Below are 72,089 nucleotides of genomic sequence, written 5' to 3' on the forward strand. Positions count from 1 at the left end.
TGAAGGAAAGGACCATTCCCAGCACTGTCCCACGGCCCAGGGGAACGATGGCAGTGGTGGGGCAGAGGCGGAAACCAGAGGAGTGGGATGGGTGTGACATGGCCACCTGTGCTTGCACAAGTTGGGCAGAAGGTGCATTTTTTTTTTTTCTCCTCTGGAAGGTCTGCCCATGGGGACCAAAAGGGGTGGATGAAAAGGCTGGATCACGTGCAGTTGGTGAAAAAAATTAATTTTGCCACCTGTGAGTGTCCTGACGCACATCAGAGCCCATGTCGGGGCTGCCCTGCTGAGGCACGCCGCAGCTTTAACCTCAAGGAACGGACTAAACTCTGGGCAGCACCTGGAGCTGCTTAATACCCTTAAGTTACAGGAGATCCTCCCAGGGACCAGGTACGGCACCACGCGGCAGCCACAGCGTGGCAGCGGCAGGATGAGGGGTTACTGGTAGCTGCCTGAAGAACAGCCCCGGAGCTGCCCACCACGGCGCGGGGTCCCCACGCCCCAGCAGGACCTGCCTGGCATCCCTTGCAGATTGCTCATGGCTCTTTCTCCTGGCCACCTGCAAAGCCATGGGCGGGTAGGATCACAGAATGGCTTGGGTTGGAAGGGACCTTTGAAGGTCAGCTAGTCCAGCCCTCAAGATTAAGGGAAACAGGGGGCACGTCAACAGGCGTAGCCGGGACTTCCAGCAACGGAACCAGAGAGATTTCTGGCCCCCGGTGAGGAAGTGCCTCTGCCACGGCTCTTCACCCAGGGGAGCGTGCAGGGCGGACACGAGGGAGCTGAGATCCTTCAGCTGTCTGTGCTGAATATCTTGAGGGTATTGGCGTTTCACGTCAGCTGCATTCACCAGGGTTAATTAAAGCCTATATTTTATAGATTGCCCTTGGCCATAAACTGAAAAGCTGCCTCAATTGGGAATCAATAGAGTAATCTTTAAGCTCATTTATTTTATTAGATATAGAGTCCTAATTTGAAGCAATTGAGGAGCCATAATTAATGGTGCCAGAGAGGTCCCGAGATGTATGTTTAGAGCTTCCCGAGGAGAGTGCTTTGCCCATAGGCGCAGCGTGCTGGAAGTGCCCGGCGTGCCGGAGTGCAGCAGCGGGGCCGGGGGATGCTCCGGCGGGTGAACCCCGGGCAGCGCTCCGGTGCCGCAGAAATCCAACAGCAATTCAATACCCAGCGCGCTGCGCTGCTCCCTCGCCCAAAAATTGAAGGTCAGGCCGCAAACAGCAGCGTTGCCACCGTGGGGCACGGCACAAAAGCCAGATCCTGGGTGGCCCACACCAAATGGAGCGCCCCCGAGGAGTATTTATTATTTAAGCACCTTTCTGAGCAGTGTCATCAGCAGCCTGTAACTAGTCCTGACCACAGGCCCTGGGGTGTTGAGGGCCGGAATGATTCCTGTGATCCAATAAGCAGAATAACGAACAAAAGACCGACCTGTTCATGAGTAGCTCACACAAGGCACTTGGCCAAAGATGCAAAAATAAATATTTAAGTACTTAGAAGGCTAATAAGCTGCTTGTGGGATTTTTAAAAGCACCTAATGCCTACCTCTTGAGTCCCTACATTTTAGAAACAATTATTTTCATTTTTCTATGCTGTTTTCTCTACCTTTTTCCTGTAATTAATGATCAAAGTCTTTTTCTTTCTGGTATTTTTTCTCTTACGTGAGTCAAATAAGTTGCTTGATATAGTATCTTAGACTAGAAAACCAATAGTCAATACACTGTACCACACCTTTTTTGTTTTTTTCTTCTTTAGTGCCCACCTGTCTTGTTTGGGACTGGGTCCAAAATCCCAGTGTGCTGCAGCTGATCACTCCCAAAATATTGCAAGCCTTTTAACTGAACAGGGTTAGGACTCTGGGATGGGCTCAGGGAACCTATCCTTGCAAACAGCAACTAGCCTTCCCAAGTTGAGCCCGAGATGAATGGTGCTGAAAACACCTTTCTGCTGGCAAACCTGGGCCCCGCAGGCTTTCCTGACACCAGCTAACAGCAGATCCACTTTCCTCGGTATCCTCATATAGACAAACCTCGCAGGTGGAGGACCAACTTTACTTTTGGGTTGTTTTTTTTTTGCAATGCTAGTGACTATAAAAACTCAAGTGGATCTTTTAGACATGTATTACACTAGAGCCATTGAGCCAGACAACTGCAATTGATTTTTCATTTCTTTTTCATCTACCTGAGCCATCGTGTTTAACTTCTCTTCTTCAACAACTCAGTTCTCTCTGCAGTCAGCTCATCACCTCCCATTAAAGCCAATTCCAGCATCTCTAGCTTCGCAGAAGAGTGAGCCCCAAATATTCTTCCAAATCCTTTCTGGGCTTGACAGATATCCTTCAGCAAATTTGTCCTCTCTCCTTCATATAAACATCAGTTCCCTCCTGATCCTTTGCAAGGATGAAAGTTCATACATTTCCCTTTACCACAAGCTCTGTTGCCTCTGGAGTTAAGGGGATGACAGGTTCTTCTCCACTAAACCCATTTCTTTTGCTTCACACCCACTCACACAAGCCAGTCACTTTGAGGTATGTTTCCCAGCCTTCCGATGAGAACTTGGTTGTCTGCCATGCCCCTTATCATGAAAAGCCCAAACATCTTCCCCTGCTTTGTTGTTTTTCACTTTTCCAGTACCAAGGTTTGCAACAAGCCCTCTCCCCATGAACTCTTGTCACAAGGAGGAGTCTTCTGTACTCCCCTTGCCACCCCCAGCGTGCTTTCTGCAGGGTCTCATGCTCCCCCTGCCATCACCATGCCCAGAATATCTCATGTTGGCTCACCATAAAGAGTTCAGCTCACTCTACTACAGGAAGGCAGAGCAATGAATGATAATTGTATTAGGTATGGGTAATGAATTGCATTTCTGCAAAGAGAAAAATAAGAGCCGCTTAATAAAGAGAGTAACTTTTAATAGGCAGTTAATTTTTTTTTTTCTTGACACACCATGGTAGTTTCTGAACAAATTTTGCACAAACATATTTCACAATCTTTCTCTGCTTTTTTCTACTGTCCTTTCAATATGATGCAACATGCTACAAAATAATTTTTTTTAACCAACATGAAAATGCACAATGATTGCTTTTTTCATAGGAAACTTCAGCTGTCAGGAATCTGAATAGTTGCAGATGCCAACTAGCGTATTTTAGATGGCCTGACCTTTCCAAAGTAGGCATCCAAGACTCGTCTGCTCCTGAGCAACCCAAGTGATCGAGGAATACCTGAATGAACCACACAAGTTCGGTGCTAGCATGGAGGACACTTGTTGGTTCCCCATCTTTTATAGAGCTTCATCAAAAGTTTCTCTTGGTGCTGCTAAGACAGAGGATTATTAGACCCATCAAAAAGTGGAAACAAGAGCAACGGTCAAGCCCAGGGAAATGAATGCTTTTCAGCTTCATGTATAAACGTGAACTAACAAATCTGCTCAATCTCTTACCATACTGCAAGGTAAGTTTTATTATTTCAGAGAGGGAAATTGGAGAGAGAAGTTCCTCAAAAGCATTGTATCAATAGCTATCAACACTTAGATCATCGTCCTGGCTCCTGGTCCTGCACTTACACCACCAGTTGTCTTCTTTCCATTCACCAATAAAACCATGGAGGTTCTTGGCACGCTACCAGAGTCAGTGGATTGAGTCTGAGCAGATGCTCACAGTAATATAATTTTCAAACATTTATAGTTCTAGAAAAGTAGGATACATGCAGGTAGAAGCACTACTTGATATTTTTGAATTGCCAGCTCTGTACAAATTAAGAGAGTCTGTAATTAGCACTTGAAACACTCTTTAAACTTCCAGAGTTATTCAATAACCCACAGGAATCCCATGCATCACTCAGAACAGAGGGAAGAAGGTTCATCTGTAAAACTGCTTATCTTGCTGATCCCTACCGTGCACCCCAGGCTATATAGGAGACATATTTATAGCACACGTAATGCAATTAGCCAAGGAACAGGTGAAAATAAACCATGCTGCCTGCTACATTACAAGGGTCATAGTCAGTAATTTACAGAACTTCAAAGAGCCTCAGTGCAAGGTATATTCCCCCCTTCACAGAAAAAAAGCACACACTTCAGCATTTCACCCAGGCATCCCATCCTGTAAACATTTATGACAAGCAAAGTGTGTGCTATAGTGAGGAGTCTCATGGAAATCACTGAATTAATTTTCATAGTGGCAATTTGCCCAGTACTGTTTCAAGGGTCAGGCCCTGTTTGTATTTTGCTACATACCATTAAAAGAACCCTATTTACCATAAGTTCAACAAAGTATGCCGACATATTCCTTCCCAAATGTGCAGAAAACGCTTTTAGTAACTACTATGCAAACTTCACCTGATTTTTACATTCTCTTCAAGCTTCTTCAAAGTTTTCCTGCTTTTACTATATGTGAAAATAATAAATACATATGATATACCAGTTATTAAGCCATCAAAAAATTATGTGTCATTCCAGAAGGGACAGGAGACACTTGAGATTTAGAAGTCAAGAGCTGGTCATTAACGCAAGTGTCCTGCCTGGTAAAAAGCTTCAGCTGTTCCACATTTCCTGTAGAACTGCAACTTTGGTGAGATGTTCCTGCATATTGTGATAAAGCAGGCTGCTTTGCATCTGAAACGACAAAAGTGTCTCAAGATTATTATTCCAGGTAAGGTTGTTCAGGAACAGAAGAGTAAGCTGAAATGGACAACAGAGTAAATCCACACGGGACAGACAACGAGTAAATCCATTGTCCAGGACATTGTCCTGAATTTGCACAAACAGAACCACCTCTGGGTTTTCAGTAATGTAAGCAAAATTGCATTCTGCTGCTCTAATTCAAGGGACAAAGAAGGTTACTTTGTCCTTACTGTTGGCATCAGGAAAGCTCAGTTTGTACATCCTGGGGGAAATGAGAATGGGCCAAAACCATCAAAGATGTTTTGCAAAAGGGTCTCTCTGCATTTCTGGTCAACCAGATCTCTCTCAGTGGAGCACAATGGGACCCGTTCTAGAGGGGCTTTATTCTACAATGATGGTGGAAGGCTGGGCTTCGTCTGGGCCCAACATAGCTGCCTCTGTCCTGTCCATCCCACATATGCTGTGACACCTAGCTCCACAGGCCATCCTTCTCCTCTACCTCCCTGCACTACCCTGGTCACACAGGTCCCTTCCCACAGCCTGCCCCTCTCCCACAACCGCTTCCTTCTCCCACCCTCAGCAAAGGACCCCATTTCCCCACAGCCAAGAGAAGCAACTCCATGGGAAGTGGAGACTGACGGTGCCCGAGAAAGCTTCATACGAGAAGGAAAATGCAGTGCCCACATGACAAACAGTGGGTTTCAGAGGTGCTCTGATAGTCTCTGCCCTTGTGCGCATAAAAATACTGTCCAACACCTGCCAGTTTTGCATGTTAGCCACTAAGGATTTCAAGCCGTAATAAACCACCTCAGTGAAAGTTCTAGCTTTTGCACAATATGGAACGGATGCAGATTTTTCATGAAACCAAAGGAGCTGAACACTTCTGGGTAACAAGTTCCTTTTTTCATAGGTAACTGCCTTTAAAAACGTCTTCTCACACAAACAAAAAGAAAATTCACCTAGGGAATTATAACCAGGAAATGCCGAACAGTGAAAGCCAAATGCTTTGCCTATAAAGGCATACCTCTGTGAGGTAGCGGCTTCTTCAGTCCCTCCGTTTTCCTGGGACTCTGTTCATGATGGTATGCTCAGGCTGAGCTTTGTTTAAGCCATTGCCCCTTGAGGCCGCCACCAACTTAAGTCATTGCTCCTTTTGTTTAGTTACCAAGGCACAATACTGAGACTAACAAGTATTATGGAGACTAACAAGCACTAATATTACAGGACGTAAGACGAAAGTAATAAACTTACACATTTATTGCTGAGGTGTGAAGAGTTGCCGAGTTTTATTCTTCCCCTGAGATGAGTGCTCTCCTAAGAAACAGAAAATACGTTTGCATCAGTTAAACATGCAAAGACAAAAAGACAAATGAGCCTAGCGGGAACACATCACTGACCACCGTACGAACCAGCCAGTCTCCTTGGTAGGCTTACTTAACCAGCAAAAACTGTCCACACAATACATCTTTACTACCTTCTCTGTGTTTTATAGCTTATTTCCCCTATGATTTGTTCTCAAATAGTGGGTTACTACCATAAAGTATTTCCAAGGTAGTTCTCAAGGGGTTAGAAAAGGCCTAAGACTTTAATTAATTTTTAAGTATGATTAGAACATTAAATTACAAAAAGAAAAAGATATAACTATAAAATTAATTTTTGCCAATATCGCTGACAGCAGCTTAATTCCCCCAAAGCAGGAAAATGAACATTTAACAACTTCAGTCAGAGATTACAGACAGTTCTCACTCCTCCTTCCCTGGAGAAGTGGGGCTGCTGCCAGCAATTATAGGCAGACAAATAAGCCTCCAGATGAGCATGTGTTTACAATTGTCCTATTTCCAAACGCGTGTCCCAGAAACAGCAGTGGGATTTCTTTAGGTCAGAAATTCATATATGGAGATGAACAGGGAATGGCATCCCCACACTGGACAGAGCCCCATGGAAAGAGGCATGAGGGTGGGAAAACCCAAATGCCTCCAGGAAACTGCCTTCTGCCTCTCTGCTCACCTGCGGGAGACAATTTAATGCCTGACGCATACACGAGAAGCAAGAAAGAGATGTACTACATTCTAGTGAAAGTGAATATGTATTAAAAAGCTTGCATATGATCTATAGCCTGGGGCTGAAAATGGTAATACAAATTAGGATTATAACAAATTCACTGATTTGGCATTTAAATAATTAGCAGTCAAATTAAATAGTTGCACTCCTGAAGAAAATAGAAAAGACTCATCAATGGTTTCCAGACAGCTTTTCTCGGCAGCAAAAGGCGCGCTCTAATTTTAAGGGCAGCCTTTCAGAGATGAGTAGAAAACTTGTTATCTAATGGGGTTCAGTGAGAAACACTGAAAATTATTCAAGAATAATGTGCTGGAATCATGTTCGCTTCTCAAGTGTTCAATTTTGGATAAAATTATTTTAAAAACATTATAAAGCGTTGCTAAGTTAGAGCTTCAGAAGTTCTGGTGATGTTAAATTTCAGGTAAAAAGGCCTTCAGCAACTACTTCAATAATTCATAATATAATTTTTTAGAGAAAAGGAAAGCACAAGTTTCTGGTAGAAAAAAGGAAACATTTCAACCGGATTTATACATTTTTGGTCAGTTGAAAGTTTTTGTTAGATAAAAATCTTATTTTGAAAAGCTGAAATAAAATGAACCAGTTCATATATTGTATAGTTTTGTACTAACAAAGGAACGACATTTTCAAGAACTCTCATTTCCTTTTAATTTATTTTTATTTATTTCTTCCTTCTGCATGTTTTTACCTTCCTTGTTCAATACAGAAGATTTAATAGGGCATAAAAGGGAGAAATTGGCAAGATTATTTAAAAAAGAAGGTGTAGGAGAAATTAATTGAGAAATATATTACCAGGGAGAAGATAATATTCAATAGTTGTATTAAATATCAATACCTTGTTGTTAATTCCACTCTCAGCTGGTTGCTCTGCCTATGCTAGAAATTAGGCAGACTTACATGGAAGACTGATGCTTTGCACCACAGGAAAATAACATGTCTAAGGAGAGGCTCCAGATTTCCTGGTGCTATACACACAATCCCTGGAAATAGTGAACTGCCACAAACTGCCACTGGGGTCAATGTCCCCCTGGAAATACCAGTGATTGTCCAATGAGGGTTCAATGCAGGTAGGGATGCCCTGGGTTGTTTTGCCACTGTGTTCCCACAGGGGCAGGAGCCTGCAAGAATTCTGAAACAATACCAAGTTATTGCTACTCCATGGTTGCAAATGTGTCTGCAGATATTTGCATTACAGGGTCTATAACTGTTAGTGCCAACTAACAATTCAGTGATGAAGAGAGAACAAGAATATACTGAAGAAGAAATGGTCACCCAGATGCTGTTTGTTCAAGAGTAACGAGAGTAAAACGTGGTTTTAGATACAGGGCTGCAGTTCACCTGAAGACTACACAGAGAGGTGTCTAAACCAATTTTGGAGTCTAATGGCTCAGCAGTTTGATGTTGTGCTAAATATCCAGCTGCAACACAAAGAGCAAGTTAGTTGCAAGTGGGAAGACATTTTTATTGATTTCAACACAGCCTTAACTGACAGAAATAAATTCCAAGACTGCAAAAAACCAAACTTGCTCCCAAACCATCGCCCACCAAAAACAATGGATCAGACCTTGCTTCCCATAAGGGAAATGAAAAACAAATACTTGTGTTTAGTATTTTGTTAGAACAGATGATATTTTAATCAACTGAAGAAATTATTTCACACCAAACTGTTTGGCCAATGGAGCAAATACACAGAGCAGTAGCGGTGCTCAACCAGTCTAAATAGGTTACCTGCATGCTTTGAAGGCAAAATTGCTGGAGAAGAACATCAGTGAAAAACTGGCTTTTGTTAATTCTGGATTATGCATTTAGGGGAGGCTGACACACTTAACATCTACTGTTGCATGCTATGAGATGGAAGGTTTCAAGAGGGACTTGAACCATCAGCTTCTCACAATATAGTTACACAGCACCTTGCATAAAGGTATCAGTTGATCCAATTGTATAGGTACTATGGCAATAATTGTCTGATAATGAATTAAATATGCACTGCACATTTGTCTACTTTGATAAGTAAATGAGTGAACTGCAAAAAGTGGGAGATGAAGGGAAGTGGAATAAAATATTTGGTGCAGTTAAAAAAGTGCTGCTAACTGCGCAGCTGCAAGTGCGACGTGACCCCCTTTACCTGCGGTCCTGCCTTGTGACACCTCTCCCGATGGAGGAAGAGCTGTGGGCTCATATAGATTGGCAGAGGGCAGTAAGAAGCCAACCTCATATATATCACGCACTTCTACAAAAACTGAAAGAAATGATGCACAGTTTGAGAAAGAGGCCTTAGGCAGAATATTTGGAAAATGAAATCAGATTCATACCGACATGGCAGTTTTAGCTGACAAGCAAATCCTTCCATTAAACCTTTTATTCTCCCTCTCATCCTCCACTGTTGCACCTGTTTAGTGATTTTTGTCTGAAATTGGATTGTAAACACAAAGACATAGGCACCATGAAGTCTCTAAACATTACTGTCATATAATACAGACAGATCTGTAGTTAACTGCCTAACTTATTGCTGCAGGAGGCTGTGGATGCCACAGGGGAGAAGACAAATTAATGGAAGTAAAAGCCACTGAGAGGTATGAAGCACCAAAGACACAACCTCTCATTCAGGACATCTCCAAGCCACAGACTGCTGGAAAGCTATAGCAGAGGCTGCAGCACCATACTCCTTCCCTATTTGTTGTCCTTCCCTTCACATCTCACGCTAGCCACCGTCAGTGACAGGATCTGGGGCTACATAGGTCCAGGATCTGAGGAGGTACAGCTGGCTCAGATCACAGCTTCTTCACCTCAATATCAAAAGAGAAGGTACTCTAGCAGCTACTGTAATACAGGACCAGTCTTTCATACACAGCCTCCCACGTGGCACCCCTCAAACACTTCTGCTGGAGCCCCAATTGCCAATTCACACCCCGTAAATTGGCAGTGTGGGCACTGGGCCTTGACCCAATACGCGCTGCACACATGCTTCTCTTAAACTCAGTCATGCTTAAAGAGGATGATGATAAGGAAGATGTAATAGAAAAAATTCTGTATTCATAACTCCTGATCCTTCAACATATTTGTTTTAAGTGCATGGGAAGTAGACTGAGTACACAGATACTGAGGATTCTGCAAAGTTAAATGTTTAACCAGGAAAGTAATAAGCACTCCAATGAAAACACAAGGTTTTCTTCCTAATTAAAATTTCACTTGTGCAGTGCTTGATTTGATTTTTTACTCTCAAATATACTCATTTCTGACTATTAATGTTGCATCCTGATGCCAGTATATGTGAATAAGTAATGGGCACATAATCAGCTGAAATTACAGATTGTATAAAATCAGTTTTGAAACTCTGAAACAAACATTTCTTTGTCTCACCTTTGTGGAAGGCTACTGTATTAATCTCACTGTAATTCCAACCCCCCCCCATTTGATTCAGAATCTGAATATATTATTCCTAATATACATACACTGCAGGACATGATGATATAAAAGACAGTTAACAGGTTTATATCCCTACAAGTACAGAAAGTCTTTGACCCGGGCAAAGCCCTCTTTGATGTTATTGGGAAAGCTGGAAGAAAAAGGATATAAAAAATAGTCTTTGACATAAAAAATTGGTTGTACTGCACCTCAGATTACACTGTCTGTAAGAAAAAAACCTGACTTGTACTGTTATTTCACTGTAATATCTGCTGCTGAGAAATTGCTCATAAGTGGCAATCTGGTTTGGAGGAAAAAATTAAAGTAAGTTTTTCATAAAATATGATTGCAGAAACCTATTTTTTATAAAAATATAAAACTACCTCTGGAGACACAGGAATCTAAATGTCTATCTTTACCATGCTGAACTAAAAGAAAGAGGGGTGCATTACAGATGCTGGAGAACAGCACTGAGCAGGACCCAGCGCCTGGATGCACTGGTGGGGTTTGGTGTGGGCCAGTGGGGCCAGCACCTGCGACGTGCTGCAGCGCTCACCTGCCACGCACTTCACCTGTGCTCCTCAGCACTGTCAGCAGGGTAGAGGGATCTGTACAATTCACCCTGGCAGAGAGAGCGCGTATGGAAATGTCCAGGTGAAGGACAGGAAGGCAATTGCTGCCGAAACGCCAGCAGAGGGTGGGAGTGGCTCCTCCAACAGAGGAACACCTCAGAAAACTGCAGGCTGGAAAGTCAGCAAACGCTCCACAGATGAAAACATCGCCTGACCCTCAGTGGTCTCTGATTGTAAGAGACTGCTTTAAAAATTCTTGCAAATATTCAGCTCACAAGTTGAGTTAGAAACATAGAAGGAAGCATACACTATTTAATGTTTTTGACCACAGTTTTGCCCAAAAGTCTCAGCTGGAAGTGTGTGCAGTCAGATCTTTGTGGTGTGAGTAATCACGAACAAAATCCACCATGAGTTGCAAAAAGCTGAGAAAGTTTATTCTTCAGTTTCTATGAAGAAAGAAAACACAACTTCAGGCCATTATACAATACAAGGTTACACAAAAAAAAAAAAAAAAAGAGTATCAGAAAATGAGAAAGAGAAGGAAAGGTAAGCAGGTACTTGGACTTGATCTCTCCCTTTGTTGTGAGGGGATCTTTTCCTATGAAGCAGTTTTTAGGTTTTCTACCTGCAGGGAAAATAATAAGGCACTGAAAGTACAGCTTATAATTTGAAAAAGAAATAATCAATATCATATCCTCACATTAGTAAGAACCCACAGCCTTACCGCTTCTAAGCGCACAGCATGCCAACAGAGTGCTCTCTGCTGACCTGCATTGCTTATTTCGCAAGTAAGAGGAGGAGGGAATGGAATTTTCAGTGAGAGAGTGCCTCATTTAGAGACCTGGCTTCTTCACCTGCTCCTGGAGGCATCCACCTGGATCCTAGGCAAAATGAGAGAGAGATGAAACTACCAATGCATGTTGAGAAACCCCATGGCCTGCTATGGAACCATCCCCCCTGGCAGGGCTAAGTTTCCCTGGGTTGGGCCCCTAATGAGGTAAAACCCAAAGATTTCTTACCTCCTTAAATGCCACGGTCCATGCTCAGATGTGGTCAGCATAACAGAAACCAAGGAGGAATAATCCTCTGCCCCAGCTCTGTATTTGTCCCATTCTACCACAGCCACATCTATGGTTTGATGAGTGAGGCAGAGCAATTAAATAGTCTCAGCATTTGGAGATTTGTCGAAAGCAGTGATGAAGATACTGTCATTCAACCACATCATTTCAGAAGACCACAGGATTTTCCAGGTCCAAACCGTAGCACCATGGTGGACTGTCTTGTCAGGTGCTGTACTTCATGTGTATTCCAATGACCGAGGCAAATTTTTGTGCTGAACAGGAACAAGGGTTTTTTGTTTGTTCTGTGATGATTTTGCTGCTCAGTGACCTCTAATGTCAAAGGTTAGGAATCCTCAAAGCCTTTACAGAGAAGGTTTTGGAAATTCAGAAAGTCCAGAGGAATGCTGCAGACATGAACTAGGGTTATCTCAAAAGTGGCTGAAGTTATGGGGTCCAATTAATCTATGCCATGAAATCCCACATATCTTCAAGATAGGTAGCTCATCTTGTGCAAGGGACACACCCAAGAAACGTTATGAAAATCTACAGGCAGGAGGTACATCCAGTGGAAGCAGCAGGTAACAACTCTAAGGTTATTATTACTGTTAATCAACAGCAGCTTTTGGAAGAGATGCGGAGCATATGGGGAATGCTGGTTGTTCTACATCCTTGGTTCGTACTATTTTGTACTGCACTGCCATCTGAGAGCACCTCTAGGTATTAACTGATCCCTTTCTCCAATGTGATTATAGTAGTTAAGGGTGTTTCACATGTGACAGGTCATGACTCTCCTCAAATATCCGTGTTTGCCTGGTGACATCTTCCCAGCTTTTTTTAGTAGCAACACTTGAATTTTTATTTGTGTCCACGGTGGCTGTCTTGGGAAACCCTAATGCAGACATGTACCATGGACCTTTCTCCTGCTACTTTCCATTCCAGGTGCCTCGCCAAAATCTGAGCCACATCCTTCCAGCAAATTCAATGCAGAACAGACAATACCCCTATAAGCTGAGTAAGTCATATCCTACCCTACCATCTCAAAAAAGCACACACTCGTTAGAAAACATGCCCTAATGAATCAGCTCATGCTTAGGTGCCAGGATTATACCTAACAACTCTGAAATATTATGTCACCTGCCACATTCCTATGAGACTTTATATTGAATATCGAACTGATGTGCTGCTGCTACTACAAAGGCCCTTCATATATTTTACCTGCTCTAGAATGAGTACTCCAGGTAAAGGCCATAAAGCAAAATTGTCACGCCATTACTCAGGTATTAATATTTCTATCACACATCATTCATCTGTATGGAGTAGCCTTACCCCAATTTCTACTCTTCAACCTTTCCTTTATGGAGAAATTTGCATCGATCAACGTTTTTCATGAGTCCTAAAAGGTGATCAATACCTTTGTTGGTTTTCAGTGAAATTGCAAGAACCCTCATAACAAAAGTTAGGTATGTTTTCAAGATAGGCAATACTTAATCATTAACATCATGGATGATGGTATTGATCTCTCAGTCATCAAGTAAAACCCTCCATCTTATATTCTCAGGAAATGTATCTACCACTGACAAGCCAAACATGCAGTTCTGTGGCTGTATTGAATCCAAAATGAGAAATATTTTTTGCAGGTAGAAGACCATTTATTATCCCTAGGAAGAGCCACCCTAAATTTTCCAGTACAGTCCTGTATTTGCACATTAGTGTAAAACTTTGAGACTATTCAGTATCGTCAGCATTTTTATCCAAGTTGAGTTTTTACATAAGAAGCATGTACAACCACTTATCTTGCATTAGGTGTTCCAGTTCACTGGCAAATGTGCATGAAAAAAATCACGGTGTTCAGTTTTGTCTGTTTTACTTTACATCAGTTCTCAACCAGTAGTGCCTTAGCATAGCCATAGCCATCAGCAACTCCATCTAAGAGTAGTTTTAAAAAATGAGAATATTAAAGCTCAGTTTTACCTAGTTCCATTAAAAAACATTACTTTAGTCCAGGCTTAATTGAACACTGTTCTTTTCCTGTATTCTTTCACATTAATTGTAGGTATTTGAAATAACATTCTTGATTAAATATAATTCAGCTATACTTATGAAAAAGGAGTCTTTATTTTTTCTTTTAATTTATAGTCAGAACCTAATTTTAGAAGTCCTAAAATAGGATCCTTCAGTAGTCAATGGACCTCCATAGGTCAGTTCATTCCAGTTCAAGATACACGTCCAAGACAGATGGGATGAATAGCTCTCTGGTCACATGTATCTCTTTCAATTGACTATGTGGAGCCAGCTTAGTTTTTAGATAGATAAAATAAGGCAAGATTAAACTCACCATAACATTTGATCAAGATACATCATGCACAACACCGACACAGTGTTTTTCTACGTTGCCTGCTAGAGCAGTTTGTAGCTTGTATTCTTATTTGATTTGTATATATGGTTTTTACACATTTTTGAAACAATTGCGCAATTTCAAAATCTTCTGTTTGGAATAATAAAAGCAAATTTTTTTTTAAATAAAACATAAAGTATATTTATAATTAAGCTTAAATTTAATACATGTCAAAGCAGACCTTTGTTGTATGTGTGCTTGACCTTAGGCAGCTGAGCAGCCTATTGATAGCGAGAGGATGATGTAGGTCTATTTTGTAGTTTTGTACAAAATCAGAGGAAGCTATAACACACACTTTCTAAACAGCTGGACAATGGATTCACCTTTTAATTGAGCTGGATTTTATGTGTCTAAAAAAGGTAAAATGTAAAGAAGTTTTACCCCGTGCAATTGGTTTTTGTAGTTGTAAGAAGGACCATGAGTTGGACATTTCTCAAGTTTCTACCTGTACTGTAAGAAACACTTGCCTTTATACCTGGCCTTTTAATGAAGCAAGTAAATCTTATTCAAATGGGCAGGCATCCTAACATATTTAAAAACACCTGTATGAGGTAAGTAAACCTGTATTTCTGTAAGTAAACAGTCTCCTCTTTCAAAATGCTTTTAATTTAAGAAGTGTCTCTAAAAATCTGGGGAAAAACCCCTGATTTGCATTTCTGTGAAAGCATGTTTAATTTTGAAACATCTAAAGATGTAAGAATTCAAGAGAAAATGGTAGCTAGTTTAAATATGAAATGTATTAATGAGAAGAGGGCAAGGATCTTGTCTTCTGAGTGGTTATGACTCATACCTTCCAATTATAGCATGCATACATCATACTTCAGTAAAAAAGAATATCAAGCATCCTCTGGATGGAAGAAATTCAGATACTTGGTGAACCAGTAGATGATTAACAGGCACCAGACCTCATCTTGTGAAAACAACAGCAAGCCTGAGTCTTTTATCATTTACCCTGCTGTAAAACACAAATAATTCTGATGCTGCCAATGAAGTTACTTTATCATTGAAACTGGTATGAGGGGATAATCAAATAAAAAAAGTCTATGAAGTCCAGTTTCTGACTTCATTCAGCTTAAAAAAAAAAAAAGTCTGTTTTTAACTGTAAACATACACACCACTCCATACCCCTTAAAATAAAGCTAAAAGTCCATTCCCAAAGACATATATTAAAAAATAAATAAATCCCAAATCACAAAGCTCTGAAGTGCAATCAAGTGCCAAAGTGTAGTTTGCATTTGCTCAGCAGCAGCGGGGCAGAATGATGCATCCTGCAATGGAGCATGTTTCTCCTCCCCCTCTAGCCTGCTCTGCCTGCGAGGCTGCAAGGACCCTCCAAGACTCCCGTTTGTTGCAAGGGCTACCAGAGATGCCCCGTGGGTCTTATGGAGTGCGCAAAAGCTACCTACACGGCTGAGGATGCAAACTGCAATGGGTGAAGGGGGTAAGTTTCACCATGAGTAGCTCTACCATGAGAGATTTGTTTGGTGGTTTGGTGTGTTTGGTTGTTCGGTTGGTTGGTTTTTTTGGAACAGCTGGGAATCAGATTAGTCACAATTTTGTTCTGCCTCAGTCTTATTTTGTGCTACTCTTTCTTGCAAAACCTATAACTGTGTCCATCTCAGCTTATATTGGTAAGATTTTGCTTTCTTTTGTGCATGTTATCTGTAACCTCTGTTCCTTTAGGTTTTATTACACACATATTTTGCAAGAAACTGGATCAGTGAAGCACAGGACAGAGGAATTTGCAACGAGAATAGGATGTTAAATGCAAAGGGTTGCTGGGTACAGGGCTGACTGAACACTGCCAACACCAACTCCAGCAGAGCCCTGTTTACATACAGCACTGACGCCCAAACCTTTTGGCCCCTGGGATATTACCAGTCCTCAAACTTCCTTGTGTAGCCAGATCAACTGATAATATAATGATCACGGTTACGCCTGAACATGCCTAGCTGTAGATCACTTACCATCAATGATGTTAAAAAATTATTTTCCCTGAAACAGTCATACTTTTCACTTCCAAATACCAATATCACACACAGTGCAGCTCCACTGCAGCTCTACAGGCTCCCAATGGGGGGATTAGCACTGTAGAGGAATTGCTTGCAGTGACTTGGACCCGATAGGAACTGGAGACGGTTTTACTATTGGAAATGACATTCCAAAACTGCTCCTTTCTGGGCTCAGAGAGACAGACACAGAGGAAACACTCACCAGTCTCAGGAGAAGTTGTCTTCACAGAAAGAAGTTTGACTCCTTCTTTATCTGATTGGGCCCTGTTGAAGTCAGAAAACAGTTAAGCACACAGTCAGCATGCAGCTCAGCATACATGTTGGTCAGCCAAGCAAAACTCTAAGATTATGATCTGGAGGAGGCATCGCCTATGCCAGTCTACACTGGCGGGCTTGAAATGGGCTTTGCATGGGATTTTGCATAAGTCTTAGTGCTGGAAAACACCATATACCAATATCTCTGAAAACAACTTTCTCTTAAAATATGTAATAAATCAAGTTACAAGACTCCAGGTTCAATCTAGTGCTCTACAGAAGTAGTACATCTGGGGGAAAAGAGGGAGTAATCTTTTTTCTCTGTCAATACAAGGCTTTTAGCTGCATTGAATTGCAAGAAGGACCACTTCAGATGTCCTGGGAGTTAGGGCTAGCAAGTAAATCAGCAGCCCAAATGCTGCTTTTGGTCATGCAAAACATAGAGGCTACAGCCAGACTCAACAGCATTTAATATATATCTTCTAATGGATCTTTCTCAGTTTCACTCTCCTGAAAGTCCTTATGCCAATACTGTTTTAACTGAGCCTCTGCAAATGGACTAGTGGAGAGAAGATGGGACAGAGGAAAATGAAATAGTTAGGGATGTGAGAAAAAGAAAGAGAAAAATAATCCAGAACAACAAAAAAAAAATTAAAAAGAGAGAAAACGTGAACAAAAGAAGGGGGATGGGAAAGGATGGGGGGAAAAAAACCAATCAGTGGGGGAAAAATTGAAGAAATGAGGAAAAAAGACTGGGACAACTGGCTCCGTGGCACAGCATAAGTTCTTTATCCCCTGCAAAACAGTTGAGAGCCATCACATTTCTACCCATGCTGGAACAGCTGCTTATCATGCATACAGGTGTACAATCACTGCAAGCGCATCACTTTCAACAGGATATTTCTCTTTGGGGTGGCAACCACTTATTATGTTTAAACAGAGCAAGATCAAAGAAAATCTCATGCAGAATCTGCTGCATTCACAAGTGCCCCACGATAGATCTCAAAGCAAGGAAAAGACAGAATTCAACCTACTGTTCAGTGCCGTTCTCTTGTCCCTCTGGAAGAAGGAACAAAGTTAATATCATTTGACTGCTGGAACTGAGATAAGTAAATATTTAGACATAGCTATTGCAGTTGCAAGCACAAGGCTTAGTTGTGATTTTACAGTACTGCATTAAGTACATTAACACAATCAACCAGCTTGAATGGTAACTGGTACTTTTCTAGTTTGTCTTTCCAAAAGATAACCATGTCACCTATGAAAGTGAACTGATATTTCTCAAATGGATACTTCTGGAAACTAGGGAGAATGCTATGCGACTTGCGCAAGAGCACAACAGAATCACATTTTTCACTGCAGCTCCCAAATCCCCAGGTAGCTGGCACAGAGGAGGTGAACGTGCAACGGTTCTAGAGTATGTAACAACTGCACTAAAAGATCCAGGGTGAGGGGAGTGAGGGAACAAGCTGCCAAGCTGTATGCTCTGGGGGGTTTAACCTGGCACGACATCTGAGAACAGAGTCTGTCATCCCTGCCAATGGGGAACAGGTTTCTCCCCAAAATTAATCACATACCAAATATATTTTATTCTTATGTGCAAGTGTTGGCAGATGGATGGGGCCGAGGGGTTACATCAGAGACACAGCCAATTCTAGCCCCATGGCACTGGGCACAGGGCACTCTGTCCATGGGGGAAGCACACTGGACAGACCTGAACAAATGCTGCAGGAAGCACCACAGATATCGATCTACTTTAGCTTCCAAGTGAATTTTTTAGTACTGTGCCTGCTGGCATTTGTGCATGGGGGAGGCTGGCTCACCTCATATCTTTACCTCTTGACTCCAAATATTGAGTAATTTCCTAAGCAAGGATCACACCTTCCTCTGTTTATCTGGGTCTGGTTTTCCGTGTCATTGGCTAAATTGGTTAAGACACACAGTTTGCCTTGGTCTACAGCTTCAACAGCCTGTTGTGATCCTATATTTTCAAGGCCTAGTGATTTCACAGTTGAAGCTCTGCATGCATCTCCTAATTCATGCCAGCTCACGGGGAGAGAAAAAACAGAGTCTGGAATCAGATCCGGGTTTTCACTTAATGGAGAACTACACTTGCCTGTGGCCCACTCAGAGAACTCTTTGAAATATTTGGCAAATGCAGTTATACCCCATTATCTCAATTATTTCATGGACAGCAGTGAAACAGATATTGGCTTTAGCTGATCTGTCAAAATGACTGTTTGTGAAAATACTATTTGCTCGGGGATTTTGTTCTGATGTACATTATACTGTAACTGGAAAATTTTACTTATCTATAATGTGCATGTGTATGTATCTATCTGGGTACTTCCTCAAAGAAAGCATTGATATTTCTTTGCCTTTGTTTAGAAAGAGATTAAAAAAATACAGTGATTTTATTAAACAATATCTCCAAACTTAGTTTTCACTGCATTTTTCTACCTGATTGACTGATTGTGTTAGCACAGCTGTTTGTTAGCTCTCTGTAGCTGCAAAAGAGTGAACAAAAAGCTTTACGGCATTATATGTTCTCAAAAAATCACAGACTTTTTTTGCTCCCTCTGTTCTTCCTAATGATTTTGAAAATGAAGTGTTACTTTCCTACTTTAGGCAGAATACTTTGAAATACAAGAAGCTTTCCTATCAGACTACTGCAACATCTATGGTTAAGGTAAAGAGACCTTGGATATCTTTTAATAATAGAAAGCACATTGATCTTTTCCCCCCCCCAGAGAAAGTAAACCAAATACCTGGAGTTTTCTTCTGGCACATTCTGTACAAAGCCACCAGTGAGAAGACAGAAAGGGTAATGACTATCAAGGTGATGACAATTGGCAAGATAACGCCTGCAAAAGAGGAAGAACATCATTTTACCTGCTGCCCCAGGCTTGCACTGCCTCTGTGTATAGGCACTTGCATGCACAAAAGCGAGAGGCACCTCCATCTCCACTTCACCAAACATTACTGCTTTCTCTGGAGCGGGGTAACCTGCTGCTCCTGTTATTCCTCCTGCACCCACCGAGCCTCAGGTTCAGCAGCCTTTGTGGAGAGAGTATTTAGGCACCTTCCTTCCCTCACCCTTAGTCCTTCCCTGGCACCTGCACTGCCCTGTGGGGCTGGTATCACCCATTTTTCTGTAGGGGGATGACGTTCTAGCACCTGCCCCACTGAGACCATCATAATCTTGATCAAAATACTCACAATTCACCCCCAGTGTTGACAGCCCCCAAAGGTTTTGCAAAACAGTTGTGTTTCAAGAGTAAATTTTTGATACATGCAATTTTTTCCCCCTCTTTTTTGAAAACAACTCATCTGAAATTCAGTAACTGAAGCAATTATTTCTCTTTTAACATTGTACACCCAGAAAGACACCAAGGAGTTACATAATTCAGTAACATTCCCCACAGCACTTACAACCAGGGATAGAAAATGCAAGATCTCCTTTTTAAATGAGGACATTTCTTTCCTTTTATTATTTCCCACCATCTGCCATTTCCTGACAGGTGTTTCCCAGCCAAGAAGCAAAAAGGAAAGAATTATGTAACGAAGAGAAGCTTTCCCGGGGAAATATATAAGCCCAGTTTCTCCCCATTTATCTTTTTTCTGGCAGTGATCAGCCACATTCAAATTTAGCAGGCGCTCTCTCGCCTGCTGGCCTAAGCCCTGTGTTGGGAGAGGCTGCGGCTGCGTTCCCACAGCCTTCCTCGGCATCAGCCATCATGCCCGTCTGATATTTAGAAATTGCCATTTTTGATGGCTTTTGATGCAATTAATATTTAACATTCATATAGATGTGTGTGTGCATCTATGGAACTAGAGGGAGAACCTGGAGACAAGTTTACAGTGGAAAAACATCAAACATATTTTACTAAGCTAGTACTTTGGGCAGTAAATAGCAGATCTGCAGCAACACTCTTGCCCTAGAGATGCATAATATTAAAATAAAAGATTAAGTAACATGCATCATGCAAATATGAAGTGGTCTAAGAGTTTGCAGAAGACTCCCTCCTAGTCCTTGTCTCCCATGACAATATGAACAATATATTCATATAATACATTCATAACAATGTATTAATATAATATCTACTCAACAGTATATGAACAACATTTCAATATGTTTTCTTGTGTCTTCTCCTACAGGGGATGACTCAGTTCACTTTTTTTTTTTTTCCAGTTTTATCACTTTGACTTCAGTCCTTGGCAATAATTGTGCTGCTCTCCAGTGAGAGTGGTGTCAACTTGTTAAGCTCTGTTTCTCTTTGAGAGGAGTTTTATAACAGGCAGTTAAACTGGGTTTGTAATAGGGTCTATGTCTGGTAAGGCTAGAAATAAAACTGCCAGTTTCATTTCTCTGCTTCTCCAATCACTCATCAAAAGCCAAACTGATCAACTGAAAACTCAAAAGCTGGACAATAAAGCAGGAACACTCACTGGAATAGTGGATAGTGCTCTCTGATGCATTCTTGTTTCCAGGACTGCTTCTAGGACCATCAGAAGCTAGATCTGCAAAGGAAATATTGCCTTTCAGGTTAACAGGTAATTGCCAGAATTCCCCAAATAACTCTCCCCTAAAAACTACCCTCCCAAAACCACTTGTGTGTCCCCAATTCTGGAACCGTTTGGTGCTCCACAGCTATAGTTCTTCTCGATACCTGGACAACTTGGCAAGAGGAAAAGCTTATCTAGTGTGGCCTAGAAGAAACATAGACTTTGCATGGGTGCAGTGCATAGAATCATCTGCTTTTCCACTTACAGGTGATGAGCTGCTAACTTTTCCACTTTTAGGAGGTTAAGGTACTGTTCAACATTAGAAGAGATCTCTTGACAAGCAAATAAAGAAGCAAGAGAGTGAAAATTAGACCTGCCTCTAGAAGAAGAAAGACCAAAACTTTTCACTGCTAATTAAAGAAAAAGTGCTAATAGCAGATGAAGAAATCTAAAGAGGTGCAATATTAGTAGCTAAAGATTTTCTTGAGAGTTGAGTTTTATAAAGGGATGTGCGTACTCTCTCTGCCACATTTGGGGACAGCAATAACTATTGGGAGCCTCTGGGTATTTTTTAGGGCAGGGTTTAAAGGAATGCACTTCTACCTTCAGGTGCTAATCTGAATTTGAGTCAGGTATCAACAAACCAAGATATTTATTACCTTGTTGCACACAGTCTGTGGAAGAACAATCACTGAACTTTGAGAGAGATAAAAGAAAAAGCAAACATCGGTGCTTCCCTAGTTACATTATACAGCACACAGGATTGTATTCTGTGTCGGACAGAGGCTTGGGTACATGTGTGCTTAGTGCCACTGAAGAAGCCAACTAGCTGGACAAATGGAGAGCTTGATGCCTAGCATCGAAGTTCTAATTCAAGGCCAAGCATTTCCATTGCTCACTTAAATACCAGAAATGGCTCTCAAAGGTGCCTGGGGAAGGTGGTCTGTTAAGCAGGGGGCCTAGTAGAGAGTATAGCTCTGTATATAAGTAGCGAGAACATGGCAGCAGCCACTGAGGCCCTGTTGCAGGCTCTGATCCATTGCTCAGGTACCCATTTATACCCCATGCACCTGTGGGGATGCACAGAAGAGTGCTCAACTTGACGGGTAGAAACCACAAAATTAGCTGGGTCATTAAAACCAATTTCCCAGGGCCATTTTGAGGGCTAGAATACAATTTTGTTCTGCTAAGTCTCCGTATGACAGGTCCATCTTTTTTTACAGATGGATTTATTACTTTTTTGTACAGGCAGCACATGTAATTCTAGTTTGCTGAATTAGAGTACAAACAAGGTTTATTTGTCCTAACCCTGTAGGGTTCCTTGTTGCATTGATTCTAAAAACTCCCACTCACTATTGATAAATGTTTTGGTGATTGGTTTTTCTCCACTAATCTCCTTTTGCCCATATTCCCTTTCTCACAACATACTGGTCTGTTCAGATATATAAGAGTACATTGTCTCCTGATGCAAGAGGAGTAAAGCAGAGAACAGCCAGGGGTCAGTTTCTCCACAGGTTTGCTGGATATGCCACTATACTGGATTTTCCAGGCAACTAGGAGCCACATGGTCCTACTTAAAAATTTATGTGGATTGATTGGTAGTGCAAAGGGAAAGATTTGAGAAAGCTGTGTTTTCATTTTTGTTCTGCTGTTGTGTAGTTGTCTGAATTTGGGGCAGATTGTTTAGCTTCTCTGTTTCCTTCCACACACCCCCTTCCTCCCCTCTCTTTCATTTGTCTGGCTAGAGACCAAAACCTCCTAGGGAAAAATGATCACTTACTATGTCCTTCTGTGGTGCCTAAACAATACAGCCACAGCTGAGACATTCTGATGCTAGAGTGTAGGAAACAATCATTGTCTGAGACCCTTATCTCTGAAAAATCACTATGTTTCTTTAAAGCAGAAGTTCTCTCTCCATGGTGCCTGTCTGCTGAGGGGTGATAATATAAGGATGGAAACTGTGAGCCATCACCAAGTGACTGAAATAATTCTCATGAATTCGTAATTCCATGCGGTTGCTCTAGATTTCCCAGGGAAATACTACTGCCCTTTTCACTACCTTACCTGATATACTGCATGATACACAGGACAAGCAGGCAATTATCACAGCAATGAGTTATCCTGGATACTGACTGAAAATGTCAACAGAAACGAATTACACTGAAAACCAGGAATGTGTATCCCTGTATTTGTGCAGCATCTCCTCAGGAGAAAACCTGAGAATTCAAATTCACTGGTTATTTTCCTAGTTCTCTGTTAAATGACCAAGACGTGAGTAATGCAGGAAAGACAAATCCATAGGTTAGCATTTTAACTACTTGAGACCATAAATGAGAAATAGGTAAAAAGAAGCACTACTGAATAAAATGGATTAAGGAATTAAAACTTTAACTCAGTTATCCACTTCATTCACTGAAGTTTCTCTCAAGCCAGACCATCCTGCCTACTTTCTCTGGATCTGGAAAGTGAATCTGGAAGATATTTTCCAGCTATGGAACAATCTGGGATCAGAATAACAATTGGAATAATACATCCATCATGGTAAGAGGAGGGACAAACTTCTGCTGGCAGCAGCAGCAGCAAGAGCTGCAGGGACCAGTACAGAAGAGACTGTTTCCTGATAAGCCCAGAGAAAGGAAAATAGGACAATACAGATTCACTAGCACAGGAAACTCTTGCCTTACTCTGGGACCTGCTGCTTTGTACCACAGGACGAGGAATGAGAGCCACTGACAAGAATAAGCTCCTTGGTAAACACTATTTATATCAATTCCCTGTTGCATCATGCAATATGCCAGGCCTGATATTTTTCTGTGCTCGCACCCTGTTTTCTTTTCAGTATCTGCTAGTCCAACACGGCATTCAGCTGAAATCACAGCAAAGTTATTCATTGCTACAACTTGAGCATTACTCCTCTGCTTCTCTGTATTATGCTTCGGGTTTGTTCTTCCCTCAGAGCCTCCTTGTTCCCTGAACATTTCCCTTCCTCAGGCTGCTCCCCCCCTGCCCCCAGCCCTTTTTGCCAGTGTGCACAGAGCTCTTACTTGTTGATTTTGTCAGGGAGCTCACGTGAAAGCCTGCAATAAAACAGAAGGAACAGGTTTGTTAGTAACTGTTTTAAGGTTAGATGTCCAGAGTCTTCACATCATACAAACTGGCAGATTCTAGCAATGTGCTCAGTAACCCCACAAGAAATGCTGACCCGAACTGACACGATGACACTGTTCCCAAGCCCAGAAACTCTGAGCTGTGAAAGCCTGCAGACATCCCTTATAGGTGGGAGCAGAATCCAAAGCACAGCCTACGCTGGGTTGTTATTCTGCTTAAGAGAAGAAAATCCTGAATTAATTGATAGATTCTTAAAAAATTCCTCCTGCCAAAACCAAGTAAGTACCTGCGGGTGAAGAGCTGGCATTTAACTGACAAATAAGTGTTTTAATAAAAGAACTTCAAATGCCTAATTGAGACATGTCTTCAAGTGTCACAAGATCCTTTAAAAATGAACCTTCATTAATTACCTTGGTGCTTTTGGCTAGCAGACTGCCAAGCAGCAGGAGTAAGAGGCATTGGTAATGAAGAAGAAACGGACCTTGCAGAGCGCTGTGAACAATGCTTACTGGCCCGCTACTGTCAGCATCCCCCAGCTTCACAAGTTTTTGGTGCAGAACACTAATTTTTTATTAGCTTTTTGTTAGTATGCTGCTGCTTTTGTGTCTAGACTGTAGCATGCTTGGAAATTAAGGCAGCAGTGAATACTTCACATTTGGAGGCTAGCCACAGACAACCATCGCTCCCACAGTAATTTTTATTACGTTGCATTAAATCCCTTCTGCGATCACTCTGAAGTCAAAGGGAGCTGGGCATTTAACTCGTCCGTGTCTTTGAGACTATCCACCTGTGTGCACTGGCAGCAAAACATTTATCTGTTTGTACAAGACAGACTGTCTCTTGCCAGGGGCGAGTGACTGGCACTCTGCCCACCTGGTGAGGCCTCTCACACTGGATTACTGGAGCTACCATGAAAAAAAAAAAAAAAATCCCTCAGGCACAAAATCCTTAGCAGTTGCTCATTATTTTGAGGTATAAATCACAGCATTTGGTCACCTTCCTCTAGGCTGGAGGGCACCATAAAAGCCCCCTCGTTGGGTCTCTTCAGGGTTCACTGCTGTCACAGCATCAGTGGGGAATGTGGTGCATCTGACCCCATCCCAAGAGCTCCCCGGGAGGACATGACCCACAAGTGCGTCCTCCGTGTCCAAGCTGCGCCGGGCTGGGAGACTGCAGAGGGAACGGTGTGAAGGCAGCTGTAACTCCAGGCAGGCATTGAGCCTCTCTCCTCTGAGTGCCTGGGGTTGCAGCGTTCCTCCTCCGACCGGGGTCCCTGGGGAGTACAAATCCACTCTTACGCCCTCACTGCACTTTCTGTGGACTGATGCTTTGCACAAAGACAGCTCCGACCAGCAGAGCTGTAACACGAGCGAAGCACATTATTCTACTGCTGTGAATGTACTCTCTGAAAACCAGAATGGCTGCTCTTGTTTTACCTCCTCTCTGCACCCAGTTAAAAACATGGATCACTTGAGCCACTGGGGTGCAAATAACCACTTTTGCTAATGATACATGTGACAGAGTTTTAACTGCATTTTAATCACAAACATGCATGAAAAGCACATTCAGGTTGAAAAGCCAAGTACTTAAAAGTCGGCAGTAAGAGCTCTTCTTGAACATACTAAGTATTAGCAATACTCTGAAGATATACAGTTATCTCACCCTGCTTCCTAGGATCCAGAGGAGACTTTTTTCCTAAGCTTTTTATCATCTCATCAATCCATCTGCAAAAAGCAGTGTCACCTTGCTCAGAGACGATCTCTACGATGATTCATTAGGCAATGTTTATAGCATGTTTGGGCAACATTACTGACAACAGCCAAGGAAAAGCTTTTGGGAAGTTAAAAACTCGCCTGTCAAAGGAGGTTTGGAACAACACACAGTACAGAACACAGCAGGACACATACCTGGCATTAAGGAAACATCCAAATATGATATGATTGCTTGTTACCCAAATACTGCCTTTCCTTCAGCTTATAAGGAGTGTGGGATCCCATGGAAAAAAATACCATGTGATCACACAGCAATGGTTGAACAAGCAAATGGTAAAGCCTTGTGTGTGCATAGTCTTGGAGAAAGGCAGAAGACTTTGTCAAGTCTTACAAATAGGTCACTTCTCTATGAAACTTCAACCAGTGTCTCCCAAGCCTGAGGAGAGTTGAGCTTTCCTAAGAAAACCCCTCAAGATTATAACATAATAATACATTTTCCCTTGATTTCACTCTTGCAAAAAAAGTGAACCATTTTGGCTCAAATGAGAGCAAATAAATAAACAGAAGAAGCATGTCAAGCCTGAGACTGACATCCAGGTTCACCCCAAAGACTTAAGGTTTGTCAATGCTGCATGCGGGTGACATTAGGCTCTGCGAACACAAAGGGTCAGGCAACCTGCGGTTCAGTACCTGCAGGCACAACTAAAACCCATGCTACTGTCTTGGCCAGACCTTGTCACTTCAGTAAACCCAGACAACAGAAATGATCCCAGGTAGGAAACAGGACAGCAGCCCCCTGCCCTTCCTTCAAGGACTGTTGGAGCCTCCTGAACCTTTTTTATTTTTTAAAATTGCACACATCTACAAACAATAAAACTACAAGCATCCTTCCCAAAGATATCTCACACAGATTCTGCTACAGCATGAAAAATTAAATGGGAAAAATCTCGTGCCCTTCTCTCTCTCCCCCAGCCCGTCTCCAGTATGCAAGCAAAGCGCCAGCTCACCCTCTGTTCAGAGATTGCTCAGCCCTACCACACAAACAAAGCTGTGCTTATCCGAGCAGTTCAGCAGGTGATTTCAGTTTGAATTTTCTAAATAACCATCCAATGCCCTTTTTGGTGGTGGGGTTACACGCTGCTGTTCTACAGAAAGAGAAGGACAGAAGGAAAGGCAGCATTTCGCTTGCTAACATAGTTACCACAGTTGTTCTAGCTGCCTGTTCAGAGCTTACCACGTCCTTTGGGGCTGCGAGTTAGGGGGCAGATGCTCTGCATAAATAACCTGGGAAGATTTCCAGATTCATCATGAAAAGTGAGGTGTGCAACACTGGCTGTGCTGAGTCCTCGTTGTGCAGTAAGGAGGACAAGGATAAAAAATTTGGCACATGACGGTAGTTTGATTTGAAAATACCTGCCTGAGACAGTTCAGCGCTGGCTAGAAGCTTGACAGATGGAGAAAGAGACCAGTAACTAACCTCTCCCCACTCTGTTCTCCAACAACGGCTACCTAAGCAGCCTGGACACCCTGCAGTTTGCTGCTTCTGTTTTTGGAGGGAAGCCACATGAAACTATGTTCACTGGCAAAACAAACGAATAAATTTGGCTGATTACTCAGAGGGGATACCGCAATATAAATCAAAGCAAAATTAAGAACTTTAAAAAACCTTCCTTGCCCTGACCATGCTATAGATCTGTAATTGTGTTAACTGAGGCTTTGCTATATTTTCTATCTCCCAGGCACTTCGATTTTTGTGTCTCTCTCTTTGTGAAGAAGCTGAAGATACGGTGGGTAATTTTTACCTAATATCACTATCCAGAGTTCCTACACAGTTTGTGTACAGTAAGAGTCAAACACTCCTTGTCTTACTCATAAGAATTTTTCTTGGGGAGATGCCTCCTGTGAATCAAGTGAGTAGGATTTATAATTGGAGGAGTGCAATATAGATATCAATAGATGCAGCAGGTTGATTCATCTGACAGTTTATTATAATAGATCATTTCATCTTACCACCCTGCTGGGTGAACTTAAGCTCATACTGCTTTATGGATTTTTTTGTTGTTTAGGTCACAGAATAAAAAGCTACAATACTTGCAGTTTCTCAGATGTACTTAGACTCTGACTGATCCATTAAATCTCCAATTTTTCATTAATTAAACAAAAGGAGAAAATTAAATATTAGCAAGCAATCCTCTGTGGAGGTGGAGAATGAGTAGGAGCTATGTTATACATGACTGCCAAAGTTAAAGAAGTGTATATGTCAATGGCACGCATGCAGGTTGCTCTCTTTGCTAAAAACAGTCCCTGTTGCCTTCTCTAGCCTGGATGAGCACTACGCAGCCCCTCCTCCGTGGCCGGTGGTTTCAATCTTCTTTAATACAGCAACACTGTTCTCTGATGTTTCTCCAAGTTCTTTCCTAGGCTCCCCCACTCATTTCAGTCACTCTCCAGCTCTCTGTGGCACTCCTCCCACACCCTGATCTTTTGATACGGCTGACTGGAAATTTCTCTTCAAAATGTGGGTTTTTTTCTTTTTCTGCAGCAAGAAAGGAAATTTTCACCAAAATGGCATTTTTTTAAAAATGGAAAATGGTCTTAAAACTAAATATATTCTTTTGCATTGAGGTTAGCCAGCTGAATTATTTTGGTTGAGCATACCAAATAGAAATGTTCTGTTTTGGATCAGTTTCACATGAAGTTGTCTTCCCCTCAGCTCCCACGCAGAAGCTGTGGCTTGGGTGCCTTTGGCTTGCAAGTTCTGCTATCCACTACAGGCTGCAGCACCAGCCCCACTGCACATACCAGCCTTTGCTCTGGTGAACAAAAGGTATCCAGTCCCTACAGAAGCCCCTGAATGTGAAATTTCAAAGAGCTGGAAAGAAATAATCTAATGGCAGGGACAGAGTCAGCATTTCTTCTAGTCTCAGCACAGAATGAACCAACTGGCTTCACACTTGCATTGCTTTAAAAGTTATTAGGGTGCAGCATATGGCCTCCCTTGGCCCTGAGCGATTGCGCATAGGAGAAGAAATCTGTTTAGAGGGAACCAAAACATTTTTCTCAAAGTCTTTAATGTATACTGAGAATAAGGGAGCAAGGGTGGTCTAAAGGTGCACCCATTTGGGATAAGCTACCTAACTATGGTGAGTAATGGGATTTCTTGCATATTTAAGCTGCAAGAATGAAGCGAGGAGCTGGTGCTGTGAGGAGACAGGAAAGGCGTAAGCGTGGAAATCCTGGTGCAGGAGGAAGTAATTTTGAAATGGCAGTTTTATGGGAACTCAGAGTACTGGCTATGCTGACTCCTCCTGGATAGATGGGCCCTTTCTTTCTCAGCCAGGCAATCATGGTCCCAGCACCTTGGGTAGTCCCCAAGCTCAAGAAGATTTATTGGTTTTACAGCAAAGTGAGCTGAGTAAGATGATGACTTTCACAAACAGACCCAAGGAAGACCGTAAAACTTTCTGGGCAAATTTTAAATGTAAAACATAATTGTACAAACAAATTAACAGGTAATTCAATACATGTGATCCATTGCCAGATATGTATTGCAATTTCATTTTAACCTGGAGAATTTACCTGTGTGAGAGAACTTTTAATTAAAAACATTGTCATTTACTGCTTTATTGCAGGGTACCAATGGTAAGGTTTCCATACTACGCACGTTTGCCAAAAGTCACAAAACCTGAAAGGATAATCAAGTAACTACAGCTCACAGTATATGCATTATGGGGCATAGGCTTATTGAAGTAATTGCAAAGAATTCTCTCTAAACCAGTGCCTTGGATTAAAAACAAAAAAATCCCAACTTCCTTAAAATGCTTATTATTATAATATCTTTTTGCACGCTTCTAAGCATTTCAGTGCGTACTAAGCATATGATATTACTCCATTTTTATATCCAGTCGTATACTCTATGACGAAAAATCACAGTACACCCGCATGCTTATCTCCCACAAACACAATCCAGAGGTTGTAAAAAGAGTCTTGTATCCCTTGGGGGATGTTAAACATTAACAATAATTGGGATACACAAACAGAGTCAGTGTCCTTATTGGATTTACACACATGTAGCTGAACGTAATTACTGAGTGAAGGGAAGGCTCAAGAGACCTTAAGAAAACCTGAATAAGTGTTTCTTCAAAATCTAGTAAAGTTAAGCCAGCTAGAAGCATAATAAATGATCACTCATATGATGTGGCATCTATGTTCACCACAGTGGTGCTTTGTGGATAAATACACCAAAACGCACCCAGATGAACTATAAAATGAGACTGGAGTTGGGAAGGATTCATATCTTTTTGACCCTGCATGTGACCATGCTGTACTTTGAACAATGTCATTTAATTGGTAATATGCATTAACTTGCCCTCCAGATTTATTAACAATTGTAAAAATTATAGCTGTTTTCTCCTTTGTCTCCTTTGCTTTGCAGCCAGAAAATTTATCTCAATGACCTCCTCTGGCAGTCAATGCTACACAACGACCACATACAGCTTATATAAAGATTGCTATTATCTTTTGTAATTTATATCTTCCTGTAATGACATTCATTATCCCAACTGAATGTTTTGAAGTTCACCCATCACTCATCATAACTTCATAGCTAGATGACATGGACACAGCGTACCCTGCATGAAAAAGGAAGTGGCCCTCATTCCAGGACAACGCACAAGTGAAGAAGAGATTCAAAATGATACTGTTTGTATAGGAAAATAGAGTATATGTTTTCAAGACTTACTTGAGGTTCCAGGAGCAGAAGTGGTATTGTGAAGAGAGGTCGTAGAAGAAAAAAAACATCCCTCAGTAGATGGAGCACCTGAACTCCCATTTTGTGCCAACTGTGTTCCACTTTCTTGTGTAGCTGGAAACGAGACAGACATTCAGGTAAGATACACCTGTATAAGCATTGCCTCAGATCCTGGACCATCCCCCAGACACATGCTCCTGCCATCATAGAAGAGACTTAAGGTGAGAAAGCACTACAGCTTCTGGTAACTTGTCAAGTGACAAACCATCCCTACAGAGTTGTTACTACTGGCATAGTTAAGACATCTTTAAAACACATCCTAGCATCAGAAACAGCCTCACATCTGTGCCAGAAGACAACCTAGAGCTCTGACGTGGGAGCCGAGAATAATTAGACAGTCTTGCACCAAGAGCAATATAAGCAGAAGAGAGAAGCTCACTTACTGCTCTCTACCTTTAACTTTCATTTTAAAAAAAAGAAAACAACAAAAAAGCAAACTTCAGCCACAATTGTCACATAATGCGATATTGTAAAAAGTTTTAGGGATTGTAATTAAGCGCAGAGTTAATTATTTCATTCTGTGCTGTTAAGGCCTAGGAAATATATATCCCTGAAAATTAATGTATGAAAAATTAAAGTGTCTGATTTCCACTCTCAGTCAATAGAGGATCAAGGCCATCTGTGTCACAAGATTTGCAGTCTAGGGTGAGTCCAAGACGGTGGTGCAGGGCACCGCCTGAGTCTGTGGAACTGACGGTCACCAAATGACAACGAGAAAGAATTTAAGCTGTTCCAGCATAGCTGATAATTCCTACGTCTAGGCTCAAACCTCAGCATAACGACAGGCAAGACAGTGCCTACTGAATAAAACATAGGGGTGCTCAAGAGTAACCTTATACTTCCTTTCTGATATAAATCAGAGATGCGACTGAGTTGTGAACTGTTTTCAATGCCTCTTCATATGAATTTCAAACACTGGAACTAAAACAACTTTAAGACATGTTTTAGGCAAACAAGTGCAACATCACGTGCATGCAACATGTGAATGCTTCATCGCACACTTTATTCAGAAATTCTGATTACCGGTTTGGCCCCTCAAAGAACTGTTTTCTCAGGAAAAAACCCAAACACAACACCCAAAGCTCCGTATTCTACCACCACACACCTTTAACTTGGCCCTTCTCTTCCCCTGTTGGTTATTAAGTGCAATACCTTGGAGAGGCAAGCTTCAAAAATCAATGAGCTAAAAAAGAGTGAGCTGAAGCCACTGAAGTCAGAGGATTCATACAACTTTGGGAACTGAGAGGAGGTAGACAGCTAGGGATGGTATCTTTGAAGATCGAGGCATGGAAGGAAACCATACTTAAAATTATGCTAAACAAGCTGAAATGCCGTAAAGTTTCACTGGGATTCTAGTAAATCAGAAGCATTATTTCACTGTCAGCTCCCTCCAGAAACCTCAGCATTGTACCCCTTCAATACACGCCTAATCTGCAGCAGACACGAGTGTAAAAAGCCCCTTTAGATCATTTTTGACTATGCTATAATGCAAGGATCCGAGAACTTCAATCATTCCTGCATTCTCATCATTGAAGCTTTGAATGAAGCTTTAAAAGCTAACTTTTTCCCCTTTTGGTTCTTACTGTGGATACTTCAGACTCAAATTTTAAATGTTGAATTTTAATCTGAGATCAATTAAAAAAAAAGAAAGAAAAAACCTCAAAGAACCTCCTTCCCTCTTTCAGATGCATGGGCTTGTAACAGTAACAGCAGCCATCTTGTGTCTCCCTTATCATGTTAGTAAAAGCTTGCATGGGAGAATGAAAAGTAAGGCAGAATAACAGTAAGCCTTCATGTGCAGAGACATTTGAGCACAAATACACTTTGTGAATGCTGCAAAACAATCAGGTGTGTGGGAGAGACAAGAAGGGAGGCAGCCAGTTGCCTTGTAACCCTGCAGAGAGCTGTCTTCCCATGGGGATCACATGTTCCAGGCGTCCTATCAGTCCTGGCAGCAGCCCAGCCCTGGGTGCTCCTCTTGTGTTTGGGAGCTGCAAGAACAGATTGTTCTCAGGAACATGGGCTGTGCGCTGGATATGCCTCGGCGGGGGATCAGGAGGGGAGGAATGATAGCATTGCCATTTCTTTCTTTTTTTTTTTTTTTAATTCAGCCTGGATGAGATTCTTCCTGCGACTTGGGGGTAGCACTAGGTATGACTCACACCTTTACCTAGGGCTTGGTGTGAAGCTTGTTGCATTTATTTCAGCAGACTGCAGAACAGGCTCCCCGCTCCTGGTGTCAAAGGGCGAAGTATATGTGCTACTGTGCAACGTCTGTGTGCTAGTTTTTACCACTTCCAGGATGAAAAACACAACTTGGCAGGGAAGGTTCCCTTAATTCACTGTACTACTGTAAGATTAAATCCTAGCAACCCAATTCTCTGCTGACTTGTGGCTTTGAAGCAGCTTTTAAACAGCATCCAAGCCTTACGCCTAATACACAGCATAGCCTCTACCATCAACATGTTTAGCAGATTGAATAGCTTCTGTGCCAAAACCCTATGGGAACAGAAGCATCCATATCCAGCCACTGCTCACGTACGTGATGGCAGCACTGGCAGCGCAGTATGCCTGTTAGAAATCTGCCTTTTTGGTAAATCCCATAACTCATATCTATGCAAGGTTTAATTTGATCTCAACAGGAGGCGACAGTGCAAGTCTTTACTGTAGTGCCCATGCTCTGTGCGGGAACAGGCGGGCGGGACTCTGCGCGGGCACACAGTGACTCAGTTCTGCTGTCCCCACTGACACATCGCTGCAGTAATTCATCACGCTCCGGCTCAGCCAGCTGCAGCAAAGATTTCTGCCTGCCTGGCAGGGGAGTGCCTGGGCTCACAGAAAAGCAGCACAGCAGAGGAGGGCGGCTGCTGCTGCTGCAAAAGCACTCATATCATCAGTTAACGGGTTTGTTGTCAACAGCTGATTATGAATAAAAATGGTAAAGCAGTAAAGATTATAAAATAGCTGTCCGAATGGGGCTGATTGCTGCAGCGGCAGAACTCCCTGGTGGTGATGCACTCTCCCTGCTGATATTTTGATAAGATAAATGACAGTGTGTTAACACATATTTGTCAAAGGGATAATCAACAACAGGGAACCTGAAGCTGCTCTGCAAAGCTGCTGTCTGAGCCTCAGGTATTTCCTTACTCTTTGTGCTCTGAAAACCCTTCATTTTCTTTAACCAGCTGAAATTCGACACATATCCTCACTTGATCTTCTACTTAACCTACATATAATCCACATATATTTTGGCATCTCCCAACAGTACTTTAAATTTTCTTTACAGCAGGCTGTTACCTAACTAGCTTTGACATCATAAGATGCTTCAAGTAAGTGGCAAATACTCTGCATATATTCTATGCACTGCAAGAAATATAGACATCTGTACATGTGTCAAAACCTTACTTGGCAATCAATGAATCGAGGAAAGACCTTTACAGGGCAGAAGGAACTGCACCCAAACCACGTTAAAATGTCAGCACAAGGGCTTTATAAGATGGAAGACTAAACCTTCTCCATTGAGCTCATATCTTTAGCATAAACACACATATAGGCCCTACCCCTGCAATCAATAGCCTGAGAAACCATTTGCGTTAACAAATGCATTCATGAAAGCTTTAGAAAATCCCAGTGCAGCAAAAACAGTGCAACTTCATGCCCATTCAGAGGAATGGAAATTGGCTAGGGAGGTAACCAAACAGATCTCAGTTTTAATGTTTACATCCATAGCTGATTGCATCTGCTGTCTGCCAGCTTTACATTTTCTAGTAAGCAAAAACCCCAAGTATTTCAAAATATATGTTTTAAAACATCTCTCTGCCTGACATGTCTCAGCAGTTGACTATACTCAGTGTTTACCTATAGCGGGCAGTAACAACCTGAGGACAATTGAGCAATATGTGTTACCATAAATCTCTTCCAGTAGCTTTACTGAAATAAAGCTTCATTCTTAATTACCAGTAGTTTGATAGAGAAAAAGTATCTCCTCCACTCTTTTCTTTTCTCACTTTTTAGTATTTAATATTTCATTGCACCATGATGTATCATCATCCAGGAGAGCGGCATGAGATAAATCAGAAAACACAACAGCCAAAAACCCGCTCTTGTAATTTAATACCTTGAGCGCTGACCTTGCATAAGATGCTTGCTCTGTATCCAAGGGAGGAAGAACATAATCTTTTGTTGCATTTCATTTCATATTCTCTTTGATAACTCCAAGCGTCCTAGGACATGAAATCCTGATTGCAGATGCAACTTGCTGTAGTGTGAAACCAAATAAATTCTTGTTTTGGATCCTGGACTGCACAAGTGAGGTCACTCTTCTGACTAAATGTGAGCTATTGGATTTGATCCCTTATATTAATAAATACGAAGGTTAAGGAGACAAGTCTAATTGCTGTCTTCCAATATAATAAACACGGCAGGAGGGCAAAGAGAGAGATTGTACTTATGGCCTGCAGAGGAAAAGAATACTGAAGACTTTAAAAACAAACAAACAAACAAACAAAAAGTTGTTTGCATGATTTCACAGCATGTGGAGCACTGGGGGCTTTTCCTGAATCTATAATAAAAGGTGACAGCAGCCACAGAAATTGCAGCGGAGACCGGAAGCCCTGTCAAATCTCTGCTGTGTGAATGTGATCATTCGCTGAAGCTTTTAGCAGGGATTGAAGCAGAGAAAGTGATGGCCTCTATTGCAAAACAACAGAGGCGCCTGCTTTTTATTAAGAGTCAGGTACAGTAAAGGTAAATTCTGAAGTGTCATAAAGGCACTGCCAATTTCTGCCTCTGTCCTATATGGCCAGCCCAAAACGGGGGAGAAGCGCATGCTAGTGAAAAAGAAAAAGAGAAGGTAGACAACTTTCATCTCCTCTCCATTTTGCGAGCAGAAGTCTTCCTACACTTGTGCTTGCTTCAGAAAGCGTGATTCCCCCAGCCCTGCGCTGCTGCTGGGGATGCCGGCAGGGGATGGGAGCAAAGCCAACAGCACCTCGCCATGCTGCTGACGTGCGGGGTGGAAACAGAGAGATGGCTGTAGGCAGCAGCCAGATGGTGGTCGAGGGGTCTGTGGGTTTTCTGCAAGGGCTAGCCACACATCTGCACAGCTCCTGTGCCCTGTCCCAAAGCCACTACCTTGTGCCCCATCCCACTACTTTGTGCTGAAGCCAAGGCTATGACTTTCTTGAAGTTAGACCAGAATTTTGACTTAAAAACCACTAAAATTGGTTTTCACTTACACAGTTTTTCCAAATACTACTTAGCATTGGAAGAAAATACCAAGTCTTTTAATGCAGGGCAGTTCCCAATGTCTTCTTTAATTTTCCTATTTACAAATGGGAGTGAGAGGCAGAGCCTTGGTTTTAGGTTCATTTATCAACCATTTTTTATCACAAGTTTTTTGGGGATTTTTAGCTTAAATGAAGATTTTTAAAACATCACAACCCAAGCAACTAGGGACTGAACTCTAGATGGTGGGAGGAGAACACAAGAGGAATAGAAAGGAGGCCCATCGTACCTCCAGCACTAGTTTTTCAGGACATCAGTGCAGAGCAGTGGCTGGAGCTAAGCTGCACTGGCAGGTATGCCTTTCCTTGTTAGCTTTTCTTTCCCTGCTAGGAGCTCTACCTGTCACCAGGGTTTAGTTCCAGGTGGCTGTGCTGCTCGGGGAGCAAGCCAGGAGCCTCTGCCAAACCGAAAGGACTAGGAATTGCATCCGTGATGCGATGCACCATGCGATGCTTTTGACAGGCCCACAGAGTCACAAATGCAAGCTTGAAAAGATTCTTTGTGGCCTTTAGTATGAGTTCAGCAGCTTGTGCATTGGCCAGACTGTATCCTGTGACTCACCGATACTGGCATTTAAAAGCCAAGCTAAAACATGAAAGACTTTGGGCTGACAATCAGACTACTCCCTACCTCAAGCACAGCGGGAAAGCTGCATCAGTAGAAGATGTAACCACTAAGTGAAAGGATAATTGTTCTCCAGACAGCTTAGCAGGCCTGGGTCCATGAAGGGTAGCTTTAAAGGAGAATTTGCACAGAGAAAGCATGCAGACCGTTTCACAGGAGTGCCTTTTTAGGCAAGGAAGCCAAGGGAAGAGAAGTCAAGTTCTAATTATTTGTCACAGTTCAGTATGCTCTAAATATCAACTCTGAGAACGTTGGTGTACCACTGACTCCTGAGTTAAATATCTGGAGTATTTATTTTTAATTTTTTGAGTCAATTAAGTATATTAAAAAAAAAAAGAGTATTTCAAAGCTCTGGTTCAGCAAAAGACTTCAGCAAACATTTACAGTGTAGTTCATAGACAAAAAAGGGAGACTGAATTTCATCTTCAGTTTACTGAGCTCCTTTTGGATGTTATTATGCTTATTTAAATTAATCCAACTACTTCCTAGATACGTGGGATTATTTTTAATTTTCTTTTTCTAGAATCCAATCTGATGTGCTGGGCCAACACACATCATATACTGAAGATTTATGGGGAACAAAAGTATTTCCTAAGATTGATGCAGGGTAATTAGTACCACCTCCCTGCTTTCAGTACCATGACTCACAATAATATATAACATAATTAACTGTAGTATTGTAACATATATAAAAATAAAAAACAAAGGAGGCTGTTCTGACACCATTCTGATCACACAGAATCATTTATTTTTGATGAAATACTTATTTAAATAAAACACAAAAAAAGTAAGAAAATTTAAAAATGAACACTCTTCCAAATACATCTCTCCCAATTACAGGGTGATTCAAATCCTGTGTAATGGCTTCAGATCACCTCCACTACAAATTAAAGGTACAGTATTCTTTCTGTAAGATTCTAGGGCAAAATTCATTAAAGATAAGTAATATGGTAGGATGAATAGCTCTGCTTCCCCAAACCTCCAAATCCATAACCCAAACTACTACTTTTGACCTCCCCTTTCACTGCCCCATGCTGTTTTACAGAAATGTAGCATACAATAAATCAGAAATCTTTCAATGAAATTATCACTTACTGTTTGTTGTGCTGCCACTTTTATCTGCTGCTGTAGTGGTCACTTTTACTGGTGGTTGTGTTGCTGCACCTTGTGTTATTTGTTGTGTAGTATTAGGTGAAGAAGGCGTGGAGTCTAATAAAGGAATGACATTCACATTAATTCCTCAATTTTGTATACACACATATACACATACACAAAACACACCTATTGCCCTGCTTGCAGCCAAGTTTTAAATTGTCGAAAGAATATTTCATTTAAATCAAAGATCAACAGGGACAGGGCTCCCTTCACTGCAAAGCCACTCCCTGCCCCATAGGCGGGTCATCCCACTGATAACAAGCCCATGATAATGCAGTTACAAGGCCTGGCTTGGCGCTGCCTTGAGACTGACAAGAAGACAGCTCCTGCACACACCTGCAAGATTTCACCAGAGTTCGTTATCTGTAAAATAAATTCCCAAGCCAAGAGGCACTGCTGCTTAATTTCCTGAATGACCACTGGGGCAGCATAGAATCATAGCATTGTTTTGGTTGGAAAAGACCTTTAAGATCATCAAGTCCAACCATTAACCTAGCAATGCCAAGTCCACCACTAAACCATGTCCCTAAGCACCACATCTACACATCTTTTAAATACCTCCGGGGATGGTGTCTCAACCACTTCCCTGGGCAGCATGTTCCTGTGCTTGACAACTCTGTCAGTGAAGAATTTTTTCCTAATATCCAATCTAAACCACCCTCAGCACAACTTGAGCCCATTTCCTCTTGTCCTATCGCTTGTTACTTGGGAGAAGAGACCAACACCCACCTGGCTACAACCTCCTTTCAGGTAGCTGCAGCGAGCCATAAGGTCTCCTCTCAGCCTCCTCTTCTCCAGGCTAAACCACCCCAGTTCTCTCAGCTGCTCCTCATCAGACTTGTGCTCTAGACCCTTCACCAGCTTCACTGCCCTTCTTTGGACATGCTCCAGCACCTCAGTGTCTTTCTTGTAGTGAGGGGCCCAAAACTGAACACAGCACTTGAGGTGTGGCCTCACCAGTGCCGAGTACAGACAATCACTTCTCTAGTCCTGCTGGCCACACTATTTCTGAACTCAAAGAAACTTTCACTTACTGCTTGGGATGGATTCATTTGTACTGCTCACCGCAGTTGTCAGCACTGAAGTTTGCAAGGTTGTTGCTTGTGAAATTGATGCCTTCACAGCTTCTGTTACTGCAAAAAAGGCATTCGCATCTTTATTGATTTATTTTATCATGCATAAATAAACATCATATACCTCTAGCTGCCTTCTCTCACAAAGCCAGTGAACTTCTGTTTAAAGTCTGGCCCTTATAGAGCTTTCTTACCCACATATTTTTAAAGTGGATTCAAAGTCCATGTGGTTGGTATCAAAGGGAAGGTTTGACCTGTGGACAATCCACAATTTGCCCACTGAGAGTTAGCAGCTGTGCCTTCCAGCCATTCCCTAAGAAGGAGGCATATGCTCTTTGGGAGTTATACAGAGGTGCTTGGCATGACTGCCAAGGGAGGAGGTGAGGGGAAAGGAGCCTGGCGTGGATGGATGGATTCACTGTGCTGCTGGACTGGACTGCTGACTAGCACTTGGCTGCACACCTGTTTTATAGGAGGAGGGATGTAAACTCCCCAGAAAGAAGTGGTAGTCATGCACAGGAACACAGCTTATATACTACAGAACTGAAAGGGAAAAGACTCTAATAGTCTTTGTGCAATTTTTTTCCTCTTCTCTCAGTTGTCCACCTCGAGCCACAGTTGAGTCTTCTTCTCTGGCTAGCTTCCCCAGAGCCTCTTCCTCTGCACCCAGAGCTCTGGGGAAAAAAGAGCACCCAGCAGGTCTTCTTCTGAGGTATGCAGCAAAGCTTAGGACATCTTGGATGAGATGAGTAAGTGATAGTCCCCAGGGTGAACATGGTGCCCTTTGTAAGGTGGCTCCCGGTAGTTCTCTTCTCCAGAGGGGTGAGATTTGGAGGCTGAGGGGAGGAGAAAGGGCTGCCTCAGGCAGAAGGGATCATCTCCAGCTGCTGCTGGTACGGAAAGAAGGGAGCAGAGTTGCCCAAACATCATTAAGGCAATAGCAAGGTTTAAATCAGTGTGTCTTGCTGTGCATGGATGGCATACTGCAGGTCCTATGTGCCCCTGGCACATGTTCAGGGAACAGACTGGCCAAATTGCTGCTGAGGGATCTGGGCTAAAAACCTCGTAACTAATAACTTTAAGAGACCAGTTTTCAATTCTGTAATCTAATACAAACAGAAAGTGCTACTGTCAGCTAGAGGCTCATTTCAATCCCTGACAACAACCCAACACGTGCCATACTACCTCTTCTAGCACTTTTCATGGATGTGAAACATGATAGAATAGGAACGAATCATGACAGGACATGTCATTTTCCCTCATATGACTTGAGCACTTCCAAACGCAACGCTCACACCCTAACTTTTAAAATATAACTTATACTCTCTTCCTCCACTCTCAGTTCGCTGGCTGTTCACCTCGAATAGCAGTGCCTCAAAGGAATGGACCTCCTTGGCAGCTTGCTCCACACCCACAAAGTGCTTTAATCTCATAGTGGGCTTCTATTGCTTTTCTCATAGGCATAAATAACAATACTGCTTCTCCTTCTGCGACAAAAAGCTGCAAGAGAAATTTCAGTGAAACATTTGAAGAGCTCATTCACTGTGAGGTGTTGAGTCTTTATTAAATGTCTTTGAAACAGACATGAACATTAGGGTTTTTGAAACATAAAAGAACTGCAACACAATTTGAAAGGAACTAATTCTTCTGCTGCTATAAACATAACATATGCATGCTTCACCTGGCTGCATCTTATTCACTGCCATTACTAGCACTTCAAGTGTATGCATCATTATCATCTCAGTGCTTTCAGCTCCAAAACAGACTCATTAGTATCTCTAGCTATCAAAAAATATAATACTGTGTCCAAGTTTTCTTCTCTCATCACTTATTAAATGCAACAGTTTTGACATTCAAACTAATACAGGAGTTGATATTTAGCTCACATGAATGAAATATGGTCAATATTGATTTTTCATAACTACAAAGCTACAAAATAAAGAGAACTGAATGTGTCAGTTGAAGATGTAAACCAGAATCACAGACTTTTACCATATGAAGCAGATATTTTCTGTGTTAAGTCTTCACAGTTTTAGGACTTTAAGTTTGATCTAGTAAAAACAATCACAAACAAGAGGGAGAGAGAATGCAGCTTTTGAAACTGAGGGCACTGGTGCCACCCTCTTACCCTCAGAAGTGAATCTTGACATCAGTAATTTCAAGAAGTTACCAATAGCATTTTTGCAAATGACAACTTTATGCACATGTAGTATTTCCTATTAACTGAGGCCCAACATTAGCATACATTGCATAATTCTTTACTATTAACATCCATGTCCTCCTCCATCACTCCACATCCATCAAATCACTACTCCCTGCTGTCCAATCCCTTAACTGATGTTGTTTCCCAAATTATTCTCAATCTGGTGATTTCTTGAACTATAAGTCTTAGCTAATTCTTTAATATCTGACCACACTTAAACTACTCCTTGAGAGCAGAGGAACTCACAGAATTTCAGCCTTTTTCACCTGAAACAAAAAATGCAGCCTGCTCAAATTAACCCTCTCTTTACTAAGATCCTTCAATCCTTTCTTCTCAACAGACTTTTATAAGAGGCCCAGGGAAACACATTGCTCCACAATCGCATTACATGAAATAATTCACCTAAATTCTCCCAGAAGTTTGAAAAGCTGAAAGCTAAAAAGGCAATGGGAGCTTCAGAATACCAGATAGCAGTGAATTTGAACTCTTACCAGATTTTAATGTTGATGCAGAAGCAGATGTCCTGACAGTACCTGGAGTATTGCCTTCTGAAATAAACACAGAAAGAATCATATTACTTCAGCCACCTTCCAGATTTATTTAGCACTACATAGGCACATAAGGCAGTGAGCAGCAAGGACCTTCCTGGAAAGTCAAGTTCAGAAGCCTATTAGCAGAAGCAACCAAATCATACAACTCTGTTAGTAACCTTTTGAATCTGTATCCTAAATCTCTTAACTTTACTACTGTGATGGGGAGCATCTGCTATGGTCTCCCGTCTTGGACTGCGGGTTGTTTTCCAGCAGGTATTAGTGTCTCTAAGACTAATTTGGAAAAAAAACCAACAAACAAACAAACAAACAAACCCACAAAAAAACCAACCCTGAAGCAATTAAAGGTTATTTGCTAGCTCTTCCTCTCCTTGAGTACAACCACAGTTGCTCTGGGTCCTCAAGGTGGAGGATTAACTAAAATAACTGGCTGCAGGAGTAAGCAGTCATTCTCCTGACTTGGAGGAACAAAATTGTACTAGCTCCTTGGCTAGTACAAATACTTCAGGAGGGTTTTTCAGCATCACCCTGATCCCTATATGTGAGGGGAAGAAGAGAATTCACAGAACATGGCTTGGGAAGCACCAAGTTGAGTAACGATTGACTTTCCCCATTGCCCTCAAGGCAGTGCTCCACTCATTGGCAGTTTATTGCAGTAAATGATGCCAGTCTTAAAAATCCTAGATCAAGTTAGTAGGTGAAAGTCTCCAATATTATAAAACAAACTGGCCAAAACCACCCCCACCAAACCAAAAGCAAAATAATTTCTATATCTTCTGGCAGTGCTGAAAAGATGTAACAGCATAACTCAACTAGAATTTTGGCTTCAAATAAGATTTTCAGTCTTATTTCTTGGGTGTCCATTTTTTTCTACTAGAAGAAGTTAAGGGGGAAAAGAAGTTAAGGGTGTGATGAAGGGAGTGAAAAACTACATTGAGTCAGAAACAGTGGCATTTCACAACCATTTTACACTGCTGTGAGACAAGGATGGGTACATTTGGGGAGGAAGAGATCAGCTCTGCGACTGAATGGGAGAGCAAAATGGCACAGACTAATCCCCCAGTGCTTTCAGGTTTGGAGCGTGACATCCTGTCACGCTGCATTAGCATGCTGCAATATAGACATCACAAAACTGAGTCAGGACAGCATGTCGCTATTCTTGTGCGACTCCATTCATGGTAATATCTGCTGGCATTCTCTCTTTTTTTGGCTACAGGGCAGAACAGTCAGCTTTGTTCCCTTTGCTCAGTGTGCTGTGTGCCGATTAACGTTTCACGAGCACCACCCAAGGCCTGCCAGAGTCACAGATTTAACCTGGAAAAAAACCAAACCCAAAACATAATACAATTGCAGGAGCTCTGCGGGCACGTATTAAGGCCTAGTCAGATGAGCCCTTACAACTCCTCTTCAAGCAGTGTAAGGTGTTAGCAGCCCTCTCGGCACCTGCACATTTCTAATGGACCTCAGCCAGGTTGTTGCCCCTTCCCAGTGAGCCCCATTCTCTTGGGCATCTCTTCTAGGTACGCTGCTACCTTCACAGTGCCTCCTCACAGCACGTGCTGGCCCAGTTTGATATGGGTATATCCAGCATCAAATTAAATCAGTTCCCTAAGGGTCTGCTGCTGCCTCAGCCCTAATCCCCAGGACACATGAATACAGTCAGGTTATGCACAGCCCTCTGCACAGTGCATTTAAAATACTGGTTTTCCTGCCATTTAGTTACTCTGTCAGAATACCACTTCATAACCCACACTTGAAATACTTTGAAAGCAAATTTTATCCAAATAGACCAAAAAGCAATCTTCTTTCCCTAAACAACAAGCATCTTTCCGTCTCTTACATTCTCATTGCGAGCTGCTGACAACACTCCTGTAAATCCCCACACCACGAGGCCACAGCACTAAAACAGAATGTTTTTTCAACAGTGCCTACATTTCATATGGTTCGTTATAACATCTCTCAGTAACTACCATGTCTGTAACACCAGCTAAATACACTAGCTGGCTAAGTAGCTCATTCCCTAAGTCTTCCCTTAACTCAGCATGACTTTGTGGAAAGCCCATTGCGATACTTAGATTATTCATCCTTTAAAGATGTTCCATTTAATAACCATGTTGATAGGCCAAGATTTCCTCAAAACTAAAAAATAAAATAAAATTGAGAACTGAAGTCACAGTTTTGTTACAAATCACAATTTTCTGATTTTATCACAGGCTAGAGATAAACTAAGGTAAATTGGATTAGCAGAGTAGGATAAAGTGGAGGTTTAGGAATTAATTGTTTTCTTAAAATGGTGGATAATTAAGTATAATTTAAAAACAAGTTGAAACCAATGTGCAAAAATGCTTAAAACTAGCCACGATTTGGGGGCGGGAGGAGGGAGGGGAAGTGATTGTTTAAAGGAAGCAATACAGCTGGTGGCTTATTATGCTCTTATTTGCAATGTTAAGTTGTGACTAAGGAGAATCCTATGGGGGATAAAAGCAAGAGATCAAAAATGATTGAGAAGGGAACTTTGACCCATTAGAGACTGTTGCTAGACAAAGAGAGAGACAGAAAGACTCATTTTTCTGCTCATGTCAGGTTGGCTGCAGCCTCAGATGATGGACAACCCATTAAAGTTACAATTGCATGGTTTGGGGCAAATTTAGATCCCTTTGATATGAGAGCACCTCGATCTACTCTGATGTGGGAGTAGCCAAAATCTACTTGGCAACTGCTCCCACACACAAACCTCTCCCATTTGCCGTGTTCCCAGCCAAAAGAGTGTAGGTGACCTGTGATGTAGCGCACCTGTGGTGTCTGGAGAACACGTGTGGAGCTAAAAGGTGCTCAGACGTGACACTGGGCTAAATAAAGGGATGATGGTGGTGGTGGTAAGATCTGAAAAGAAAAAAACCATGTCTACAAGTAGATATCAAGGTGAGGAGAATCAGAACTGGGAGAAAGTTAACAGGACAGGAAGAAGATGAGAGGGGAAGGACAGAAAGGCTCAGAGATAGTAAGACAATAAGGGTGGCAGGGAAAAATAAGAAATCAAGAAGAGCTCAAAAACATTTGACCTATGGCCACAAGACCAAAATGAAAAAAGAGAAACTGTGGTTTGTTGGGGTTTTTTCTTTCAGGTTCACAGAATTTCACTTTATTGTCTTTTCTGGCTCAGATTTAAATGGTTCATTTGTTCTAAAATTAAAGCAACAGTAAAATCATTTGTATCTAGTCTTCAGATATGATTTCAAAATGAACGAACTGAAGCACTGAACGAACTTTCTTTTTCAAAATTCAGGAGGAGTCCCTGAATTCAGCCAGGGCTGACCAATGGCCACAGTTGTCCTCAAACTGCAGCTTTTGATGTAGGCTTCAGTCTCCAAGGTCTGAGCTTACAGCTCTCATCATCTTTTCCCTTGCATTATTTTTACCTTTACACTGGGAAGACTAAGATAAATGGGTTTTGACCTTGTGTTAATTAGGTGCCTGCTATTGCTATAATCAAGACAGAAAAAAAGCAGAAATGACTGTGATATTATATCAACAGTTCTGTTTATACACTGCAGGATACTACAGAGCACAAACCACTAAGTTTAAAACACCACATGAGAAAGCTAATACAAAAGTGAATGCCAAAAAGTCAAAGCAAAAACATTTTTAAAGATGAATAGATTGTTCAAAATATATCTTGATTATCTTTATTACATGAATTACTGAATTTAAATGCTGTCCGGTTTGGTATCAATCTGATTTTGAAAAGAACTTATTTTTATGGAAAAGCCACTATCACTACAGAAACCATTTTCCTAATGAGTATGTAAAATATTCCTGCTCAAAACCAGACCAATACCTAGAAGTTTGTAGCTGGTAGCAAGTACCAAAGAGGTGCCCTGAGGAAACCTGCACATGTTAATTCCCTGCTTCAAGGCTATAAAGCAGAATCTACAGGTGGCGTCATTGTATTATGTTTGTTTATTGTATATGATGTTTGTTTGTGTGATCTTGGGCCTTTGCAATTATACACAAGTCATGGAGAAGTCAAAGTTGCTTTCTGTCTTTCCACACCATCAGAAATAAATAGAATTATTTTTTTTTTCCAGGGAGCAAATGGTAATTCTGCCAGCCCCATGACCATGATAGAGACTCCAGTAACAGCTGCTCCAGCAGTACCTGTGGGAAGACTGCATGCTTCACCTAATGTTTTGTCCTTTCTGGATAAAGTTATAGCTGTCCTTGTGAGAAAAGCTAGTACTGATATTCTCAGAGTTCCCAATAAATAGCTGCTGCCTGACAATGTACACAACCTGTTTACACTTACCCTGGAGCTCTGTGGTCTATTACGTTTTCTCTTTCATTTTCATTTATTGCTGCTTCATCTCTTCATTCTCTTATCTGATCTTTCCCCAGGCCCAGTGTAGTTCTTGCACTTCTCTTATTTCTGCTTTTACTCCTCACTCATCTTTCTTTCCTGCTTCATGACCTTCTACCCTAAACCTTGAGATAAATTTCTTTCTTCTTTCATAATGCATTTTTGTATAAAGGATCCCACACTCTCCAATTTAAAAAAAAAAAAAGGTTTGCCTAGATGAGTAGTTCATCTCCCATCAACCAGTCATTGCACCAACACTGCTCCCATGTGCGGAGAGCAAAATCAACTTTTGGACACGTCTCAAGCCCTCAAGACAGAACTCAAGTGCACCTGAATACATTAATTTAGGGATCAACTTAAGGTTTAATTCTTGATGTAGAAATAAGCCTTCTACATGGGCCTTCTACCTGATGAGGTTTAGTATTTAACTGCTTTTGGGCTTTCCTCCTCAGTAATGTTTTGCGAAGGCCCAGGTTGCATTTCCAGCTGAGGGGGAGAAAGCAGAATGCTATAAGCAGTGTTTGGGAAACCCAGGCTCAGTTTCCTGCACAGCTTCAGAGTAATATTCTGCCAAGACACATACAAAGATGCTTTAAAGTAGCTGCCACTGATGCTTATGGCTGGTTTGTAATGATGTGGTGCTGGCCAGTTCTTCCAAGGATCCACCCGACTACCTGCAGGTCCGCGGCATCCACACTGCAGTGTTGTACTACCATAAATAGTGTGTGAGCTTGCCGGTTTACAGTTCTCCTGGATATATCATCACAAATAAAATAAATGGCTACAACTGCGGAGTAGAGATTACTCCATCCTCCCTGGTATATCTGTGAAGAACAATACAGTTTAATTAGTTTAGATGGACCTTCTGGAACTTCATCTGCCTCATTTAGATCAGCTTGGGTATTTCTATGCATTTTGGCACATAGACAGTCCCCGTGTCCCATTTTCCAATCGATAAGAGGCATAATAGTTATTTTCTAGAGGACTACAAACTGCAACACACAATGGCATCATACTCTAGCATTACGCAAGAAACAAGAGAGATTTGCAGGTCAATATCTCAACTGCATCTGCAGTTTTTATCGTTTGGATCTTCCAGAATAATAATATGGATACAAGCTGCAATGTTTGCATCGCAACTGATCTCGGCTTTCTCAATATTTTGCCTTGTCTGGAGCATGTGCTCAGCACAGAATCAGCCCTCTGAAAATACTGCAGAAAGCTGTAATGTAGGACAGAGCAAGGAACAGGATTAATTTTAGATAACTGTTGTTATTTCAGTCCTCCCTCTGCATTTGTGCAGCTTATTTTATTTCCGCTAGATACAGATTCCCCCCCACCCCCCACACACATTCTAATTGCACAAATAAGAGCTACCTAATACCAAGAGAAATGCATTGCCAGAAAATCTGCAGGTTCAAGACAGGCATGTTTCTAAGAGCAGAGGAGTTTATCTACAGTGTTTCTATAAATCTTAAGAACAGTCATCCTGTAGTACTTCCAATTTCATGTGGAGTATTTTAAGACTGAAATTGTGACATTTCATGTCACAAAAATCAAACAACAGTGTTGAATTGTGGTCATTGGTTGGTTAGTTAAAAATTACTAACCCATGCTATGCAAATTATTTAGAAAACCAGCAAGCACTGTAAAAAAAAAAAAACCTTAGAGAAAACATACATGATTCCAGATCACAAAAACTTCCATTTGGGATGTACTGTTAGAAGACGCTTAGGTACAATTTTAGCAGTATTGTTCGAAACCATCAATTCCTTTCTTCCTATCCATAATCTCTAAGATCACAAATACAAAATCTATGAATTAAACATTCAAGAATTAAAAAAAAAAAAACCAAACCATAATAAAATATTAAAAACCTACAGATATAGTGTTCTAAAAGAATTAATTTGATAAAAGTGATACTCTTTTTAGTACATTTAAGTCTTAAGGACTCAAACTTTAAGTCTTTCCTCTATAAACACATCAGCAAGATTTTAAGTAGGAATCAACGTTCTGATGTAATCCAGTAACGTCTGGAGCTGGTAACTGCGTAGTAAAGGATGTTAATTAAACAAAGCCATTTGCAAACTTCATGAATTTGAAGCAAACTCAAAGGAAAATACACAACCTTCTTGTCTTCATATTTCTTCAGTATGCTAAAGCAATACACAAGTCATAGCATGCCTCACACATACATTCAGATGTGTTTGTAATAGTATCTGCACACAACTATTCGTGCTGTGACAGCACTTGGTGAAAGGAAAGCTGCATCCCCAATAACAGTCCCATGCTGGATCACTGCCACTGTAATATCATCACGACTCAAAATTGCAAAGTGGTTTTCCAGCCTGGTCTCACAATGCTTTTGCACTTCTGCAAATGCTCTTAACAGTCTTCTGCAATCTAAATTATTTTCCTCCTCAGGCTTTTCTCTGTTGTGAATAACTTAGAACAGCAACTGGAAGGACTACGTGGACCCTGAACCAAGTTACACTGGTCACATTTAAGATGAACCCCTGTGAGATGTAGTCAGATACTACAAGCAATGCTAAAAACCATAAGGCAGGGAGAGAGGCCATGTTCTGTGCTGCCTGATGCCAACCAGCTGGAAGCCTGTGACTCCTGCTGCCTAGGGAGGTGGGAAACCACCTCCCGTTTGCCAAGCTGTTGCCTTCCTTTCAGTCACATCTCTCTCAGCAGCAAACCGAAAACATACTATACAAATCCTATGTGCTGAGATTTTACATTTACGTTCAACTTTCTACTTCTCCACTGTAGCTCTTGGTTTGCAGGCTGGCGTCACAGGACAGAGACAGCATGCTATAAAAGAGTGAGAAGAAACATGGGCGAGAGCATGGGGGAAGACACCAGGGCAGGAAGGACAAGCTCCTGGGCCAGAAGGGCATAGCACCCTCCCTGCAGAAAGCAAAAGCATCTGAAAACAGGAGAGAGAGGAAGACGTTAGGGAAGGGAGGGCATAAATGCAAAGCCCCATAGCTGGAACGTGAGACAGTGACAGAGCTGCTCCTGCGCAGCCTGGGAACGGGCACCAACAACTGAGGCAATGTGGGACTTGGGCTCTGTGGAGGAAACGCAAACTGGGTAGCCTGGAGGCACCCGGCAGCAAGAGCTGAGGAGAGGAAGGAAAGGGAGGGAGCTGCTACAAGTTGTCCATGAGGGAACGGGGAGAAGGCAGGAAACGCAGCTTCGGTGCCAGCACTGCCCCAGTGCTCCTCCTGCTCACCCAGGCACGTGGCTAGCATGGCTAATTTCCCAAGCAAACCGTGCTGTTTCAACAAAGCCTGCTCAAAAGCACCCAGCAAACAGCTCAGGCACAGGGAGCCACCACACAGAGAAATACTTTTTGAAAAAGCAGCTGTCAAGAACCAGCCTCAGCGAACATGGCTGTAGGTTGTTGAGGGCTATCCCTCAGCAAAAACAGTAATGAGAAGTGTTGGACAAGTGCCCCCATGTTTTATTGAGTATCTGAAACAACAAGCACAGCATGCTTTGCCTCTCATGTGGACAGAGAAATCTGGGCACTTACCAGCTAGTTTCATGGTTTCTTTTATTGATCTAGAAGAAATGCAAACTCCCTATCAAGGGCTTTTAATCACAAGCTTTCTCAGTGCACTTTCTGCTCCCACATGAAACTTGGTGGATATCTTTATTACTATGTACTACAGAGGGATGAGAACATTGTTTGCACTCCATAAAATAATGAATGTGCTCAGCATGCTCATCAGCACTCCAGCCTGCCTTGGACAAAGGCTCCAAGCTCTGAGCTTCTCTTTATTTAAACCTGTTAAACCTATTTAATAGGTTTTAATTAAACCCTTTAAAGCTATTTAAACCACCAGATTGTCACTCTTTGATGGTGATATATTTGTCTGTCCATGTGTAAGATAAAAGGTAGGAGTTACTAAGAGTTATTTTATACTATGAAAAACAAACCACCACCCCCTTTGTGTTAGTCATGCTAAATCAATTTGAAAGTGTTTTTAATGGGTGTAGTTTTATATAGAAAGAGCTTTTTACATATTGTACATTGCTGAGTAGAGCAAGAAAAAGAAAGAAAGGAGAGCCCCTTCCCCTACAATGGGAAAGAACAGGATTGTTGGTGTAAGTCACTCCCACCCAGAAAGCAGAGAGAAAACTATGTCCTTCTCTGGGTAACGCTTACAATGCTTTTTCTTTACCATGCTATTTGCAAGCCTATTTTTGTTTCCCGGGAAAGAGTGTGTTTGGGTAGGGCCGATATACAACAACCAGAGGGGAAGCTGAGCCCAGGTCAGTCGGTAGCTCTTTGCAACGTGTTGCAGCAGTTAGTAAAATCATAGTTCTTCTGCTCTATGTTTGTGATCCAAATGCATCTCCAGCAACATGACTAACTGTATAACTCAGGAAAGGGTCACTGCAGTGTCTGCTATAATGTATTTATTTTTAGCACATCCCGGATCAGCCTAGACACCCATTTCAGCCACACCCACCCATGCCACACTGTTTCTGACAAAGCTCTGAAAGCCTCTGGAGCATCAAAAACCTGTTGCCATCAGAAAACTTTAATTGAAACACTGTAAATTGCTTCTATAATTAATGTAATTTGATGCTCAATTGAGTCCCTCTTCATCTTTTCCACATTTCCTAGGACAAAGGTTAAATAGTATAGAATATCCCAAAGGGAAAGCCCAAAGTGGAGTACAGTCTCATTGGAGTTATATTACATGCAAGTATGAAGGATATACTTTGAAAATATCTGATTTCTGTAACTGGTACATATAGCTGATGAAGACCTCCTGGTCTGTGAATATTTTGTAAAGCTGATTGGTAGAAAATTGAAAATAACATGAGTATTCAATCTGATACAACTGCTAAGCTCAGATGTGAAACTGGAATGCTTTTCTCACATGCTTTATGTTCCAAAGTAGGAATTAAAAGAACAAAGTTATTATTAGGAGACCACTTGAAGCACAGGGTCAGCACTGAGGACATACACTATCAAAGAGCAGTGGGAACTGCTGTGATAGCCATGCCAGCATCCATACTGATAACCAGCTTCCTAGTGGAGCACAAAGTAGACCATATTTAGGATGCTCAGGCTTGTCGAAACCCCAGGTCCCAGTCAGTGCACTGGGAAGTGATGGAAACCTGGGAGCTGATCATCTCATGTTGGTGAACGGCTATAGGCATCACTTGTACTTTTATTGACAATTAGCGTAATTGTATTCCCCATGACAATTACAACTATTGTGAATGAACTGTTCCATTCCTAATCAAATCCTTCTGTTCTTCTCCCTTGGCCACTTCTTCCATAAATGATCAATCCTCATTTTCCAGTTTTTGCACCTGAAAAGAGTATTTTCTGCCAGTTCTTGGAAATGCAAGGTGAATGCAATTAGGGAGGAAGCAGACAGTGCATTACAAGAAAGCGTCACTAAGGTAGTAAGATAAATTGTGCACTAGTTCACCTAGATTCAACAGCACTGAGATGCACTAGCCACATGATGCCATTAGCACAGGGAATGGCTTGCAAGTGGAAATAATGGTTTCCTCTGAAGCCATTTGAACTAGACCAGATAAAATGTGCAGAGAATGAAAAAACAGTCCTGCACCAGGAGATTTTTTTTCTCTAATACCTGTGCTGTGTCCTTCCCTTGCTGTCATCAGCACATCTCAGGGATTGGGTTATTTGGCATAGATCTTTAATCCTCTTGTTACACATTGGAAACAAGAGTTGTTGCAAGTGAAGCCAAATGGTTTGGTAAATACATTTACTGCCTTCTGAACTACAGCAAATATATTAATATACATAATATATTTTTATATATTAATATAAAAAAACCTTCCCAAAGAGAACCTAAAGCTGCTCTACCGTAATAGCCTTTCTGGGCAGCCAGCTTTTGGTGGTGGCTATAATTTCCAATATCTATGTGTTTTGCAGCAAAGCAGAGTTAAATTCCACAGGATGTCCAGAAAACTCTATAATTCAAAGAATTCAGTAGTTTTGAGAACGAGATTTTAACAGTCCTGTGCAGAAACGAGTAACTACAATTGAACTGCATGCTGGCCTGAAATATTTGTTTCAACATGCCACAGACTTCAGCCTTTATGACCATCTGTGGGAGTCAAGGGAAAATGAGGTTTGGACAACTTGGTAGGAGTTTCAGAGAGTCTGTAATTCCTGGGCAAAAAAAAAAAAAAGCCCAAATTTTGTTTTGGGGACTTTGAATGGCAGTAGACATATTAGCCACGTATCATGTCCAAAGTTGCCCCTCTCTACCCGATGTGACACATGGAATTTGGGGGTGAAAACACTTCAATTTTTCATTTATTGCCAGAGCAATCATCAACTTTTTCGCCATTTTACCTAACAATGTTTGGTGATATTTTTGCTTCCACAGCCTTTGAATAAGTTCGCAAAGGCTGATATTTACATCATCTATATTGCTGTGATATATAAGCTGTGCTGAGATGAGGAGGGGTAATTCATCTGTCAAAGAAAGATGATTTCAGACTGTCCTCACACTGGGATAGATAGCACCGCACGCATTAACATTTAGAAGGTTATCAACACTGTATTTCAAATAATAGCCTAGACTCAATGTTGAGCGTGCAAAGATGTAGGAAAACTAGAAAAAAATGAAGGAATATCTGGGGCTCTGATCACTTCAAATATTTATCATGCAATGAAAACACACCTCAACAAATAAGTTCGGTATTTTACAGAGGAAAATAATATGAATCCTTGGCCAGGAAGGTTAGTAAATCTCCTGGCACCATTTTCCTCAGACTAACTAAAATCCAAAGCTTTTGCTATTCTGATCAGTTGTTGCCTCAATACCAAACATTTCCAAGCCCAAATATGATATTAATCACCTGCTAAAGATTATGAAAGAAGAAATCTGCAGGAAGCATAAACATCTCATTAATATAATCAGGGATTTAATTGATTTAACCCTAAAGTTTTGATTACACTGACACTCCTCAAACCACGTACCACAATGAGAAATCATGACGTGAAGACAAACTGAATGTGCTTTTTAGAATGATTACATATCTTGTAGAAATCTTCACCCAGCCAGGCTGGTGTAGTGCTCCCATCCCAGCAAAACACATAATTTCATTAGAGTGATAAGACAAGGCAGAAAGGTTATAGCAGATAAATACGATGCAAAACTATGTGCCACTTGCTCTATGGTTTCAGTAACCTGAGATGCGTTGCTATCTACAACATGCAGCTAACACCCAGGAGCATGTCAATGCCATTGGAAAAAAGAGATTAAAAATTGTTGTAAAAATACTCTGTTGATAAATAGGCTAGGATTTTCACCTGTACCAAAGTCAAGCAAGTATCCATTTTCCACATAAAAGCAGTCAGAAATTCCTTGCCCTGTTACTAGTTTGAAAGGTAACCTTTGGAGCATTAGCTAGTTAGTCTGGCCTGAAAGGGGCTGTTGTCTAGCCTGGCTGCTGAGAAAAAAAAAATTGATTTGGACCCCCCCAGACCAGCCTCTAGTACATGTGTGGGTGGCATCAGAGGGCTTCCTACCCCCTTTCTATCTCCCCTGCATGGGGACGACATCCTAGCAGATCACACCTGCTGAATTTTGTTCCCTTAGAGCCATTATATTAGCAAGCGATCATCAGAGTACAGCTTTCTCACATGGGGAGGCAGGTTCAGAAGGCATAGCGTAGTGATAGCGTTGTATTAAATTGTGTCAAACCACTTTTCCTATTGCAGGTAGGTCTGGCTGATACAGCGTGCTGCTGTTAGGGCATCCAGGGATCCACTTTCACAAGATGAATGCCAAGGTATCGCTACCTGATAGCTCAGGTGCTGGGACAATAACGGTGGCTTGCATGGCAGACCAGGGTGCAACTCAGGGTTTTGAGTCTTCTGTTTAAATCTGGGACACCTATTTTTAGAGCGCTAGCTGAAACCAAAAGTAAATGTTTGTCTTCTAGGGGAGCCAGGTCTTTAATTCTTGACTGTATTTGGAAATAACAGCTGTTACACACACAAATCCAACATTGTCTCTCTGTTTAAAGAATTGCAAAATAAAACCAACACAGGGTCTTCCTTGAGTTGTCTCAGGAAAAAAAAATACAAACACCACCCCCTTCTTCCCCCATGAGGAACACAAGTGATAGGGATGTCTTTCCCATGTGATTTTACTGTGGGGCCTTACTCAGTTTAGACTGTGAAGTTAGCCTGGCTACTGAATGGTACCAGATAAAATACTCCCTTTTCTACGTTAAGAGTTTCTGAAAGATTATTTTTAATTTGTATTTTTGGAGGTTTTTCACACAGGACTCAGATGTATAAACAACTGGAGACTGAATTCAAGGTCCTTTCCTATTTAGAAAAAAAACACCAAACCAAAACATAAGCCTCAGCAGTTTGGGTTTTTTTCCTAATTTATAAAGGAGTAAAGATTAATAAGAACTTTAGGTTTTAATCCAGATAAAAGAGACAGCTAAATAAAAGAGAAAACATTCTGGTAAATTTTCAGGAGAGACAACCATTTGTTGGGCATGTTATATGGCATTATATATTCTCAGGTTTGGAGACGAATGCTGCAGGCAACTTGCCCTTCAAATTCAGTTTCTATTTATTTTGGCTGCAAATCATAATCTCTTTATCAAGCAGGTATCAAGCCATCTGCTTCTAGCCTCAGTAAATGCAGTAAACTTGCATTTGGGTTTGGGGCTAGAACAAGCAGTTTTCTTCTGTCCAGTAATAAACACACCTTTAAAATCCATTAGGCAAAACTGGCCCAACATGAGAAAGCTCTAATGAATGAATGGAATGTGGCAGCAGTAGAAATAAAAACAACAAACAAACCAAACCCCCCCCAAAAATCTGTACAGGAACAAAAACTCAATTAAAGGCTACAGTTAGCTCCAGCACTACAATTTGATTTTTGAGAGAGCTAGTCTTGCAAACTGCTAGGAATGACGGAAATACCTAAACCACATTTTTTTTTCCACAACAGGCAAAATCTCAAGGCATTCAAAGTTTGGGTTCAAGCAAGCTAAAGGTGTGAAAAAGCAGTTGGTTATCTAAAGCCTATTCACGTTTCTCAGATTTTCAGAGATGAGACAATGATCCAACTGTGACAGTCTGTGCCTTGCTGGTTTCTCCCAGAGCACAGCCATGAATAATAACCCAGAATGAGGGGAGAACATACTCAAAAGCTTTAACTCAAAATGTTTTAGTTAGTACTGAATTTTAAAAATGCTTTTTTTAAAAGACTTGAAGGCTTGTGAGCTGAGAGCACAGAAGATGGAAAAGGATAAGGTTGTCCATCTCCTGTAGTTAACATCGACAAGAGCAGAGTTCAGGCGGTTGCAAATGTATGTAATTACTACAGGAGCCCTGGTTTAGCGGAACTTTTCCCAAGCTATCAGCCTGGGAGCTGGGATTAATCTGCTGTGTTGTAGGGTTGGGATGATGTCCCAGGCTCACCAGCATCCCCTTAATGGGGAAGGCAGTGGGAAGCACGTAACTTAGAGTTGATCCACAGTGTAATGGAACTGCTCCAGATTGCTTCAGTGGACTTTGGACCAGGCTCTCAACGCCAAGATTTGCTCCTACCTTTCCAAAATGAAAGGCACCCCTGGTTTTTTTGTAGTGCCATCAATTTTGACAAGAGCACTTGTGGAGAAAGGTACTGCTAGCTATCAACAGGGCTCACTTATCAGACGTTAATAAACCCACCCACCATACGTCTACAACACGAGACAGTACGTTCCAGTCCTACATTTGAGCACATACCACATCCAGACTGATGCTAAGAGGAGCACAACCCCACTCTTTTCTGCTATCATTTCTGCAAGAAAGAAACCTAGGTGCCTGAGTGAGAAGGAAGCTGTGGTGTGCTATAATCACTTTGTGGAGGACATCTGCTGTGCCGTGTAGCCATAGCCATGCTATATTATACGGACAAGGCATAAGAAGATGAAACCTCTAAGCACTTCCATTATAAGCACATGCCAGTTCCTCTCCCCTCATATTTTAGAAGAACAAACTTCACCTTTACACATTTTAAAAGTAATAACATCTTAATGCAGACTCAAGAGCATTTATATTTGATTACTAGCCTTTGGCAATATATTCTTTAACCCATTCCAGTGCTGTCAGTTGTTTAAAGCTGGAAATGCTATGAATCAACCCAGAAAGCATTTCCATTTGAGATACATTTTGGAGCACGTAAGAATAACGGGCAATATGCCAGGAGGACTGAACACCTTGAGATGAGCATGAAGGAACTCCTGCTTTAAGAATGTCATTCAGCTCTCAAAGTGTTGAGAAAAGCCTCAAGAGGAGGGACAAGTTTTCAGGAGGCTATCGGCCTCCACATCTGCAGCCTCTAGTCATTTGCTGGCAGAGGGTAGATCCCACCAAATCATTAGAGACTTCTGAGGATGCGAGATCCCAAAATGAATTAGAAAATTACCAAGAAAGCACTGCCAGCATACAGGCTGAAGACAAAGCATGAAATTTGGAAGCTCCACAGAAGACTTGCTAAGTTCTTTACTAACCACAATGCAAACATCCTTGTCCACTTCTGCATGATTTACAAAAGATACAAAGACAAGCAGCTTGTCTGTATTATGTAAAGAGGCTGCAAGCCCACACACTACTGTTCTCGATAAGTTTTGAAGACAAACTACCCCAAAACCTGGGGGAGGGAGTATTAAAATGCCGGGGTGTGATTTGACCTTCTCCAAATTTTACTGAGCATAATTTTAAAAAACTAAAAGTGTTTCTAAGCAACTGGGGAAATATCTTGCTGCTGTCTCCAATGCTCAAGAAAGGGAGACTAAGCATGAGGGAGACTGGTGTCAGCCTCCTTACCAGCCACACACCTCTCTTCAAATTATAAGATCCTGCTGTTACAGCCCAGATGTCCAGGACACTTCAGAGAATACAAACAGTGGAAATCCAAAGACTTTGCTACAGCCTCATATAACAGACAATAAAACTGCTTCTGTCTTAACTGCGTCTGTTGATGCATGAGGTAGCCCAAAGAAAGCTTGACCAGATTATGCACTTTTACTTTCACAAGGTAGATAGGGACATACTCTAATTTTCTCCACACATATTCTTCATTTTCCAATGTGAATTTACCGACAAAATTTCACTACTATGTCTACCCCGCAATAGAGCATTTAAAAACAAACAAACAACTTTTACAGAACCAAAATTGTTCAGACCAAATGTATCCTATACAAAATTTGCTTGTTCATTGTCATCAGTTCTGTCCTGTTCATATCATGCAGAGGAGGGAAAATCCTTTTTAAAGAAAGCATTGTATAAAATTGACAGAATTCCTCCCACCTTTGCATGTTGCTTTCTGATAAGCTTTATGGACTGTTGTGTTAAATATGCTCCTTTTGATCCAACTCCACTTTTCAGAAGTTGTGAAATTAAAGGTTTAACAATGACAGGAAGGCTATTTTTACTAGGAGTAGCAGACAGAGAATAAATAGTACCTCAACACAGACTTTTGGGGTTTGTACTTACTTAACATAGTTTTAAAATCAGTTCTTTCTGAGGCACAATCTTATTTTTAATCTCCTTTATTGATTTTTTTTCTAACAGCAGTAAACCCAAGCAATACCATAAGCTACACCATAAAAGACATTTCTAGATTTTAACACAAAATCTGAGCAAAAGTTGATTAACATTTTTTAGATCAGTTAATCTAGTATTATCAATTTTTTAACTTCTGATTCATGAAATCCCTTACAGGCAATCCAGACGCATTTGTGGACGCTTTGGTTGTAAGTATTCACATCAGGGGGCCAGCAAATGGAAGTATAGAAGAAAGCAGATTTGACTTCAAATGTATCTTTTGACAAAGGTGATGATAGACTCTGGCCCTTGTTACAGTTTCTCTCACCCTTTCAGGTTTTACTAGTTAATACCACTTTAAAAGCATGATCTTTCAAGCTGAAGAATAATCAAAATAGCAATTCAGTGACCATATGAACACCACAAGTTTGATTAAATCTGTGCATTTGAGAATAATTTTAAAAAGATATTGCACTCAGTAACTAATATTGCCCCTAGGCTTATATCCCTCAATATTTGACACTCGATAAATGCTGTAACTCCCTGTATCTTTGGAGGCAAAACTAAGATAATTTCTGTAAGATACTCTTGGCCGAACTTATTGCTGGCATAGCGCCAGGGAAATCCATCAGGATAGACTTGATTTGCAAGAGCAGTATTTGCCAAATCTCACAGACATTTCAACTGACCCCTTAAAGCCATCTCTACAAAAGATGCTTTATTTCAAAGAAGAAAAACAGAACAGAAAACCTTTGTAAATATACCTCTGCATTTAACTCCTCTCAGATTGAGGAGCCTCATGACACCTAGAAAGAGAGCTGTCACAAAAATACAATGGCAGGAAAGTTTTTCACAGAACACATATAACTCAACTACCAGTTAGTATCTTCTTCTCCTCCAACACACAGTCTTTCAATCACTAAACTGGGGGGGGAAGCATCCAGCTACTGACAGCTAAGCTTTTGCTCACAAAGCTGTGACAAGTCTATCCAAAAAAGCCAAAGAACTTACCTCCCACAGTGCAAACACAGAGTACAGCTAGGAAAAAGAAGGCAATCCCCAGGAGCTTCATGTTTGGTGGTGGTGCTGTCAGCTCTCCCTTGCACAGCTGGGCAGGGAGTGCTCTCTCACTTCGAGGCAGGCCTTAATTACTCCATGGAAAAAGGTGTGTAGAGACTGTGCATAGCCACTGCCCATTCCTGCTTATTTTGGGGACTTTGATAAAGAACAGGAGGAAACACAACATACTCCCTCTGGGAGTTCAGTACGGAGGAGATTTATTGTTTCAGTCCTTACAGGAACTCCTTTTCTTTGGCAGTGAACTGTGTTTTTGTTAATACATTATTTTGTTCTTCTTCGGACACGAGGTCAGGAAGGTTTTTGAACAGAGGCAAATCTTTCTTTAGAATATGCATCACCAAGTTCCATACTATAGCTGGGGATACTTTTAAAGGGGACATTTATGAGCAGCAAGGAAGCCCAGGTAGTGGAGGATAGCACAGCCAGGAACAGAGGAGCAAAACCAGCAACAGGAGCCCTCACCTGGCTTTTCTTTGTGTTGTGTAAAGTTGCCTTGGTGAAAATCACAGCTGCTTCACTCTAAAGGCAGAGAGATTGCCTCCCTGAGAGCACTGCATTCCTGCAACTGAGAGGATGCAAGGGGCCACCAGCATAGGGGGAGGAAGTGACTACGGCAAGGTGCCCCAGTAGGGAGAGGCTCTGGACCCTGCAAAGTTAGGGCTGGGGTGTGTATTTTTTCCTTTAAATGAAGACCTTTTTTTTTTTTTTCTTCTTAATTTGAAAGTTGCAACTAGCCTTGACTCTGTCTGCTCCATTAGTCATGGAAAGGGTTTTTTATTCTTCTGTATAGATACTTGCTGTGCCATGGTATGGGAATACGGTCCCCAGAGTGAACCTCTTACCTGGGGTAACAAGCCAGTGCAGAATCACTCTTCTCCTCAGGACCCACTGATGTGAGAAACTTTAGTATCCCTCCTTCTCACAGCCATTTCTCTGACTTCTGTGGAAGAAAGGCAAGCAGAGCTCTAGAGTTAAAGGCTACCAAAACGTGATCTTGTAATACTCTTGTGCTCTGTGCCTTAACAATTTAAGGCAGCTGATGGCAATTAATCACAAAACTTCAGCCACAAAACTTCAGTGCAGTGTGTTTGCTCATCTCCCTCCCTGTCAACTCTCAGGAAAATTTGGCGGAAAAAATGACCTCACAAACAGCCTGACTCATTAAATAGTCAACCCTACTTATTGCAGTAATTAAAATATTTTTTTTCCCCTCATGACTGTTTCTTGCTATAAGGGGGAGTTTTGGAATGGCTTCGCATGCAGAACTCCCAGGAGCTTAAGCCACAGTGCTTCTAACAACATTACTGTTTTATTCATGGGATCAGGAAAACGGTAGCAGCTCAGCATCATGTGTGGAATAACTTTTGTTTAGTTAAAGAAATTGCATTTCTACATATTAAGGTTATGACACATCCTCTGCCTATTGTAGGTGACAGAAGCTGGTGCTCAATAGAAATCTGATGGTGGACAATGAATTTCTGGCCCTTCATTTGGACAAACATTAAGTATTTGCATCCACAAGAGATGCAAACATCTAAGTTCTCCTTAGTGAGACTGTGTTTTCACCATCATTGGAAAGGATCACACAGTAATATAAACTTGACTCAGAGTAGAGGTGGGCCACACAATGACACTTTTGTCAAGTTGACTGGAGCATATGGCAGGGAGTTAGCACCAGTGCTTTGTTTGTATGCTAGTTTTGTGCCAACATAGGACCTAAAGTTAGAATGGGCTAGAAAAGCAGTAACTACTGCAGCAGAAAGCCTTCAAGCAAAAAGATAAATCTAAACATGGAGAGTGAATTCATTCCAGGTTACTGCTGTTTCTGATATGATAAGAGGAACTCTAACCTTTTATTTACAGCATTGCCAAACCACCACCTGAAATGTTAATTCTGAAGAAGGATACAGAAAGGAATATTATTTTATTGACTGAAATGAAAGCTCTGCAAAATCTAAGAGGCCTGAGGACAGGATCCCTTCCTTGGGTTTTGAGACCCAGAGAAACTATCTGAATGCCTAAGAGTATTGATTCGTTTTCATGTTCATCTGAGTAGAACCATCCCAAGGAGTCCTCAGTCCACTGCTGCTGAATGATGACTGTGGTGATTACCTGCAACTCACTGAAGGCAGAAAGGGCACAAAGTGTTGCAGCCCTGCAGTAGCTACCCATATCACAGGTACAGGTGTGAAAAGGCTCCCCAAGCTCATGCAAGGGGTTGGGAGGGAAAGAGAAAGGGCCAAGTGTCTTTGCCTTACACCATGTCACACAGCTCAAGTTGTACCTTAGAGAGTGCTAAGGCAACTTACTGCCTCCCCGAAGCATCAAGAGAACTGTGCCACTCTGAGATACTCACTAAAGTCAATATCAAAGGCAGCTAACTTTTGCTAGATCAAACTTGGTATGGCTAGCAGCAGCACGCACAGTAAGGGATAATAGGAATAGAAGGAGAGCAGCTCAAATAAAGCACTAAAAGAAAAACTGGCCAAAGCTGAGTTGTAGCTTCTGGCTTGGAGTATCTGAGCTGCAGAAGTGAGATTCTCACAACTCTTGTCCATGGAAACACTTTTTTCCTTTAAAAAGAAATCATTTCAAGTTTTAAAAACTTCCAGCAACCTTTGTAGCAAAAGATTATTCCTCTATGTGTTCACTGAACAGAAATCTTCTCTTTTCCTCCCTACCGGCAAATAAGTTTTCCTTTATTGAATCAATGTTTTTCTTTCTTTCCTCAAACCAAGAAACTTAGCTTCAGTGCCAGCGTGTGCTTTGTTTTATAAAGAAAAATTTGGTCATCAGTACTGCTGCCAACTGTGGTATTACTGCCGGTGCTGGAATATCTGGAGTTTCACTTAAAGCCCCAGAACAAGTGACTGTGTGACAGTCTCAGTATCTACACTTTTTCAGCTAAGATTTTAGCCCTCCTAATTGCAGAAGAAAACTTGAAACATGACCAAAGAGCACTCTAGAGAATGAAAGGACTTTCTGTTTTAAAATACCGTTATTTTGTAGTCCAATAATGGTTGGGGTAGCCTGAGTTATATATTTATTTTTGCCAGTGTGGTATTTCATTATTAAAGGGAAACCATTTATTGCCACAGTGGATTTGCAGTTACAGATTTATTGGTCTCAGGCTGTATTTATATATTCTTTCTTAGTTCACATTGCTTGGAGCAAAACATTGCCTTTTTATGCACAGTTCTCCTATGAGGTTCAAATAATCCCCTTCAGATTTACAGAATGTAAAAATTTTACATTTCGTTCAATATTCTTGAAGCACCACTGCATAAACCAGGAAATAATATGGACAGCCATGCTGCCCTGCTGTGGGCTACTGGCAATTTCAAATGTGGGTGCGAAGAGTAAATTTGTCAAAGTCTTTACAAAAGCAAAAATAAAAAGATACAAAGATATAAAAAGATACAAAGATACACAGTCTTTGATGATTTACTAAAATGAAGAAACAAACATGCTGACTAAATTTGCCAGCCTTTCCCATTGAAGCTTGCTATCCCTTTCACTGATGGTTATCTTAACTTTACAGCAGAATGATAGAAAAAGAGCAAGATAATCTCAAACTCCTATTGTTTTGCTACATCTCTATTTCAGCAAATATATCTAAAGTGATATTTTATCAGAAATTACCTGTACATTTGGTTATACTCCCATAGGCAGAGTAAATTTACATTGAAAAATGCAGTTGTAACAGTACAGAAATACATTGTTTAGTTATGTTTTCTGTTCTTTTTAAAATCGTTTTTTAAAGTACTTGTTTTACTCTATTACATATATTAAATTTTAATATAAAGTAGAACTCCAAAGAACTTGAATATAGCAGTACGAAAGCAAGACAGTTTGATGTTCATGTATAGAAGTTACTCTGAAAAGTCATGCTGAGGGACATTATAAAATGTAGATAGTTTGTTCTGAATTTTTTATGGAAGCATTGGAACATCTCAGGAATAGAAATGTCAGTGCCCAAATTCCTCTGCACACAACAATATTAAAAATATTAAAGATCAGGCTTGCAAATATATTTAAGTGCTTAAAACCACAAGATAGCCACCTTTTCTTTGTAGCACGGAAATGCTTAAATGTCATTGACTTGATTCAGAGCCAGCCGCTAATGTGAAAAATTCCACTAAATCTCTGAGTGCCTAGATGCCTTTATGTAGGCACTACAGACCAAAATGCATTTAGTCTGTACTCAGTACTCTTTTTACGAAAGATATTTTCAAGGCCAGATCTAACAGAATTACTGCAACTCTAGCTATCAGGCTTGAGTATTGTTTATTTGCAACACCAACAGACTCTGGAAGGATATCTGTTGCTGCAGAGCATGTTTTTCCTACTCTTTCATACCTGGAACTCCATTGATGTATTAGTGGAAGCGCAAATATGTTCGAAGGACCTGGCTCAATGTTTATTCACTTGCAATTGATACAAGTCAGGACCATATTTGTAGAAATGTAGTTGCCACTCTGCTAGAGTACCAGATTTCAAAGGATGTTTTATGTTTGAGGTATTCAATGAATACATATCACTGTCAAAAGGGTGCAGCAAATTGATGCTTCTGAGTTACCTCGGTCCATCTCTCTTACTGTATGCTACCATTGCTGCTGCTAGGAAAACACAAGATAGAAAGACGGCTCTGCACTTAGTTGTTTCATGTTCCTGTTCCCAAAACTGTATTTCCATCCTGAGCCACAGTTTATTTCACTGTCTCACGAGTCGAGTATCAATAAAGACAGTCTCATTTTTGTGCTCAGTCCTTATTTCCTAATCCAGTAGACAATATATTCTAATGGAAGGACACCAATTCACCCAATGGTTCATTGGCTTCAGGAGTTACTCAGATCTGGATTATGTACTTGAAAAGCTGTACTTGGCTGTTTTTGTTGACTACTCACCTTGTGCTTGTCCCTTAACTTTGTGAGCTCCTCACTTGGAGTTGCAATGTGCTACTTAACAGCCAACATCCTTCTAAGGACACCATTCTAGGTCTATTCTTTCTCTATTGGTGAGTTACTGATGTATAGATATTTCAGTCTTGCTGGTCAGAGAGAAGCTTAAGCATAACTACAGTAGCAGAGAGAAGAAAGCTGTGGAGGGAAAGGTACTGCTGCCCCAAGTTATATTTCATGCTTACATACAGAGAGTCAGGAGAGGTGGAAGAGAGAGACCATAAACAGTCATTCCAGGGATATAAAAAAATGTGGGCTTGCATACTTAAGAGCAAGGAACTTCATGTCATGTAAAGACTCACACCGAATGTGTTTATAAGCTTTGCATCCTGTCCTGAGCTAATGAAATGGGAAACAGTGAGTCAGTCTCAGATTCTCATGTTATTTGAAATGCATGGAATGATTATACGGTTGGCTGTCTCGGAGGAAACAAAACAGAAGTATGTGTTTGAACCATGCCTTAATTTTCCAAAAGGCTGAATAAATCCGGCCACTATCTATCCAGACATATGTCTTCATCTTTGTTGTGGTAAACTGCAATAAGCTCATTCTTCTTGGGCCTGGTTAAAAAATAGGCAATAGTATGAGACTGCAGTGGACCTCCGTACTGAAAAGCAAGATGTACTTTCTGTTCCAACCATACTTGTCAGTTTTCCTGGGCAAGATGTTGTTGGACATTAAGCTTCTGCCGAGCTGAGTTTCTGTGGCTTCTCTTTTCCATTTGGTTTCCTCTGCACAAGCAGTGGAAAAACGTATCAGGTTTCTCTTCAGTCCCGTGAGGGGATACTCTGTGTGTTGGTCTGTCTAAGCTATAGTTTTTAACAGTGTCAGCTTTGTTTTCAGACCACTAGTGCCAGAAAAGAACATCTTAAAACATTATAAAATATCTGATTATAAAGAGCCTATTGTACTTAAATAAAAGTATTATAGCTTTCTCAGCAGCCAACACTATGGCTATGCTAGTATCCCAGCATCTATTACAAACCTATGTTTTCATCCACTCATAAAAGGAGTCACTGAAAAAAAATGTGTCCAGATTCCTTATTGCCCAGTTTTGTTTCTGTTTGTTAACATTGTGAGATTTGGGGGGCTTGGGCTACTTCTTAGAGGACCCTGGGAGCTTCTGAGCTGCAGGACGTGGGGCTGGAAAAAGGGAGAGTTACAGGAGAATTGGCAGCTGTGCAGAATTTAATGTTGGGCAGATAGAGAATACGCAGGAACTGCTGGGCCAGCACACTCATTTCCTGCATCTCTTACTCCGTCACAAAAGTGAGGTAAGGAGACGATTCATAATGAACAGCTTTTTCTGGAACTCATAACAAGAAGCCAGAATTCACATATTATGAATTTGAGACAAAGTTATGCTCCAAGACAATGTCTAGGAGACATTTTTTTGCACAGAGCTGCTCTTGAACTTAAGACAGCTTCTCTCTTGGCATTTTTCCTCATGCTTTTTTTTTTTTTTTTTCAGCTATGTACCATCTCCTCCAATCCAACTTCCAGCATTGATAGGCTTGAACTCTTTGTGGCTTAACCTCCTTATCCAGAATAGCTATTACTGCTGCTTCTCAGTGTCTGGCTTCCCAAGCCTTCATTCCTTTGGTGTATTTCAGACTTCCTGTTGTCGCTATTAGAACGAGTCCTGCTGGCAAGCACTTTTTGACACATGCAAAATACAATGCATGTCCGGTCTGATAAGGAAACAACGTTGCCAAGAAAAGTGGGTAAAATCTCCATGCCAAAATATAGCCCCAGCATTTCAGCGTCCTAGCAGACTGTGTATCTGCCCCTTCACAGATATCATAAACATTTTCCTGTTTCTATTTTCCAATTTATTTAGCAATACAGAAGGGACTAAATGCTTTCCACAGCGTGTAATAGTTAGGCAGTAAGTAGCCTGAAAATAAAAGCATCTTGGGCACCTGCTAAAAGCAGGAATTTCAGATCATCCACAGATAGCTGGAAAACACACAACAACTTTCACACATACGTGCTTTTGGTAATTTGCTATATTGCTGGACAGTTTATCATCAGGAATGCACCGATTCACATTCATCTCTGCTTACACTCATCTCAATTTTTGTTCCAGACAGCTGGGATAAGACTAAAACTTTTTTTAAGGAAAAAAAAAAAAAAAACAACAAGCAACCAACAGATAAAAACGGACTACCAACATTCTGTGCTGCCTCGTACTGTACTTAGGACTGTTCTGTAGCAATGGAAAATGCTTGTAGTATAAAAAGCTGTTAATAAACTACTATATATTATTCCAATCACCTTTTTTTAAGTAGCTTTATGGTATATGCTGTCATATATTTGGAGTTATAAAACTATGCTCAGGGACATTAGCACCATGGGTGTTAGCAGCAACAACACTGCATCTCAATTTAACATTAAAAAATGCTGATTTGGAGACAAGACCTATGCAAATAAGTTTGGGGTACCATGAGAAGATGGCTAGGTAAAGAATAGTTTTTAAAAATTGCTTCTCTCCTACATCTCTCCATGAAGAACAGGACCACATACAACCTGCATATTATGCTCCGACAAGTTAAGACAACATATTTTCCCTTACAGTTGGATCCGGTTAGGAGACTGTTAATCCCCATGGCTCAGCTGAAAAGCAAAAACCCCAGTGAGCTCCGGTAAATCAACTGCAGTTCAGCACTTCGGATGCTGAAGTTAATACTTTGTTTTCATTTTTATTCAGTACTGGGAATAACAGGTGGACATCAATTGCTTCTACAGACTAGTTATTTTTGTTTCTTGAGGGATGGGAAAAGAAGGGAGGAACAATGACAAGGCTGAGACAATGCAGTCCACACAACTATAGTTTCAGGCTGAGTACTCTAATCACGTTCATGAAGGAAGCAAGCACTCAATAAAACTACGGCATATTGTATTCATCCGACTTTCCACTGCTTGAACAGTTTGGCTGAAGACAGGGAGTACTGCCATCACCGGGAGTATGTAAAAACAGGTTAAGTATCTGTCGGAGATAATGCACCAGGGTTTGTGGCAGAGATCTGACTCCCATTTCTATAGGGCCCTTGCTATCCTGAGAATCTATGAAGTAGAATTTCAGTCTGGAAAAATGTATCATTTATCAATTTATTAATCCACTAGTTATCTAACTTTTGTCATCACCCACAGATATGGAGACCCATTTTCAGCCTGCCTGTGCAGACCACAGCTGGGGAGCCTGGGTGTTTGTCCATTAGAGTAACAAGGTGAAATGCAAAGTCTATCAAAGGCTAGCTGAGGTGGCAATTCCTCTTATGCAGACTATCAAATCCATGCACTAATAAAAGAGGGGTAGAAATAGCCAAAACTTGTGAAGTGACATGTTGTATCATCAGATTTACTGAAGTAGATGTAATGATAGCACGAAACTCCTCCTTTGCAGGGGTATTACTGTACTGGCAGAAAGTTCAGTTTTGCAGAACAGCTTCATCGCATTAAATGTAAAGTGTTGGCAATTGTTCAAGTACTCATTGAGGAAAACTAAGATTTTTATTTAATTTAATTGGCATAACCTTTTCCTGTCACCTTCATTGCACAACAGAGCTTTACAAGAAGACACTGTTCCAGCATAGCCTATAGCTGCTGGAAATCACTGTATCATCCAATGCTTGGATCTACTGTACAACTAAGACTGGATCAGCTCAGTACTTGAAAGAAAAAAGCATTGGAAAGTACATGTGTTTCAGGAAGTAATATCTAGACATGAGTACTGCTCCAGCAGAATATCAATGAGCAGGGGGCAAGAGGAGCAATACCTCATTGACAACCCACAGCCAGCCCCTCCTCTTTGGTCTGCTTACTTTGATTGAGTACTTTATAGTAATCGCTCCTTGCTTTTTGGGGAGGCGGGGAGGGAGGAAGGAGGGCTCCTGCACTGCAATCCCTCGGTAGCAATTGATGTTAGAAAGACTTTCGTTTCCCTGGGATCCTGTTGTTTGGCTGGGAGGCCCTGGGGTGAGTCACTGAGCCACCCACCGCAAAACAACAGGAAGAGTCACAAAATCCTTCAAGAATAACAATGACTGGGAGGTGTCTTCATCCAGGCTAGATTGCTGGTTACTGACAACATTTACAATTGCATTGGAAATATGCTTCTTTCAGGCCATATTTTTATTTTATTCCCTCTTCTAAAATGGATTTTTTTCACAAAATCTTTCAAACAGTAGAGCTGATGGAATACTATTTATCAAGCTGACTATCTACTGAGTTTTTCTACTTTTTGTTGAAAGATTTATTTGATAAAGAATTTTTTTAACATTTGATCATCTTCAGAGCCGGTGATATATAACCTTTCGGTACCTGTTTTGGAGAGTAAATAGCAATATTTGCTGAGGAATTTAACCAAAAATAATGTTTTCTGGTGTTCAGCCAGACTCAATCTGTGCTCAAGCCAGGCCAGATCTACTCTCTAGCCAAAGTTACACAGCAGATCCTTCAAACCCTTCCAGACCAGCCTTATTGTGCTCCCAGTGAAGTCAATTAAAAAACAACCTTTCACCAATTTCAGTGAGCAGCGTAAGGGCTGATCACTTTGGAAAATTTTGCTCATATCTATTCTACGCTTATTTTAGTGACAGGTTAACAAATCTGTGCTTTGAGTGTGTAATGGTTATTCCTGTTAAATTCAGCTGGACATCTTAATATACAAAGTTATACATGCAAGTGTTCATAGAATCAGGCCCTGGAGAAGGAACTGTGGCATGTGAATAGAAGTCCAGTATTTTTCTTTTCTGCAAATTTCCTGCATTCTACTCCAGACTCATACTGCATTCTGATATTCCAACATATTAGTATGCTGGCCTCTCTCAGAGCGGGAACTACACAGAATAGGGATTTTCTTTATTTCCATTGGGCATTAGCCCAATTTATGGGACAGAATGGAACCTGCAAGTTAGAAACAATACCACCAACAACAGGAATTTTTCCGTCACATCAGATCTAGGACTGAGTTAGTTGTGAACTCATGGAACCACTGGCCTGCGACATTCACTGTGCGTGAAAATGAGCGAGTATAGCCAATACTAAGTAGCAGGGTACAAAACAAAAACACCTATCATGTTTGCTTTAAAAGGTAAAACAGATGTGATCTACATGTCAACCAAAGCACCTGATATTGCCCTTCTGCAACTCAGCTGCTCCTTATACAGGAATCAGCTGTCACTTATAACCACACATGACCTTGCTAATGTGACCTGCAGATACCTGAGTGCCCAACTGTTAGAGTAACAAAAGAGTACCCCGTTGCATGTAGGCTTGTCACAGAATTTAGCAGAGAAGGCACCTACACTAACGTGGCCAGTTCTCCTTGGTTTGTGCACCTCCCATAACACCATGAAGCTAAAGACTTGGCCGAATGCTTCTTTTTGTTTTGCTTTCAGTATTCCAAGACTTTTAACATTTTGTTTCCCAGTTCTCAACAGTGTTGACATGCCTTCCATTTCCCTGCAACAAGCATTGCTTCCATTTGTTTTTTCCCCTTTGTTGCATCTTCATACACTCAAATTTCACTTCTCCCTTTTGTACCTGCTCTGATAAGAAGTAACATTTTCCTTGTTTATATAACAGGCAATGCAGTATATACTCAGCTGGAGTAGGTTCTGACCATATGACTACCTGGCAAACCTACACAACCAAGGTCTCACTAGCCAAATTATTCTCTTGATGATCATAAAAACAAGAGAAATAATTGCACAGGAGAGTAAAAGGAAGATGGTGCTCACACTTTTGTAGCTGGCTGATACTCCTTCTCAAGTTACTCTGGAAAATTACTTCAGACGTGGAAAAGCTGGGGCTATTTTACTGCCAAAGTCCTCCTTCAGTTTAATGCAGTTATCACCTTTTGCCAAATACATTTCCTTGGTCAGTAAAAGCAGGGAGAGCTGCTGGCAGCCTTCAGCCGGTATTTCTGAACTCCTGCAAATGTTTGATGATGAGCTGTGGGATAGGTGAGGGCAAATGTTTTGCAAACACTATCTATTAACACAAGTCATCAAGAGGAGTCTCAGGCTTACATTTGGAAAAAAAAACTTCACAAAAATAAAAATATATAAATCAGGAATGGGCTAAAACTCAACGTCAGCATGCTTCAAAAGTGGGTGTCTAATGTTAGGCTCCTAAATCCTTTTTAGCCACCAAGATTAGTAGCTTGATCTTTGCTACTGGTAATCGCCCAGGAGGTTTTGGGAAAGTAGCTTATTTAGGCACCTAAATGTGGGGTTTAGGAGCCTAATTTAGTCTCTCAAGCCTGAAATCTTGGCTGTGCATTCTCAACCAAGGACCAATAAGAGTGCCAGGATGTTCAGTTACTATTAGAGTTTTACTTCCAGGTCAAACACAAAATCACAAGGGCTCTAATTTTCTAGTTCCATTTTAGACACAACCCCAAATTTCACCATTGCTGTAGTTATTCTGTAGGTGGAAGACAGAAAGGATGGCAGGGCCTGTGGCAGAGCCCCAAGCACCAGAACAAATCCGGGGCCTCAGCCTTGCTTCCTTTCCTCCTTTCAGCTTCTTGTGAAGTTGTCTCAGGTCTGGCTGCATTTCCCCCAGTTGCTTCCTTCCTTCCCTCTTGTTATCTATGCAAAAGCCACTCGTGGCCTATCTGTCTGCCTAGCCCCCAGTAGGGCTCCATGGGCTCTCATGTAGCTTTCAGCCCATGCAGTGGCACCGTTCCCACCTCCTGCAAGACAAGGGACCCCGCAGGCCCCAGGGATCTCATACCCCAGCAGCTGAAACTACCTGCCTTTTTCTGCTGAAGAAGTGGATTTGTCTCTGGTGTGTAACTAGTAACAGAATGCCCTACAGGGAACTGGAAGATAAAAATAAAAATAAGCTATTTCAATTGGCTACTTTTAAAGAGGCTCTGTTTTCCTTGTCAAGACCCTCTGGAACACAGAAACCGTAACTCCAGAGTATGGCTACACTTGAAACCAAAACCTAGGCTAATCTTAAGCAGAAGCCAAAGCCAAACCAGAAGCACAAATCAAAACCAAATGTGTAATTCTATTCCTAGAAAGTCCTCTTTTTAAATAAAAAATGTAATTACGCTCTTATTTTCTCAAGCCTCGCCCATACACAAAAGCTGTAACTGTTTTACTAACCCCTTTTAGAAGCTGATTTTTATTTTAATTAGGACAGCCTTTTTATGTCCTTTTAGGTTATTCTCAGAACACCTTGCACTGATTTGTCTTAATTCATTCCTTTCAGAGCAGGGCAACTTTTGTCTCAGGAGTCCTCAGAGTGAACATACTGTATATTTTTCTGTCCGGATTTTTTTTTTAAGTGACTACATTTGAATAATTTTACAGAGTAAGAATCTTTCTGAATTCCTTAATTTAATTTAGTGTAAGACTTGTATGTCTAAAGGAATTCATGTAAGTCATCCTCTGCAGGATTGCAACGTGGACTGTGGGATAATAGTGTTGACTGGTCATAAAAGAGGTAGGGAATTAATCCAGTGGGGCACTAAAAATAGCACGAGGAAGAAGCTTTCTTGAGACTGTAGCCACCCTACTCAGTGAGTAGAACAAGGTGGCAAACATTTTTGCTGACATGTCTTAGAAAGATTACAGAACAAAGATTAAAAGGCAACTGATGTGAGCCTAAAGCCTTAAATATCCCTTAGATAAAAGGAGAAAACATTTTCAGAGGAGAGAGGAGGTCCTACTTTGTAGAATGGCTTTAGGTTTATTTTGAGAACTGCTGACCCTCTGAAATCCACTGTAGCAGAGCTAGCAGGGTGATGAAAATACGGTGAGGACGACAATGTGAGACCACATAGATTAAGTGAACAAATGCAGTGCACTGATGAAGCTGTGTTTTCAAGAGCTCACCCATACAGTTGCTCCACAGATTTTAGTGCACACTTGTGCCCAAGTACAGAGTTAAGAAACTTTGCAGATCAATTTTCAAGGGCTTCCCGTTGGAGCATGGCCATGTGTGCAAGACCCACATCGTGAATTCAGGGATGACCACATCCTGGCTTTAGTTTCACCATCCTTGTTGGTAAAATAAAGTTAGTAAACTGGTAAGAACTATTTAGTGGAAGATAACTGCAGTAGCTGAAATGCAAGATGAGCTTGTTCTTTGCTAACAGGGCTGATTTGGTGGAGATTAAAGAGCGGTTTGATATTGCAGCGAAGGAAGCTATATGAGCAAACATTATTACAATTGTGAAAACACCCCATCTATGATTTGCTTAAAGCAGAGCCCCACAGTAATTACCAGGGCCTTGTGTGTTTTCAGTTCTTTCGTTAGTCAGAGGCTTAACGAAACCTCTCAAAAGAAAGCAGGAAGGGCTGTGTGCTGATTCTTGGTGATTCATTGATTTCCTTCCTTCCATCCCAAGCTAGAGCTTTACTGGACGAGTCTGCATGGTAGTGTGCATAGCACTGCAGTCAAGTAATGCCCAGCACAAGATAGAGCCACCAGCCCGTTACCTGCTGTCCATGGGAGAGCAATGACAATGCCACCACTGTCCTCCACAGACACGCCCAGTGCCTCCCGGTGAACTGTAGGGCTTTCTGAGGAATACCTCTCATTTTAAGTGGCACTCTGCATTAAATCAGTCTAGGGGAACTCAAATGTGTACGTGGCTTATGTGAGCTTGTGATGTCTGCAAGGGTATAAATAAAACAGCATTCCAAAC

The 72,089-nt window shown here is 41.3% G+C and overlaps 1 protein-coding gene across 3 annotated transcripts; it reads right to left on the reverse strand.

Annotated features, from left to right (window-relative positions):
* Positions 1 to 2,905: 2,905 nt before the first annotated feature.
* EMCN (endomucin) lies at positions 2,906 to 58,587 on the reverse strand. 3 transcript variants are annotated; one of them, XM_054824993.1, is made up of 15 exons: positions 58,389 to 58,587; positions 41,380 to 41,436; positions 38,647 to 38,745; positions 37,553 to 37,666; positions 30,479 to 30,601; positions 23,962 to 23,994; positions 20,861 to 20,932; positions 19,180 to 19,275; positions 17,446 to 17,470; positions 16,359 to 16,420; positions 11,708 to 13,675; positions 11,413 to 11,569; positions 10,996 to 11,313; positions 5,884 to 5,946; positions 2,906 to 4,623 (listed from the first exon to the last, which is right to left on the reverse strand). In XM_054824993.1, the coding sequence occupies exons 1-11, from the start codon at positions 58,447 to 58,449 to the stop codon at positions 13,623 to 13,625; spliced, it is 795 nt and encodes a 264-aa protein (XP_054680968.1). In that variant the 5' UTR covers positions 58,450 to 58,587; the 3' UTR covers positions 2,906 to 4,623; positions 5,884 to 5,946; positions 10,996 to 11,313; positions 11,413 to 11,569; positions 11,708 to 13,622. The 3 variants fall into 3 exon arrangements, with proteins under 3 accessions (XP_054680968.1, XP_054680967.1, XP_054680969.1); XM_054824992.1 differs by lacking the exons at positions 10,996 to 11,313; positions 11,413 to 11,569; positions 11,708 to 13,675 and having other exon boundaries at positions 58,389 to 58,584; XM_054824994.1 differs by lacking the exons at positions 10,996 to 11,313; positions 11,413 to 11,569; positions 11,708 to 13,675; positions 23,962 to 23,994.
* Positions 58,588 to 72,089: the final 13,502 nt, after the last annotated feature.

The sequence above is a fragment of the Grus americana genome, chromosome 4, assembly GCF_028858705.1.
Source record: "Grus americana isolate bGruAme1 chromosome 4, bGruAme1.mat, whole genome shotgun sequence".
NCBI classification, from domain to species: domain Eukaryota; kingdom Metazoa; phylum Chordata; class Aves; order Gruiformes; family Gruidae; genus Grus; species Grus americana.

Coding starts and splice junctions, on each gene's coding strand:
- EMCN (XM_054824992.1), bottom strand. CDS start 58,449: ATGAAGCTCCTGGGGATTGCCTTCTTTTTCCTAGCTGTACTCTGTGTT. Junction 30,602..37,552: donor AAGTGGCAGCACAACAAACA/GTAAGTGATAAT, acceptor TCTCGTTTCCAG/CTACACAAGAAAGTGGAACA. Junction 16,421..17,445: donor CAAGAGAACGGCACTGAACA/GTAGGTTGAATT, acceptor TGACTTCAACAG/GGCCCAATCAGATAAAGAAG.